Source organism: Haemaphysalis longicornis, unplaced genomic scaffold (genome assembly GCF_048455015.1).
Source record: "Haemaphysalis longicornis isolate Haplotype H1 unplaced genomic scaffold, Haemaphysalis longicornis Haplotype H1 scaffold_7, whole genome shotgun sequence".
Classification (NCBI taxonomy): domain Eukaryota; kingdom Metazoa; phylum Arthropoda; class Arachnida; order Ixodida; family Ixodidae; genus Haemaphysalis; species Haemaphysalis longicornis.
This window is the reverse complement of record NW_027526422.1, coordinates 104,350,992-104,423,080: the sequence shown is the minus strand read 5'-3', so window position 1 is coordinate 104,423,080 and position 72,089 is coordinate 104,350,992. Positions and strand designations below refer to the sequence as shown.

Sequence of the window (72,089 nt, the reverse complement as noted above, 5' to 3'; positions counted from 1 at the left end):
TCAACAGGTGCCGCTTGAATGAAGGTACGCGGCACAGAAAGTTGGTCTAATGAACTCTTCTTTTAGTTCTTTCTGACGCACTACGGGCTACATGGCATGCAAGTAACAGCAAACCCCACCTCTTATACCTAAATAGCACTTAGCCTATCAGATGTGGGCTGGCCATCTGAGCAGTGCCGACCCCTCATTCCAACGTAGCTGGCTTCAGGTGCTGATGGAAAGATGTCCTCCAGGTGGTGCCTTCCTCAGTAAACTCTCGTCTGCGCTGGCTTCCCAGGCCTTCTCAAGGTCTGGGAAGCCAGCGCAGACGAGAGTTTCCCGGGCTGGAGGAGGCCTCACCTAAAGGGCATCTTCCCTTCAGCCTCTGAAGCTCGTAGAAATAAACTTTATTCACTTTCTCACTCACCACTTAGGTGAACACCGAGTGGTAGGATAATGCTAAATACGAAACAAAAGCTATCCAGGATAGACGCATGCAGTTCCACTTTATTGCCTATGAAGAGCAACGATGCAATAGCGGGTCGGATGATTATAGCTTCCAGTTTAATTGAAAACCGGACTTGGCACAGAATGGTACACCTTTGCTATCAGAATGCTTAGTTGAAGGCTGAGGAATTACATGAACGACACTGAAATTCTTAAAACGACGCTATCCAACTTACCAGCATTTCTGCAGAACAACATGGACGTCGCTAGTTTATCTACATCTAAAAACTAGTGCACGTACCAAGATAGCACTGATGGCAATGGAAACATCAAGAATATGCTATTTCACGTTTTGACGTATGGAAAACGCCATTTCTGTACGACTTGCCTTTTCTGTTGTCAAAATACAATTTATTTTATACGATCGGTCTTTACATGGCTCATTTTATTTCTGGTCTTGGTATAATACAGCTGTGCACCTCCAAACACTAGTGCTAAAGTGCAATGTTGCACTGTCGCGGGCTGCCAATGACTGTGACGAACACTTTGTGGGGATTGCATACTTTCGGTGCTTTTTTGGGGGGGGGGGGGGGGGCTCCATAAGTTGTTATTCGGGTGCGAAGTCCGATTCTGGGACAGAAAAAAATACTAGAACAGGTCCATGCGTGCGTCGTTGCTCAGGGGATGGGAAGTGCGTATTGTATCATCCGCGTCAAGGCACCTGCTGTTTTGTCAAAGCACCTGTCACGATTGATAAAAGAGTGCGTACGACAGGATTGCTATGTGTGGACAGGATTGCCTCCGTCCACTTGCAGACATCGTTAATGCTAGCGAATCAAGACCCAGAAAAATGTGGAAGACAGCCCAATAAGAGAACAACAATACTTTCTTAAAGCACCAAACAGTGCGACGTGGGCACTATAGCGTTGTTAAAGGCAACGGTTCCAGTTGAAACAATACACGCATCTGTCGTAAAGAAAACGTAGAATAGTACACCTTTATCTTATAAACCACGCATCGCTATACATTTACATTTAGATCGCTCGTAGATGCGTCTTAGTGCATGAAAAAATGTGGCTTAGGGTCATTCTTCATTTGCAGTTTGGGTGTTTGAAGGATTCACGATCGATTGACGCAGTTTCAGTGAAGGTGTGACGCACTTTTAGCGAAGTATTTAACGGACTTATGACGCCGTTTTGATGTGAGGAAGCCTCCGCGCTTCTCTCAATTTTCTTAGGAAGTGGCGGTAACGTTTTTGTTTTTGTCGTGCTTTTATGGGGACGCTTTTCAATGCCATTTTCTGCTTGTTCTTCTCATTTGTTTTCGTAGTAGTAAAAAAAATGTGGAATTGAAATTAAAAGGGTGCTGGTACTCTCTACCACGCACATTCATTCTGCCTGAAATATCCCGAATGTTTCATTTTGCTCACATGAATGAGTCGGGCGGCCACCAGTGCAAGCACTTTGCAAACGCCCTGCCTCTGTGTATTTCGTGTTCATGCGCTTTGTTATGGCAGCAGGCGGGAGTACTAGGGCTCTCAAGAGCGTAAGTGATATTCCCGAAGTACCCCGTACCGCCTCAAACCAGCCGCCACAGGCGTCAAACGGGAATACTGCTCTGGGCGTCGCAATGACGATCTAGGAATTAGCGAGCGATCGCCATGAGATAGATTTAGAGGGCACCATGTCACCTTCGGAGGAGGTGACTGCACCTGCCAGGGAGGTCACGTCATCTTCTTCGTCTGACACCTCCCTCTTCACGAGCCAAAACTCTACCGAGTGCATGGGCATCGCGGAGCAGCCTAAGCGCGAGCAAGTGCGTGCACCGATCTAAAACACCATTCTTTCTGGAACCTGGAGCGGCTCGCGCAGCCATCGAAAGGAGCAAAACAATCCTGACACGAGCAACAGACCTCAGCGAGCCGCTCTAGTCTCGCGTAAAAGCTGCCTGTAGCTGTCCGTCGCACGCCCAGCGTCAGTGTCCGTCTTCCACCCACGATCAGTGACCCCGTCTGGTCAATCCTATCAGCCGGGTGGGGTCACCCGCTTACTTCGCTCCCCCCCCCACCCTGGACTGTTCCGGCGTGAAGAGGTTTTCGCATTCCTCAGTGAACTTAGGGTACGCGGATGACAGTGAGAAACTGCCTGTTGAGGTGCCCTCTGAAAACAGTGGAATGTAGGTGGGTGCTTTTATCACCACTGTACTGGTGCATTTCCTTTCCTTGAATGCACGGGGTTTTCGCAACTTGGACGAACAGCGCGACATTAGTCACTATGCACGTGCACAAAACGCCGACGTTCTCTTCCTGCAGGGATGCAATTTCCGCTCAACGCTTCATGCGTTGGCTTTTCGAAAGCGTTTTTTAGTAGAGGCGTTTTCCGAATTGACTGTTTAGGTAGCTCCGGATGTAGGCGCTGTTTGCTAGCATGAGAGCGTACGCCGCAAGGCACACTCCACGTTTGGCTATGACGAGCACGTGCTCGCTGTAGATGTTTTGCTTATCGAACGTCATGCGCGAGCTCTGCGAAACGGGCTTGGCACTCCGAGTCGTTGGAGGTTTTCGCATCTTTAGATGTATCCATGTTGTAGCCCTACTCCACCCTCCTAGTGGGAGACTGTGGCGACGCAAGGCTGCGCTTCCATGTGTGGTGCAAAGAGCGCATGCGCACGCAAGAAAAAGTTATCTTCAAGAGGGAGGCTGACAATAAAAAGTTAGTTTTTGTTTGGGGCACGGGGTGTTCACTTGCGCAGGTTTGCGAGAAGCGCGTCCCAACACTGGGGATCCGGAATTCAGTCGCAACTACAGGAGTGTCGAACCAGCCACAATATCGCTTGAATGTCTACGACAGACGCCCCTCCGACAGTCTCCCCAGTAGGCGGTAAGCTGCCTGCCTATTGGACTGCGGACCCCGCACTTTGGTTTATACAAGTGAAATCGTAGTTCGCAGCCCGACGCATCACCGCAGACCTCATAAAATACCACTACGTAGTCAGCAGTCTGCCGCCCGTCATAGCCAGTGAAGTAAGGGATCTGTTACTCGCACTACCGGTCGAAAATGCATATGCAACGCTGAAAGAAACCCTTGTTCGCCGAGTTACGCCCTCCGAACCACACAGACAGCAGTAATTGCTTCGCGGCATGGAACTGGGTGACCGTACTCCTAGTCAGCTTTTGTGGCACATGCAACAGTTGCTCGGGGAGACACCAACCACTCTAAACGGAGCATTGATGCGAGAACTTTTTTTTTCAAAAGTTTCCTTCAGGCACCCGCAACGTCGTCGCGGCCTCAGCACAAAGATTTAACCACGACCGCCGAGCTTGCCGACCAACTGGTAGCGATAACCCCGCCCACACCCGTGGCTGCCGTTCAAGCGCAAGGCGAACTTCAAGAGATGCGGGAGGCGATTTCTCAACTCGCCGAAACAGTATCAGCTTTGCACGCAAGCAGAAGGGCGCAATCGATATCCGAGCCTAACACGCCGCTATCTCAAATGCAGCACGAGCATATATGCTGGTATCACGGGAGGTTCGGAAATAGGGCCCGTAAATGTGTTCCACCATGCGCACACTTGGGAAACAGCCGCTGCAAGCACTGACGGCGACCAGTGCTACTACGTTGCCTCCAATTCGTTCCTCGGTATTATTCGTTACCGACCGCAACAACGGAGTACGTTTCTTAGTCGACACAGGCGCTGAGGTGAACGTTACACCAGCGTCACAAGCCGAAATAACGAAACCTAGTGCATCACCATTGCAAGCTGTCAATAACACGGTGATAACAACATATGGTCATCGTTCACTCTCGCTAAACTTGGGTTTCGGCAGAACGTTTAGCTGGGTGTTCATAGCTGCCGATGTAAAATTCGCCATATTAGGTGCAGACTTTCTCCAGCAGTACTTCGGTCTGTTGGTCAGCGTTCGCAACAAAGAGTTTCAAGATCCTGTTTCTCGGGGAGCGGTACAAGGCGGGTCGTTTTCGCACCCTCCTATCAGCCCGACCTTGCTTATTCCGTCTGGAGAAGCATACTTCACCGCAATCATACAAGAGTTCCAAGAGCTGACGCGGCAGCCACAGGCATTTCCTGAAGGAAAGCATGGCGTCCAGTATCACATCGAAACCACAGGCCCACCGGTATATGCGCGACTACGGCGCCTGTCACCCGAGAATATGCGGCTGGCCCGGCAGGTGTTTGCCCGCATGATGGAACTCCGTATAGTACGTCTTTCATCCAGCCCATATGCGTCACCCCTTCACATGGTCCCCAAGCCAACAGACGCTGATTGGCGCCCTTGCGGGGACTATCGAGCGCTGAACCGGGTAACCGTACCAGACCGTTACCCAGTGCCGCACATTCATGACATGACCTCCTTCCTGCATGGGGCCACAATTTTCTCCAAAATAGATCTGGTACGAGCGTATCATCAGATATCCGTAGCACCGGAGGATATTCCCAAGACCGCAATAGCAACCTCGTTGGGAATGTTCGAGTCCTACGTTCGCCTTTCGGCTTACGCAGCGCCGGCCAAACTTTTCAACAGTTCATGGATGGCGTTGTCCGTGGCCTCGACTTTTACAAGGTATACCTCGATGATCTCCTGATTGCTAGCAGCACTCCTGAAGAGCACGAGCTGCATCTGCTCTGCGTACTTCAGCGACTGACAGACAACGGCATCGTTATCAATACGGCAAAGTGCGTGCTTGGAGTACCGACGTTATCATTTTTGCGCCGCAGCATTTCAAGTGCAGGAGTACAGCCCCAGAAGAACAAGGTGGAAGCAGTACGGCAGTTTCCACAGCCGAAAAACAACCGCCAGCTTCGAGAGTTCCTGGGACTCGTGAAATTCTATCGGAGGTTTACCCCGAAATGCGTCAACATCATTCACCCTCTCCACAGCTTACTTGCGCCATCAGCATCTAAGGCAACTGCCGTTCAGTGGAACGACCAATCCATAAAAACATTTTGGAAGATCAAGGAAGCTCTTGCAAATGGTACCATACTCACGTACCTGCCGCCAGGTGTTACTCAATGCGTAATGGTGGACGCCTGAAATGCAGCGATTGGAGCCGTGTTGCCGCAGAACGTGAGCGGAGTGTGGCGTCCAATTTCCTTCTTCTCCAGAAAATTGAGCCCGTCCGAACCAAGGTACAGCACCATTGGTAGGGAACTCCTGGCCAAATACGCGGTCATCTGACATTTCCGCCATTATGTAGGAGGGCAAGAATTTTTTGTCCTTATGGATCACAAGCCGCTCATCTACACATTGCGCGCGAACTCCGATCCTGGTACGCACGGGGCACGGGGGCTCTGCGAAATGTCGTACATCGCCGAATTCAGGACAGACGTACGTCATGTCAGCGGGACGAATATAACTGCTGCCGACGCTCTTTCACGCAGTCCAGTGAGTGCCATCAGTCCGCCGAGCGGCGTGGATTTCACCACACTAACTCAGCGCAGCGATGGTGGATTGAAGAGTGTACTGACGTCTTCAACGGCTTGAAGCTGCATGGTTGGCAAAGCCCTCTAGGTCCTTATTCTGCGACATGTCTACAGGCAGGGCCCGACCGTTCATCCCCTCGAACCTCCGTCGCAGCATTTTTGACTCGATGCACAGCCTGGCGCATACCGGGATTTGAGCCACGCAACGTTTATGCACAGTGAGGCTCGTGTGGCCAGGAATAGGCCGGGATATCCGCACTGGACACGAGAGTGCCTCACATGCCGCGCTCCAAAGTTCAGCGACATACTGTAACCCACTTGGGATCCTTCCCTCTGCCGGGCTCTCGATTTGCCCATGTGCATGTGGACATTGTGGGACCACTGCCCTCGTGTCAGGGCCAAAGGTACTTGCTAACTTTCATCGATCGCTTCACACATTGGCCGGAGGCCGTGCCTATTATAAACATGGCTGCTGATACCGTCGCCCGCAAATTTATCTACCACTGGGTGGCTCGCTTTGGAGTGCCAGCAACCGTGACTACGGACCGCGAAACGCAGTTTGAGTCTGCCCTATTCGCAAGCGTCACCCAGCTCTTGGGTACTTCCCACATCAGAACAACTGCCTATCGCCCGATAAGCAACGGTATGGTGGAAAGGTTCCATCGGCAGCTGAAGACGAGCCTGACGGCAACTGTGAGCCACAATTGGGTGTAGGCACTGCCTTTTGTTCTGTTGGGAGTTAGCACGGCTCTGAAAGCAGATACCGGGTGCTGCTCTGCTAGACTGGCGTACGGAACAACGCTCCACCTCCCAGGGGAGGTTTTCGCTGCCAGTAAGGACGAGAACGAGCACGCGAACATGGACTACTCCGTGCGACTGCGAGACATCATGAGCAAGCTGCGCGCTGTTCCTCCGCGTCCGCCAGCAGCCCGGCCAGTCCACGTTCGCCGTGAACTCTGCTCCTGCTCGCACGTGTTTGTAAGGCACGACGCCGTACAGTGTCCACTCTGGCCACCGTATGACGGCCTTTCAAGGTGCTGCAACGGGGAGACAAGCACATGGCGACCGACAGAGGCTGTCGTCATGACGTGGTTTCCTTGGAAAGCGTACAACCAGCCCACGTGGGCTCTGACAGCGAAGTATCCGCACCATGTCGAGCTACATCTTCGCAGGGGCCTCCGGCAAACCACATAGCGCAGCCCCAACAAGTCCTCAAACGGTTCACGCGGGGTGGACGGTGTACGAGACCCCCGGTGCGCATAAACTTATGAACCGAAGTGGGTCGTCCGAGTGTGGGCGTTGTGCGCCCTCTCACTAGAGGAGAAACACTGCGGCGACGCAAAGCGGCGCTTCCGTGTGTGGTGCAAAGAGTGCATGCGCACGCAAAGAAAATTATCTTCGAGAGGAAGGCTTAGAATAAAAAGTCAGTTGTTATTTAGGACGCGGTTTGTTTACTTGCGCATCTCTGCCGACAAGCGCGTCCAAACAAGACTATGACTGTGTTCCCGATCCCCAGAGCGATGTCTGCAGTCCTGGACAGGGCCTTATGTCGGTGTGCGGGCACTGAAATATTTTGTAGGCCAGTTCCGCTTCCCCAACGTGTGGGTGCAGCTGCATGGTAAAATATTTGCCGCCAAGTGGGAGAAGGGGCGGTACGGCAGCCGGATGAATAAGGCCTACCTCCCGCCGAAGCTCATCCGCTATCTTGAGTGCTGTGACGTCCTCTGTTTTCCTGCGGGCACTCCACGTATCTCTGATCATAATCCGTTATTCCAGGCTCTAAACCTTGGCGACTGTATGCCCCGTCACCAGAGGTGGTGGATGGACGAGGGTTTACTAACAGATTAGGTCAATGTAGAAGCGTTAAGAGGTGCGCTGCGCCCACTGCGTCACGACTCGGCAAATCCACCACCGTGGGATGCGTTAAAGTCATCCTGGCGGGAGGTATTACTCCGGCAGGGGCGAGTGCCTAAAGGTCGCATCACGGCTGCTCTCAACGATGCTTTTTGGAAGCTTCGGATCGTCAAAAGGTGTGGCGCATTAACTTTCACTATGGTTGAATATGTAATACCCGTGCTACACGGTCGTTTCAAAGGCCTTCAGAAGGCCGTTGGAAGAATTGTCTATCGAGCTCCCAATTGTAAATACACAGGGAGGAGTTTTGGTGGAGACCCAATTGTGAATTGAAAGTTACCGTGTAGCACAGGCATAAATCTATTGAAGGCGCAATATGAACACCAGTTCCAGTAGACATCTTGTGCTTCTAGTCTTTCACAACTTTTGAGGTCAGTCAGTGTCAGATGTCTCCGTGTTGCGGTACGTCAAAGCAGGCTCGCTTGACTGACCTGGATTGACGCAAGTGCCAGGAGGTTTGTTTCCGGAAGGCTGATCAAGCGCTAAGGCCGACGACGTTTGCGAGAGGTTCACGGCCCATTTCACTCGCCTTCTCACATCAGAGAATACGCTGAGAGATGAATTCGTTGAGGAACGCCTAGCGACTTTTTGTGGCGCTCTGCCACATGTTCCCGATCACCGGACGAGCAGGCTATGCGCGCCGGTTGCAAGACAGGAGCTGTGTGATTGCACCAGATTCCTAAACGGCGCGTCGTCGCCCTGCCCTGACGGCATTTCTACGAGGTTTTACAAGACCTTTTAGGGTCGAAGAACCTTAGGGGCTAGGGCTGTCAGCGTCTCATGTCGTCGTCGTCGTTCGTCGTCGGATTCTCATGTGGTCACAATACGATAACACCCGGAAACTCGTTTTCCAACGCCTCGCACTAGAACGTAACACGTTATAAAACACCACACATCGACACTCGTTTTTCGTTCACACTTGCTTGCTTGCTTTTATTTCGCTTCGTACTGGCTTTAACGTTAAAATTTGAAGTTCTTCTTTTATAATTTCCCTTCTGCTCCTTAACTCGGATGTCTCCTCCGTTATTAGGATGCAGTTGGGATGTCGTGTACCTCAACGCGCGCCGTGTGGCAAGAGAGAGGCTTACAATCTTTGAATACACTTATGGACTGCGTGTTTCGCCTCTCCTTTGGTTTACGTTAGTGGAGATGGCCCGGTTTTTTTTGTTGTTGGGGGTGCGCTTCTCTCGATGGTGAACGGCTTTCTTCTTCACAGAGAGCTGCCGGAATTCTCTCTCGAGGGTCGCGTTGTCCTGATAGCCAAGCAGGGAGGAAGTCCTTCGGACTGTGTTCGTACAGACCAATGACGCTCCTCAACACCGAATATAGGATTGTCGCCTTCATTTTATCCCGGGGATAGATTGGCGTACTCCCGCACATCCTAAGCAGTGCAAAAACGTGCAGCGTGCTGGGGCGGTCAGTTTTTTCACCGTTGGCCCTTACACGAGAGCTCTTGTACTTTGCTTCTGGAACCGGCAGTTCCGGGTGTCTCATATCCGTCGATTAGGCAAAAGCCTTCTATAAAGTGGAGCACCGGTACATGCTCGGTGTCTAAGGTCTCTACGGCTTCCTGTGAGAGTGCTTAGCCTGCCTTAGGCTAATCCACTTGAACGTGACCTTCCGGCGACTTGTTAATGGCCGCCTCAGTAAGCACTTCACATTTACTATCGGGATCAGGCAGGATTGTCCCTGGTCCCCCTGGCTCTTTGCCCTATGCCTGGACCTCATTCTGTGGCAGCGTGCCCTACCATCCACGGCTTCCCGCTGTCCGGTCAAGGCCAGATTAACATTTCTGCATAAGCGGATGATGCGTCCCTTTTTTCTCCACGATTACGGCAGCTACCGAGCGATTTTGCGGCTTTTTTTCGGAATACGGTGAGCTGTATGGATTCCGCCAAAACAAGAAAAAACGCAGAGGAGCTACGCTTTGGGTCACTTGTTGCTGACATGGCAGGTGATTTAGTGAGGGTGAGCGGAGTTTGGGGGCTAGGTGTAATTTTCCACAATCTGGAGAAGTTGCCCGTGAGACGTGCAAGGGTCTGTTAGACACGGCCGACAAACGCATAGGCATAGCGTCAACTTTCAGAGTGTCTCTCTCTGAGAGGAGCCATATTATTAAGTCGTGTGTTCTAGCGGCGCTCTTTTACGTGACGATGGGGGCTCTGCCTACTCCGGACATTACCCGTCGGCTGGCAACAAAATTAGGCTCTATTTTGTGGGCTGGCAAGATTGAATCAGTTGCGCGAGCTCAGCGGTGTCTGCGCCGCAGCATGGGCCCCGGGGCTTTAGCTTGTCATGCCTGAACACGATGTGAAGTACGTGTTTTAGCGTTGTGTTGTGTGTGGGAACTGGTAGATGATCGATGAGTACCCGGGGCAGGCTCTGCTTTGCTACTTCTTAGGTACTGGTCGCTCGTTGTTTTATGGTGAGCCCAACTTTGTACCTACACCTGTGAAGGTGCTCCCGTTCCATAGGTAGGTTGCTAAAACAATTGGAGGTTTTCAGTCGAGCAACCCAGATTTGGATAGTAGAGGCACATCTGCAACTGAGATATGCGAGAAATTTGCTATTGAGCAGATGGGAGACCAGCGAAAAGAGAAGTCTCGCGGGGTCCGCTAGCAACAGTTAACGTCGGCAGTGCTCCTGCACAGACGTTCGTAATTTGGGGTGGTTGCGTGGCTAGAAAATCCTGCCAACATATGACCATCTTGTACCCCTTGGTGTGGTTCACTCTGCCTGGTGCGCGCAATGCGGACGCACTTAGACTATATAGCATGCTCTTTTTGAGTGTCGTCTGGCTGCCACATTCTGGGTCTTCGTCAGCAGAGTGTTTGTGCATAAGCTGGGATTCCACACAAAACCGAGAAATCCGTTCGTCAGCTTTCTGCATTGTGTGGGTGCCGTTCTCGTTTGGTTCCAGCGAGATTTAGCCGCTTTGCAAGCACGAACGTGGCGCAAGATGTACCCCCTGCTGTGGCGCGTTCGCAAAATGCAAATACTACTTGTAGGATGAGCTGATTATCGGGGGGGGGGGGGGTAGATTTCTTCCTCTGTTGGTCGACTCGTTTTATCACGATCGCCAATAACACCGTGCAGTGGTGTATATGTCCCTTACTAATTCGTTACACGTGTGTTTTACAGGGACGGGAGTAGTGTATTCAGATGCCACGGCGCACTCTAAGCAGTCTGGCTGAACCTTCATCAATGCATGGTCCTAGATTCAAACTGATGAGTGGGAATTGTTGTGACTTTTATGATGAGTTCCAGGCCTGAACTCCGGTGACTTAACCTTGTGCCGTGGAGATTAGTGTGAACAGCGTCTGGTGTGAGGGCTTGTTTCCGGAACTTCTGTGCAGTTCACTTTCATTCTTCAGAATCCGATCGCATATATCTTGTGTCCCGTCGACCCGTGGTAAAGCTAACGATAGCGGCTCCCTGCTGTTACTGGATTTAATCACTTACATTTACGTGTGTCTCTCAAGGGCTTAGATCGGCTTCCAAGAAAAAGCGGTGCAAAAACATCTGCTCGGGTTCACAAAGATACGCACTGCATATAGAAATTACACCAGATCAACATACCCTTACAATGACTACTTGGAACATGAACCAAAGAGCATGTTCAGCTCCATTTAGATGCAATTTTGGCATTCAGTTGCCCGCGCACCTTTTCCCTTCGCACCAGAGTAGAGCACCAGAAAACTTGGCCAGCTAGACTACGCTGTCACACCAAACTAGTGAGCCTTAGGCCGGGTGACGGAACGTTGGGCTATTAGACAAAATGGTAAATGGTGTTTCACAAAGTTACCAAACTAAGAACTCACAACCTAATGGTGCTGTCATGGTAGACCATCTACATTCTCTGCCTAAGAATCAAGGCTGAAAATAGGCCCTACAACATTATATAGCGTGAATTCTGATACAGTAGCTAAAATGGGAAATAATTTATAGGCCTGTGCCATTTTTGATCTGTTGCAGCGACCAGGCACTTACGGGAAGTCGTTATATTGGAACAAGGACTCTACGAGGCCATATGGAGGACTGACGCGTGCCTCAGAGTAGGGCTCCGGCCCTGCTAACACAGCATGAATTGCACCTGTGTGCCTGCGGCCGCTCCCAGCTGCGCAGTGTACCGGTGTAAACCATCCCGTGCGCTAAAACAGCGAAATGGCGCGCCGAGGATAGTACTATAAAATTAAATCCAGTTCCACCCAGTGTGAAATCTGCTGCGACAGCGGATCTGTGGTTCTCTTGTACCGGCTCTAACTTCAACGGGCGCTCGCCCAAGAACGGCTGCGCCATCGCCGCTGAAACTGTAGGGTTAGCACAAAGAAATCGGGAACTAAACGTCACATGGGCGAGCTCTGCGATACCACTGCACCCTCTATCGGCTGGTCTGAGAAGGGCACCGACAGAAGACACCGGCGGGTCTGGGAATCTGCTTCTACCCGTGCGTTCCGCACGACCTGCAGCAGACCGAATAACAAGCTTGACCTACAACAGCTACGATGCTAAGAAGGCTTCAGGCTTCGGGAAACACTCCTCACGAGTTTACCGCGAAACTGGCACGGGTGGGCACATAGTACTACATCAATACAAATCTGAAAACTCGAGAATATTATTATTATTAGGCGGCAAATTCTCCCGACCCACTTCTGCAGCTGTTTTTTTTTTTGCATGAGAGGCAAGTGTTCCATCGACTAGCAACATTAATTTTTTTGTAGTATGAAACCTGCACTTCCTGCATCGTGGAACGCATACAATAACTATCGTGGTAGACCGCACATAAACCACACTTTGAAATACTTTTCCGCCTTTTTTACGAAAAAGTAAATGCGCCTCATTTGAAACATGCTCGCAAACTGTAGTTTGACTTGAAAAATTCAGTGTCCTTCTTTGACTTGAAAAATTCAGTGTCCTTCTACTCTGTGAAGAAAGAGGACCATCCAAGCTGGCCGCAGTCGAATGAGTGCTCGAAAGAAAACGTTTTTTTGTAACTGGCAATTGAGCATACTTCCTAGCTAATTGGCTGAATAATACTTGCTTTCTTGACATCTTGACATTTTGCTGTGTGTCAACACACAGGCCAAAATAGCTCGACCGCAGAGGAAAGCAGTGAGCTCGCATCGTGTCGTGAGGCATCCATTTTGAAATCCCCAACCTGCACCATATATGGAAGTTGTTGATTATTGATCCAAGAGGAATTGGTAAGAACAGGATGCACTGTGGATATTATTGTTCCTAGTCACAGGGTACACATGCATACAACGCAGTGCGATGGAGGGAATTAATCAGTCTCGAACCAGTGACTACGGACCCCTTAATAACGCCATTCATTCATTCATTCATTCATTCATTCATTCATTCATTCATTCATTCATTCCCCTTCCACACCCATTCACCAGTGCAAAAATAAATGGGTAACCGGTGATGTGCGGGTACTTAGATGGGAAAGACACACGCCAAATTTCGCTCCGGAAGCCTTTCAAGCTGGAAGGGAACAACCGCGCCCATAACGCCCCACCAGGGGCCCTGCAAGAAGGAAACACAAAACACTAGCTCTCTGGCGCACTTATATCTATCCAATAACATGTTGTTAACAACCATAGGCACGATTTTTTCGCAACTGGTCTACAGGCAGCTCCACTGTAAAATATTATTAAAATTTCGTCGGCTAAGACCAAGGCTAATACCTAGAGTCAGAGCCATAATGCCACGGAGGTCCAAAGCCGTACACGTTTTAGCAGTGAGTCAACAGAATGTCACTGGTGGCGCACAAAGCGTATCGTTCGGTAGTTCTAGGCGCTTGAAGGAAGTACCACTTCTGTACCGTTTAGGAAAAGGGACATTGCTATGGGCTACACCCTGGCATGGAGGGATAGAGCTACAAGAACTTCTAATCGGTCTGGCCCCTTCACTGCCTCATTTTTACACCACTCCATCAGAGTCTTTCATGAGGCACGAATCTAATCTTAAGCTTCCCATTTACTTCACGCCTTTAAAACTTGTATATTTAGCCTGTACAAAGTTGAAATTCAAAAATTGAAATTGTCTAGTTTTTGGTGACACGACTGTGACGATCACAAATATGTCTATAGGTCGGTTGGTTATATTAACCTGGCTTTCATTATTGTATGTCTATTTTAACAGCGACGCTGTTTGGGAAATCATTTGTGTATGGTGTTCGCAGTTAAAAATACGAAGAAAATGTTGAGCACTCATGCACGCGGTCCTCAAGCGGTCGGTCGTGAAGATAATCATACACGCTTAGGGAGATTGGCCACAAATGTCCATAAAAACTCCATTTGTCAAGCCAAGCATGCCTACTTTGGGAGATTCGTCAGCATTGGCCACAAAAACAGTCCAGCCCTCGCCGTATTGTGGCAAGACTTCCTCGGAACGATAAAGACACGTTGTAGCGTACGCTCCTCGGGCGTTCGTCCTCTTGTGGTCGTCCGCATACGCTCTGTACCGTATAAGAGCCGCTACTCGAATGTCGAATCTGCTGTAGATGATCATTGACTTCACACGGCCCGGCCGCAGATACTTCACACGGCCGAGGTAGAGATAGCACTTCTTTGAGGGGCTCGGCGTGCAAGGCATCCGCTAGAGACGATACGTCGCGCTAGCACAGTGACGTGCGAAAACGTAGACCAAAACGACGAGCTCACTCTAGCCTTGCTCAAAGCATAAGGTCATTGAAATGGCATGCCGCTGACGTCAGCCACGACACCACAACGATATAAATAGGATTCATTCAGTAGGTTTCATGGTGGAACAGGCGCTAGTTTAACTTTGGCGTTAACGAATGGAACTATTTGAAAACTTCTTGTAAAAAATTGGAGGAAAATTAATTTTTACGCAGGTGTGTATTTGACAAAATGGTTGTTCAATGAACCGGCAAATGGCATCTCAAAACGTTAAGGTGCTAGTATATTGCTCGTTAGGTCTGCAAATAGTGTTAATAAAAATTTATAGAGGAAAACCTAAAAGAACTTGCAGAGTCTTTGAAGGTCAATACGTGAAAATAGGCATTTTCAGCGGAGCAGCCGTTATTTCAGTAACCTCATCCACGCCAATATGTCTTGTGATTCATTCACAAATTATTATTGTTGGCAGTGAAACTTTGTTGCTTTAGAACAAGTTATCTCTTTGTTACCTATTCACGAGATATCATTGTGGGCAGTGAAGCTTTGTTGCGTTAGAACAGGTCATCTCTTTGTTACTTACAGAACTAGTTACGAACCAAAGGGTCATTCTGAAACTTAATATTTTGTCTTGAGGCGATAGTGTAGTGTCGCTGGCGCACAAGATGTTGCCAGAGTAAAGGTAATCGAAGGCTATGTTTATGTTACGAAGAAAAGGGGAACATGCCGAAAACACTAGAAAACATTTTTCTGTACAACATGGCGGCTTTCGTGCTACATTATTCCAGATTCAACAACTCTCTATTCCGCGTGGGATCATTTCAGAAGGGAATGGTATTTATGCGTTGTTTTCTTCTAGCGCAAGGCTTAAGATGCTTTCCGGCTCTATTTATTTGAAGTGTCCAGCAGAAAAAGAAAAAGAAATAAAGAGTGAACAATTTGTTTTTTTTTGTTCGCAGGTGTTGGCGTCGGTGTCGTTTGCGTGACTCTCACTATTGTAGTGATGATGTACTTCGACAAATACCGTGGTATTGCAAGTGGTCTCAAGTTCACCGGCTACACCATCTGCTCCTTGGTTTATCCGAAGGTACTGACTGTGCTCAAAGATGCCTTTGGTTTCAGTGGTGCACTACTCGTCTACGCTGGTCTCACCATGAACGTCACAGCACTGACACTGCTTCTTAAAGAACCACCATGGCTAAAAAGAAAGACCAATACGAAGCACGACATGGGTTATGCAAAAAAAGACGCGGCTAGAAGTGCTGCTACGTCTATTTTAAATATTTGCGATACAATAATTACCAACGGTAGTGCTTTGAGTTTGCCAAAGCCCCCTAATTCCTTGCGGAGTGACGGTGCAATAAATATTTCTCAAGGTGACAATCACACAACGAATGACGATACCACGGGCAAAATGGGGGTTGACCAAAGCGTTCTGGCTTCCAAAAAGAACACCGAGAAAGCGAATGCCGACGGGCAATTGCTCGATGCAAGCTGTTTATCATCTAATTCACCAGGATATTTAATACATCGCTACCGTTCTAGATCTCACCTTGAAAGCGCTTTCACCGTGCCCGAGCTGGCTTTGACGAATACCAAGCCGACGCAACTACCCAACACTCCATGGAATCATGTCTCAGAAAACGGCATCATTTCAAGTTCTGCACCTACGGAATGTGGTTCTCCAGAACAGCCAGTCGGTTCGTCAACACTGCAGATTATTCGTCGGCTGCTACGCGACCACAGATTCTACGTTACCCTTCTTGGAATCGTCGCCCTGGACTACACCATAGCTGTGTTCCCCGCAACTATTGTGGACTACGCACTCGACAAAGGTTCTCCGAGAAGCAGCGCTGACCTGTCCGTAACCTACTGCGCGCCAGCGGAGCTAGTTGGACGCATTGTGTTGCCTATGATTGGTGACTGCGGGTGCATCCGCAGACCGACGCTTGCAGCCGCCAGCTTTGTACTCGTCGCCATCGGCATGCTGATCCTGCCGGTCACTACGGCTTTTGCGTCATACATCGCTGTGTGCGCATTTCTCGCGATGATGCTGGGGTGCCTGACGAGCATGAAGCCCGTCATCATCGCCGACTACTTCGGAGTGGACAGCATTGGTGCCTGTTGGGGATTTGCGGGAGTGTCCCTTGTGCCGCTTCTTCTGTGTAATCCGGCTATTACAGGCGAGTCCTTTTCACTGCGTATTTTAGGTGAGAAACTAGCGATGTTGCCTAATGTTTTGTTTAACATATAAAAATTGATTGTTACTTTAGAGAATCAAGATGCTGAAGAATATGCAAGAAAAAGCAGTTGCGACTTACCGACTCCTGCGTTTTTTCAAAGGATTACTCTGGAGAAACTTAGTGTAATATAAAATTTAGTTTGCTAAGCTAACAATGAAGGCTACGATCTGATGTGTGACACTTGCAAGTGCTGCACTTTGTTCTACTTGGTTGTAAAGGAATGGAAACTGTCAGCAAAAATTTTAACACTGCAGAAAAATGCGACGGAGGATTGTGAACACGTAAAGCACAAACGGGCCGGTTTTTTGCGGTGGTACGTTTTTGGAGGAACATGAACCAATTAACGCCCACCAGAGGCCCGCAATACTATCAGTTTTAAATCTAATTTTGATATGAAGTTACAAAAGAAAATAATTGGAGTCCGAGAAACTGTTTTGCACTTTTAATTAACAACTCTTGGTATATGAGAAATGTATGAAATAGCTTTACTAAGTTCCTGAACTGTCGCTCTGGTGAGCGATAAAGCTGAAAATATGAAAATATAAAAATGCCAAAATTTTACTCTCTCTCGGACAACGGACGAATACATTTTATAAACTAAAGGACGCAGAACTGCACTAGGATGTTATTGTTCGCATAGCTTCCAAACATGACTAAGGCAAAATTCTCACTGCTTTTTTCACTTCCAGGCTTCTTCCGTGATAAGCACGGAAGCTACGACGGATTGTACCAACTCCAAGCAGGAATTCATCTTTTCGTCGGGAGCTTGTTCGGAATGCTATGCATTGTCGACAGACGACAAGCCAAGCGATGGGTTGTGACATGAAAACATTGGTCAGCTGTGAAACAAAAAGCTGTGGACGACAACATTACTGACCAATGATTAGAATTTAACACGTTCCATCGGAAAGGAATGGGGGCGTAGCCGTACTGCCATAATCTATCTAGTGGTCCTCGATCGCAGCCTTGTTAGTAACCTCTTGGCTCCATAAGTTTGTCCAAGAGGCGCTTTCTCCATATGACGTTTGTACAGGCAAAAGAACATTATGGCGAGACATCGGTGCGCCATTGTGACTACCATCGATAAATTTCTTTCCTCGTTGTGATGGCTGATGGAATCCGTTGGATGCCACGTTACAAGGGTCGAGACGGACCTCTGCTCTTTCAACCACTGGCGCATGTAGACATGCTGACTACTCCTAGTTTATAGATGGTATTCACTGAAAAGTTTAGCGGTCAATTTCTTCGCTTTGCAACACTAGAAACGGCCACGGGCATGGCCGAAGCGCCACGGATGTGGCGCGGCTTGTGCCACTGCGGCCGCACGCCGATAAAAAAACGCCGGCGTTTGTCGTCTGCTCTGTTTCAATTTTATTCTCAACGGTGCTGCCGACAAAGAAGTTACTAATCGCACTCAAATTGGAGTAGAAGCATTACTTTGCGTTCAGTGGGGTAGAGTTCGGAACGTCCAACACACATCATGTGCTCAACATGGAGAAGTACCGCCGTCCCACAGAGCCCGAAGTAACCAGGAACGACGCACTCACATGGTTGCCTGCATGCATGCCTCGCCCGTGAATACAACCTATCAAAAGCGTTATGAGGTGCCACTGAGGAAGACCCCGTAGTTGCTCGGGTGTGCCATTTTGGGCTGTATTGCACGAAACAGAGCGGACACTCCAAAGCTGCATTCAATCCATGATGTGTTGCAGATACCCTTTGGGCATAACACCTATGTGACTGATGGTACTGATGTGGAAAAAGACCCAGGTAGAGCGTATGTCAGCAAGGTCTTTTCAAAAATAGCATTTAATTTTCTTGCATTCTTGCGAATAAAGTCAAAAGGCAAGAAGTTTTAGCGGGTGGAGTTAGCTCTTCACGTTGTTATTGCCAGACTGTTATTGCCAGACTCTCAACGAATGTTGTCTGGCGAGAAATATTGAGCGAACAAATTGATAAAAAGTTTGTGATTCACTCCGTGAATTTGGATGACCAGCGAAGCTTTCAGCACACAAGAGACGTGACATCGAATTTAAGCAAAAAGTATGACCAAATTTTATTTCTTTTGAGCTTTGACGGCTAGGACATGATACATATACGGAACCATAGTCATCAATTTTGCCGTGGTTATACGGCGTTAAACGAATTTAGTCGAGCTACAGCTCTGTTCCGATGAAGCGGTTGCCACAACGCGGCTTTTGTAGCAGAAAAAACTGCAGCTACAACGGACATTTTTCCAGTACCAATCCTCAACTCGCACAAAGAGATAACAAGCCATTACAAACCTAGGAGGTGTGAATTCCCAGCTGCCGAATGCACGCTCAACGCTGCACAGGCCAAGGCATGGAGACAATTCCAAACGATTACGTACCCGAACTCGATGGCCTATCGTATATTTAATCCAGAAATTTCAGACAAGTGTAAACACTGCGGCCACTCGCAGAGCTCACACACGTTATGTGAAAGAGCCAAAAGAAACCACAGAACAAAACCCCCGCTTACCCCAATAGACAAGAAGCACGTAGAACTCTGGAAAACCCTGCTGTGCAGCTCCCATCCCCTAATGCAGCTAGGCCTTGTCCAGATGGCCGAAGACGCCGCCAGGTACCAAAACGTCCTGGCCGACTAACGCGGCGCAGGGAAAGCAAAGCTCTACTTCTGGGCAAATAAAGTTCTCTCTCCCCCCCCCCCCCCTCTCTGTCCTAGCTGCCGCCACGTCAAACTAAACAGCCTGGCGGGAAAGATGTAGCGGTCAAAAAAACTTGTGCACAAACATCTTCGTTGCCCAATTCCCCCTTCCCCTAACCCTGCTACCCTGTTACCCGTACTTTTCACATGACCATCATGGTAGCAGGTCCACATTACCGAGGGTAATCTTCAGTGGGCGAAAATCTGTTTTTTTTTACTTTTTTTCCTCTTCGCCACTCCCCCACCAGGAGCCATGTGCTTTCTGCGTGGGCTGCCTCCCTTTTCTTCGTAAGCTTTGCCACTTTCTTTTGGCTCGGTAGCTTTGTTGTGTGCGAGCTTGTGAGCTCACTGCGAGCTCTCGAAAAAGCTAATATGCATAAAATCGTGCAGCGCTAGAATGTGCCGCTCCTCCCCATGAAGGAAGGTTAGAATGCGCCAGGTGTTTTTGTTCCCGGGTCGACGTGTCAGGATGGAGAAATGGCATCTCGCGCATGTGCATATTGCTACTAAAGAAGGTCTATTGACAACATACTACACATACACGCTGCTCCGTGCCACTGTCGCTAACGAAGTTGCAAGGTTGGGTCATAAATAGCCAGATCGGGCTACTTGGTTTTGTGGTAGCCTGGAGAAGTGTTGGTTGGCTGTTTGGTGATACTTGGGCTATTATGTACCCTTTCTTGAGACATAATTAGGGCTTAAACAATGCGAACACACTGCGTTTGATAGTAGACAGCCCGCAATTAAGTTGGCTGGCAAAAAAAGTATACAAATCCGTCGAAGCACAAATCTGGTTTGAGCTGGTTGGTTCTTAGTCTTCAAATCGTTTCCCACAGCACAGAAAAACGGCGTGAAAGGCTAGACATGCAGAGGCAAAGATGGGCACTGACTTCCAGCTGATTTATTTTCGTAGTGTCGCAGCTATTTTTTCTTAAAACGTAACAAAATATCCTTAGATAGTACAAAATTTCAAACGGTGGGTAGTAGCGGTTGTGCAGTTTCACGGTGGATAGTAGCGGTTGTTCAGACTTGCAAGTTAAAAGAAAAGCTTCAAGACTGTATATCTCTTGTTCAAACATTTATCTCCTTTTCAAACTTCAATTCTGGGATTAGATTTAGTTCTGGAAACATCGCCTGAATGTGTTTGTGCCGTTTGAGAGGATTTTGTGACACGTGTAACCATTCTGTAAGCGACTGCATGGGTATAAAAATTGATGGGGCTACTGTGAAGTGCGGACTGCACAATAGCCTGCATTCAATGAAAGAAGTAAATGCAAATTTCACATGAAACGTTACACCATCTTCCCACTTGGGAACCCTGAGGGGATGCAAAGCCGTGGAGTAGTAGCGTGTTAACTGGTTGTTAGAGTAAAGACACGTGTAGTAGCGTCTTAAAAGTCTTCTTTATTTATCGAGTAGTGGGGAACGTTTTGCGGCTTCTCGTTCTCGAAGCGAGGAATCCGCTGTTCGACGCTGGCGTTTCGAAGCGTTCTCACGTTGCCGAACGCCATCTGGATCAGCTACTCGCCGCTGGCATTTCAAAGCGGCTTCTCGTTCTCGAAGCGAGGAATCCGCTGCTCGACGCTGCCGTTAACGTTCGGTGTCGCGAGCTCTCCTCTGTGCAGCCTTGTCTTCGGAGGCACGAGACGAGCCGAGCGGCGAGGAGGAGCGGTGAGGAGGAGAGCGGCGTTATCACAGCTGGTTAGGGCTCCTGGAGTGACAGTGTTGCCGGTGTCTTCCTGAGCCGGCACGAGACGAGCCGAGCGGCGAGGAGGAGAGCGGCGTTATCACAGCTGGCGTAGAGAGGGGGACGGGAAGGAGAGGTGCGGACGCCGGACGACGGAGGGTCGACTAAGAGATGCTTTGCATCTAAAAACTTGTGCGTCACTCCCTTACCCTCGCCTGCAACGAGGCCGTCGATGTGTTGCCCAAAGAGCGAGCTCCTGCTCAGCAGCACGACGCCTTAGCCACTGAGCCACCGCCGCGGGTATTGTACGGGAAGCGTTTAACTGGTTTTCCGGCTCTCCACGGCGTCAAGAGGTTTTTAAAAGCAAAATTTTTAGACATAAAAATTGGAACAACCAGAAACAGCGCCTGTTGCAAGGGCTTTATCATTGGACAGTTTTGCAACGTTTTAATACTGCCGCAATGCACTCCAGTGGAGCTGTTTGTCTTCCATCCGAGTAATGGTTGCTTGTATAAATTGCGTTCATTTTGTAAATATATACAACTCTCGCAGCATACATATGAATAAACGTTTTGTAATAAATGTGTGAAATTTTCTGACTTCAGTTTTTAGGGCTTGTATGGGTAGACATTGGTCTAGTTTTGAGCTTTGCGGCGAACAAATGCGGAAAATTACTCTGCCAGAGCGTGGCAACCCTGGCTATAGGGGAGGATGCGAAATCTCAAGCAATGGCACCCTGTCATTATGTGCACAGCCGTTGGTTTCGCTCGTTACGACTGTGTTGTTAAACCTGAGCCATTTTTTCCTATCACTCGACGAAAGTTAAGATAACACTTGAATTACTTTTGCTATAAATAACATTTCGTAGAACATAAGGCGTGGCACAAATTGCTTCTTTCGGATGAGTTTTAAAAGCTATCTCAACGGTTGGTGTCGCGCTTACTATGTTTGAGCCTGAACTTTCGGATTCAGTACCAGTTAGAAAGCATGTCCCGAGCTCTCGCTTCCACCACCACCTTGCGTTTAAACGCTGGGAAAACGCTGGGACTACGAAGAACGCGGCAAAGTTCCACGCGTTGGTTCATTCCAAATATCGGCCTTCTATAAGCTACCGACTGCGTTACTATCAAGCATGAGCTCACACTACCTGGAATCACTTAGAAACTAATGGTTTTCGACACAGCCTTATTTAAGGAAACGGAAAAGGCTGCAGGTTCTCGTATGCTGACTGACTAAAGTGTCCTGACAACTGCTGTGTTACCGGCAGTGTAAATAAATGCTATGGCTCAGCGACCTAGGCTTAGAATCCAGCCTTCCATTTCGACGGCAGTTGCTACACCAACGCGAACGCCTGTGACGTGACTTGTGTGAAGTCAGTGTCATGTGTATCTTTAAATATTATTTTGGCAATTCGTTTTCAACATTTTCCACTTTGATTTATTTATTTAAAATACTGTGCATTAAGGTTCAGGTGCTAGCATTCAGCGAAACTATGCCTGCTGTTTCTGCAGTTAAAACTAACATCAAAGAGGGTACATCAGATAAGTCTTATACCAATTCCATGACAAAGTAGGAAAAGCTTACGAGTTGCGACAAAATACTTTTGGTGACTTGTAATTGAAAAAGCTGAATAATTTTTTTCGTTTCTAAACTGAAAGGATACACTATGAAGGTGGTGTAATCTCCGCCAAAACGAATGAATCGCTCTGTCACACCATGGACTCCATCGACGAAACGTATTATTCGCCAGAAAATGAGTTACTAAAACGGGAATGAGATCCCACAGTTACATTTCGAATATCTTTTATTGTACTCGATTTGGCGGTAGTGGGCGGTGCTTGAAAGACCATAGCGAGCCATATTTCACGTACGCAGCGTCGAATTCCGGGCGGCCCGCTTTGATGACGTGGCGTGCTTTGTCGGCCGTACCGTTCTTGGCAGTTTGCACGTCCGTGCTGCCTGTGTCGGGAAAGCTGCGTGAGCTTGACGTTTGACTGTCGACACTGGGGACCATCACCGTTTCGTTCAACGATTGGAACGGCGGCGGGAATGCGACATTGGAGCCTACATCCACGAAGCCTGTGGTGCCTTTGATGACTGCGCGGTGTTCGTTCAGCGACGTCTCCTCGGAATACGCAGTGTCCTCCACAGCTCGAGTGGTTTCCTGCGAGTCGTTAATAGGCGGTTTTAATTTTTGTTCCTTCGAACGCAGTATGACAAAATTAGGCTCCTGAACCAATGCTGATTGCGACCGTTTCGACGGTTTAACGAGTTTGTGACGAACTCGGCACTAATGCTCTGCAGCCCTTCCCTTTCAAATGCCGGTAAACCACACATTGTTTGTTAGCTCTCGTAGAGGCGTGAAGTTTATCATTAAATAGTTTTAGAATAACGTACGCCACCATACGCAAACAGTTAGCGAACGCTATTTGCGTCGTTTTCACTGCGCATGAGCCTTACGTCAAGCCGCTTTTGCGTTGCAGCGGACGGACGCTATTTCAGCGAAATAGCGTGCGTACGTGGGGCCGCTTGCGTTTCGAACATGGCGGCAAGTAGCCCGGCAAGCATCCACGATTCCGCTTTTCTGTCGACAGTAATTTGCTGCCGATGAACCAAGTTCTTTGCCCCTGTGTTTTTAAATACGTCGAGTGCTTAGCACATCGCCCCTCGCGAAGCTTCGTATCGTCGTGACATCGCTAACTGCCCGAACGAAGCTTTGTAGCCAGGCCAGCGACCGAAGCGGTGTTTGTGTGTGTGTGTTGTGGGCGAGTTCGCAATGAAATGCGACGTTGTGTTTCTGCCGGTGGACAGTGCTTCCCATGCTCTGGATTATCTTTCTCGAGCGACGTACGACTCAACCTCGCATCGGGTATGTACAGTGTGCGTGGCTAAAAGCCCTTTCGGCTTAAGCGCCAGAGTGACTTGCTGTTCACCCCGCAAACCGCGCGCGAGGTGAGTGCCGGATTTACGACGGGCAGGAGGAGGCAACCGATCGCCGGTCGATTGCAGTTCAGACTTGCAACGCATGTCGTGACGTTGTGTTCGTTCGAAACGCCTCTCTCGATTGTTTTGAAGTTGAATAAAATGTATGCGTCAAACCCGGGCATTCGGTTGAGGGCGTTCTGTGCGATTGCACGAAAGAAGTTCCGCGGGACTTCAACGGCGTCTTTATGGAACTTACTCAGGTAAGAGAATATTCATGCCGCGCTGTGGCCGTGTTGCATTCAATACTAACGGGAAAGCACTTGTTTACAATTATTTGGATAGTCGTAAAATCTCCAAGCACAGCGGCACTCCGCTCGCAGATCAGACGGCGAGTCGTTTCGCAAAATATCAGAGATATGGCGCCGTACGCATTAGCGTGCCGCTACGCAAAACTGATGAGACGCTCTACTAAAACTCCGCTCGCGGTGTTTACGTAGCGGGACGCAAAAATTTAGCGTTTAGCGTACGCAAAGGCAACAAACGCTGTACTAAAACTCTCTATTATCTCCTAAACTGATTGAGTTTTGGTATGGGAACCCTGAAACGATCGGTGATACGTATTTTATCAGCCTTGGCGTTACTAGAGTTTTAGCAGTCGCAAAATGGCGCTTCGTTTGATTAAGCTGTGAACTGCCTTGACCGAAGACTTTAGGCGTGTTCTGAAGGTTGGTATAGGGTGCAGAAATCGCACATAGACACATGCCGTGCTTCCGCAGCAGTAACCCTATATCTAAGCATCTCGTGAGATCTTTCAATACTTTAAAGTGACACTTATGAAACGCTTTCCAAAATTGTTCGCAGCGTGTAGGCGTGAAAAGATTTTTTCGTGACGCACCATTGCTATGTAAACCCTAACAGACGAGGCCGTTTTTTACAGTACGGGTGGACACATCAGCATTGATATATTGCAGTAGGTAATCAAAACTGGCCTCGCGCTTTTTGACAGAGTTACAGAAAGCGTGTTCAATGTGGAAATCATAAATTTGAGGGCAGCTTGCTAGTTCTGTCGAAATTATCTTCAGCAACAAATCGAGTGTGTGCTCTACTCGATGCCAAAGCGTTGGTATTAGCTAACTGGCACGCGGAATATATTGGAATAAACATTATCCCGTTAATGCGCCTGCTACACGAGGCACTGTGTTTTCGCATGCAGAACATATGGTAGCGTGAGGCATTCAGGAAAGGTGTCTTGAAAGGGAAGTAGACCAAATTCAACTTGCTCCTTAAAACTATAAATCAGAACCTGATGAAGATACCACGTTATTCTTTCGCACGTTAGTAAGCATAAAAACGTACACCTGTCATGAAGTTTTATTTCCAGCTGGAACCGACCCGATGTACCAGGGCCTTATTTGTCTATAAGAAGAGGCGAAGTCCCAAGAGAAAAAAACAGCATTTGTTGTTTTTGACAACAGGCAGAAATGTTGGAATGGAAGCCCACGCATTTCGTCACGGGAAACGACCTATCGGCAAAATTGTAGGACTGACATTGTTTGAACTATACCTGGGTATGTCGTCGATCGCGAAAAGATAATACACCTAAAGAGGCTATGACGACAAAATTCAAGTTCGGTTCCTTACATAGGTGGGTTTGTCCCGATAAAAACACCAGTATCATCGCCGATTTCAAACAAATATTCCAAATATTAAAGAAAACATCGAAACAGTTCTGAGACCCCAACCACTTTTCAACAACTTATCGATGACGTAAGAAAATCTTGTCTGTGCGACTGGCGGCCGCTGACCTGATACCGCCAAAAAGCATGACTGGAAGATTGTAGTGGGGCCTTTTTTTAGTGCTCTTTTTGATTTTGTAACGCCAATGATAACGCGCAGTTACTATAAAAAACGTTTTAGTGCCGGTTTATAACACGTCACACCTGTTCATATTACATCACTGAGTGGCGAAATGGGAAAGCTATTACTTCTTGTGTTTTTTCCAGACAAATATCTTTCACGGCTGCAGTAGAGCTGAGACTATGTGAGCTACCAAGGTATAGTTCTGTTTTGTTGAGTTTGAACTCGTATGTTGTTTTCCAGCCGCCTTTAACGTAGTGTGGAAAAATGAAGGGGCCCATCCACTGCGGGAGGGTGGAATGCCAGCTAAAGTGCGCTTGCATGCGATTTTTCCCTGCTTGTTCGTGGGGCGTGAGCGCGATCCGCTGTCTCAACATCTACGGTTTCTCAATGTCCATGGACCTGAGTATCTGTGCTGTCCGCCACAGTACCTGCAAACGGACACCATCGCCCTTCGCGTTCACTAGAAAATCTTCCCCCGCGCCCGGAATCAAACCAGCGTACTTGGCATGACCAGAAAAATGTCTCAGTCACTAAGCTACCCCGGTGCGTAACGTGGGTGCCAGGCCGCGTTAACCAACTTTCAATAAAACTTACCGCCGCTTCAATCGCAAGCTCTTGGTTTGAAGCTGTGGAATTTGTCAAAGACTCGTTGGCAGCCATGACTGTCGTCTCCATTCCCTGCAGGAGTTGATAAAAATTGCGCATATGACGCGTTCACGTAATGCGCTGTTGGACTTAAATATAGGTATCGATTAGTTGAGGTACACACAGCAGACGGGCTGTTATGCGTCAGTTATGTGCGAAATTAGCGATGTAGCAAAATAGCGTTGGAGCCACTTCATCGACGTACCACTTGTGACCCCCGTCTTGAAACAAATGGGGCTATCACTCCTGACTTGCAAAGAATTTGGTAGCGAAACCCCAATTTCACGAATTTTTGCTCTCTTTTCGTGAAATAGTTAAAAAAGAAGCACAGAGACTCGATATTTCACTGCCAAACCGAGGAGAATAGGGAAAAAAACAAGAGAAGGAGGGTGTAATTCTAAAACGTGGCGTGCGACTGGATCTAACAAATATTGTTGTCATCGCACGTACGACAGGGAGCATCGGATCACGGTTTTCACGACTTCCCCTCACTTACCGAGGGAATACAAACTACTGCTAATGTTGAGGTGCCGAATATAAGAACGTTCAAGACCCACCTTATGAGAGGCACTGATAGGCGACCCGCTAATCAGTGGTGCAGACACGTAACAGAACTTGCAAGAGCGGAAGCTTGGGGGAGTTGGTAATGCATTAATAAGTGGCGAATAGGTGTAAAATTGCTGAGTTTCAAGAGACAATGTATACTTTTTAAGGATATCTTGCAGGGCTACCTGATCTCTTCCTTGTGTTACAGTGACACCATCATGTTTGTGTACATAAGCGGTGTTGTTTAAAAATAAAATTTCAGTTGATAGTAAGGCTTCATTTCGCCTACGTTTTTGTTTTCTTCTCTTGTCCCCATGTTAGTTTGCGCTTCCTAACATGAAAGTAACGGAAGCGCGCTACTTTTCTTCCTGAAGAACCGTGACGAACGGAAAGGAGTAACATTCAAATATGATGGCGGTACGCCACATGGGAAAAAACACTAATGGAAGTACATGGAAGGGCTCGTATGTTCCCTTCATTGAGGCTTTACAATCAAGCTTTTCTATAGGTGCTAAAGATCTACAAGAAAAAAATGGGACAGTGATGGGTGAACTGACCTATGCCACATGGGAAAAAACACAAATGGAAGTACATGGGAGGGCTCGTATGTTCCCTTCATTGAGGCTTTACAATCAAGTTTTTCTATAGATGCTAAAGATCTACAAGACAAAATGGAACAGTGATGGGTGAACCGACCTATGATTAGACTAACACGCCGTCGCCCTTCCTATGCCTAGCACCATGTTTGTTATCCCGAAGGAGGTCAGTGGAGCGTTACTGTAATGAAATCACAAGCGGAAACTTCTGACCAACTTAAGACAAAAGCATCGAGAGTTGAAGCTTTTTTCAAGATAGAGGCGTAGTACAAGTGGTATTAGTCAGGGGAAAAATCGCAATAGCGGAGTTGTAGTCAAGGCTTTAACAGTGCCAGAACAACGACTGACACTTGGAGAGATTTTGTAGCAATGAATTGGGGCACTGGTTCGAATATGGGCAAATTTGTGTCAGAAAATGCTTTTTTTTCTTACGAGACAGCAAACTATAAACACTGAGATTTGTGTAGAACGGCCACTCGTGAATATTTCCTTCGCTGCACAAGCGAAAGGAAATGCTACTGGTGTTTGGTGTTTTTATCATCAATATCCAGTATGTCCCTTGCTCGAAGCAGAAATCTCTGTGCCCACTCATACGTACCTAGAGATGCATCATCACCGTCAGCAGCATCACCCAGATCAACCGAACAAACGTATGAATAAAGTTTATTAGCAGTGACTGCTCGATGTCGTATGTATAAACGTGTGGGTATGAAGAATTAAGGCATCAGTGACTGTCTAACAAGGACGGATAACGAAAAAAGCTTCATAATGTGCAATAGTCTCTTTGATGCGGCGCTGATACGCATGCAGTCCTTGTTACTAAAGGTGCATGCAAACCGGTATGTCAACCGAGATCCTACGAAAATACTGAAGTTGCATAAACGATGTTCATTAACCGTCTCCTAATGACCACAGAGATGCTGCTGCTAGTCTGCCGTGTGCAACGCTTCTATAATAATTTTTTTTTTATTTTTGTGCATTCTTATACGTATTTTCAGCATTATTAAGTCTCATCTAATGTTTACCGCAATGCTCATCTCTTACTCTTTTAATTTGTGTGCGTGTGAGCGCGTGCGCGTGCGCGTGCGTGCGTGCGTAAGAGTTGTTGATTCTTCATTCCTTCATTGTTTGTTTTAAATGCGAATGCATTTATTAGTCGGGGGTTGTCTTGCGTCCATCGAGCGGCGTGCGCCTGGATTCCTCCAGCGCGAGCGCACGTGAGCGCGCGCATCGTAGTTCTGCCTTCGTCGTCGTCGTCGTCGTCGTCGTCGTCGTAAATGCGAATGCATTTCTTAGTCGGGGGTTGTCGTGCTCCGTCGGCGTGCGCCCGCAGGTGTTATCTCTCCGCGCTCAATGCCGAACGCATGCGCTTGAAGCGAGCTGTACTAGTTTTCTCGAAGCGGCAAGGACGGCGAGTACTGCGGTGTTAGTCTCGTGTCTAACGTGTATGGGAACTTGATATCGCACGCCGTTGCCATGTCTCCCGTTCGAGACACGTCTCCGTACAAGGACTTGTACACCCTTGCCTACACCGGAGACGGAGTCTTTGTGGTGACCGTGTACCTCGCGCCCAACCTCGCTCGAGACGCCGTTGCCGCGCAGCTGGACGCGGCTATGGAAAGTGTGCGCGTGCGCTCCAAACCCTCTGACCCCATAGTCTTGGTTGGCGACTTCAACGTTGACGTGCGCAAGAAGAGTGGCGAGTGGCTGGTCGAGTACATGCAGACCAGGCACTCTATGCATTGTCTCTCTGCCGGCTTCGACACGTGCCCCACTACCATTCACGGGAGTTGCATTGATCTGGCCTTTACACGAAACTGTGACGCGCGTATGCTTCTCAAAGACCCTTTGACCGTGCACTTGAGCGATCACAAGGCAGTGATTGAGGCCGTCAGGTACAACGATAACACAAACAGGTGCTGATGAATAAATGATTACGTTCACGCTCTCGTCATTAATTACGCCATTACTCGCAACACACTCATCGGTGCACCCAATGCGTTCGCATTTCTGCACGATTCCCTTCGGTGAGGTGCGGGGAAATTTTTTTTCTGTGTGTCGCCCTGTACTCCTAGTGCACCACCCACGGAAGGCCTTCCGCTGATAGCGGGCACTCCCACATAAAATAAATAAATAAATAAATAAATAAATAAATAAATAAATAAATAAATAAATAAATAAATAAATAAATAAATAAATAAATAAATAAATAAATAAATAAATAAATAAATAAATAAATAAAAAAATAAATAAATAAATAAATAAATAAACATTTTTGTTCTCGTTTCAAAACCTGTGCTCCAGAATGTCACTTGTCTTTTTTGCAGCCCCGAAGGTAACATGCACTCGACATCAAGGTAAGTCCGAAGCTCGCACTTAACAATGGTATTGTGCGAAATGTACTCACGAAGCTAGCTCTAAGGACGAAGCACATGGGGACGACTATCAGCAGAGCCACCACAATGGAGGATATCACGGTAAATTTCCCCGCCAGTGTCCTCCGCCAGCCGGCGAACTCGACCTCGTACTGTGGACGTTCTTCTCGTAACTCGCACAAGTAGCTCAGATCTAGCACGTAGATTGGCCTGGAAGGATAATTACATCAGTGATGCGACGCAGGCTTCGAAATACTGTTATCTTACACAAAAACATCTGCCTGAATTTGTTATTTGGGAATAGTCACAAAGTAGCTAGCATTCGTACCTCATTTTTTCCCACCTTCTTAACAGACTACTAAGAGAAAATGACAGTATTCATGCGGTTAAACCAGCCGAACGCGGATGTTAAGGCGAATTCGTTTTGCTTTCGCTGCTGTTCACCGCGGTATTGATACCGCTTGAACAGTAATTTTTACATTTTTTTGTTTTTTTGTCGCCTCAATGTCGCTCTTTTTTTCAAACAGACGAGTACGCATTTCTTGCTGTTAGTTATTAGCGTCAGGGCACCTTGGCCTGCGTTAGTGGGCTTTACTGCTGTACACCCAACTTCTGTATATCAAGCTTCAGTTAGCTGCAAAAACGCGCAACGTGAAATCTTTGAATGTAGAAAGGTAAGCTTTACTGTTGTAGACCAAAGCAAAACAGGAAGCCTAAATAACGGTGACTACGTTGTACGTCAACAAAGTGAAAAACTGTATCGTACGCAGAAGACTCCGTACAAGGTTAGGATGTGCAGGAACAGACCCCAAAGTCACTGACTGCACCGGATATGCTCTAAAATAGATATACATAATTTCATTAAGTGCAGTAAGCAGAAGTTTCAAGTGAACGGGTGTTTTTAGCATTAATATCGTGACAATTATCTGTTTATTAGCAAACATCGTAATTGATATGCTCCATTACATACGAGTAATAAAGTAATAAAAGCGCTGAAACGCGAATATCTACAAAACTGAACAACAAGACATTGCGTATTATTACTACTAAGGGAAAAACACAGCGACAAAGTACAAACGCAATGATTTGAAGTGAAGGGAAGGAACAATTAGAGTGCATAATTTGAATTACTTTTACACTTAGTACTGGTTGTATACCGGTCAATGCAGTAAACATTACCAAAAGGTATGCATGTTTTATGAGTTTGAATTTCAAAGCAATTTTGAAGGAATGAAGCGTTTTAAGTGCCTTAATTTCCTTCGACAGTGCATTTCAAATGCCACCTGCGCAGAAGTGAGCCGTGGGCTTTCCGTATTTAGTTGGAAATTTAGGAAGAAATAAACTACCATTTTCTGGAAATCGCGTGAGATTGTGGTTGGGAACAAAAAAGGCAGGATAAGTGACTGGGGAAAGTAGGTTATTAGTGGCTCGATAGAGGAAAATGCGCAGACTGTACATGGAGAGATTCGCAACTGTTAAAGTGCAGCTATAGAAAAAACCTACATATGAATTCTATACGACATATGTAAGGTATGTACGGACAGGGTAACACTTCACAAGGAAAACGATAAATTCGCAATCCAAAAGGGGGTTAGGGAGCTACCATCTCGTCAAAACTGTTCACAGCATGTCTTTAGGGGCCATATTCAAAAAGCTTCACTGTGAAAACAAAGAATTAGGAATAAACAGATAATACTTGTGTCATCGAGATTTCCAGACGACATTGTGTTGCTGAGTGAGACGGCAGAACACTTGCAAACGATGCTTGAAGAACTACAATCGGAAAGCTAGGTCGTGGAAGGAAAGAAATAATAATGAATTGAAGTAGTGAGGTATAAGCATTCCAGAAGCGTCCTCTTCAGCTTACAAAACATACCGCTTGAAGAAGTAAAAGAATATAACTACCTAGGACAGATGATTAGTGCGGACCCACCCACGAGAGAGAAATCCCGGGCAGAATGGGTACCGGCTGGGGAGCACTCGGCAAGCACTCCCAAATAATGCAGAGTAAGCTACCTCTATATCTCGAACAAAAAATATATAACCAGTGCATACTGCTGGTGATGCCATAGCGATCTGAAACTTGGTGCCTTACTGAACTAACTAGATAACAGAATTATTTCGGTTCAATGGGCCATGGAAAGAATAACGATAGGAGAAACACTTCGCGACAGGAAACCAGCTTCATGGATCGGGGAACAAAGTAGAGTAGATGATCCCATAGTTCAAGTAAAGAAAATGAAATGGACTTGGGCTGGCCATGTAGTGAGACGAACCGACAACCGATGGGCAATTCGAGTAACGCAGTGGATGCCAGGAATTGGGTCACAAGAAGGGGAAGGCAAATACGGCAATGTAGGGCGGAAATACGTGAATTTTGTGGCCAGCAGGGGACTCCGAGTGGCAGAAGCCATGAGCGATTGGAAATCGCTGGTAGGGGCATTCACCCTGCAGTCGACCTGAGTAGGCTGTCGTTGATGATGATTAATTTTTCAATAATGGGTTGGCTTGAAAAAGGTGCGGACTCGATGAGATGAGGCGCAGCGCTTCATTGTGGATTGCTTGGAATGACGCGGGATGACTTTTGTATATGCTGCCCCAACAACTGATGCGAAAAGTAATGTGAGAGTGAACAATAGTTGGCCGCGTATCTGCTCCTTTCGTTGCAAATGCCGACAAAAGACGATAGGCTTCCGTCGACATTTGCTAAGTAAATGCCTCCCTTCGCTTTCCCGCTAACCTCTTATGCTTTTCCTCTCCCGTCGCACTCCTCCCAAGATAAACACGAAATAGGTTTGCTCAAGTCCCTTTACGGATCCAGGCCGGGTGCCACTGAGCCAGCGCTGCCGTACGACGGAGACGCGCGTGAAACGAGGCGCCGTACTTCAGTGTTTGTAGAACCACACCTCCTTACTTCACGTGCGTTCTAAGCGGGACACGGAACCTATATAGTGGAACCTCTCTTAACTGTTGCCGTTTGATTTTTTTTTAATGCCGCCCGGTAGCGCGGGCAACAGCAGGCAACAATTTTCTGCAGATGATATAATATTTCATTTGCTTTAACAAAAACCAAGCATCCGTGAATTTTTTAATAAAGGAACACTGCTAATACCACTCATGTTTTGGTTTTCTGCTTTATATTTTTGTAATGTCTTCTTCTTGTTCAACAATGATGACAAGTACGAACTTCAACAGCGGACTTAGATGTTTAGATTTGGCTGTGGGTATATAAGACTATTGCGCAGTTTCCCCTTCACTTTGGCCGGCTGGCTGAATCGAGTGACAGGTAGACAGACATAGAGACAGACAGACCAAAATGTTCCCCTTCGAGTAACCCAAGAAAATCTATCGTCTTTGAAAAATTATTAAAGGAGCCATGAAGAGAAAATACAACTTCGTTTAATTTGATAGAACTAGGTTTCAGTAACACACTCAGCTCCATTAGAGCCACAACAGATGTCTTTTAAGAAAAAAAAAGCAAGAAGTATTAAAAAACTTTCAAATTTTGCGCCACAGTGACGTGTTATGAGCAACAATGACGTCATACGGGCCAACAATAAAACATAATTTTCAGTGCGTTAACTGCACGTTAGTGTTCAAGTGATACGGTCAAATGGAACTAGAGGCCCCATTACAGACGTCCAGTCATGTGTCGTCGCGACAGGTCAGTTAGGCGGCCGCCAATCGCACAAAAAAGGTTCCGTGACGTCATAGAAAAGTTGCGGGAAATTGGCTGGGGGTCGCCACGGCTTCACACGTTTTCTTTAATATCTCCGTTATTTGTTCGAAGATTGCGATGATATTGGTATGATTGTTATCGGGACTAAGCAGTGTTTCTAATAAACCCAACTTGTATTTTCTCTTCATGGCTCCTTTAAGGCGTGCTGAGTTTCTTAGGACTAAAGTAAGTTCGGGCTTTTATGATTAAGCGTATGCGATATGCCATTTTATTTTATTGTAACGAGCTTGATGACCATGCTTCAATCTAGTGCGTAACAGGACACCTGAAAATGTTCAGCTGTTGGTTGCTGTTACAGAGTGCTGTGCAATGTAAATTGAATGGATTTAAGTGGTGGTTTGTTTATTGTAATTGAATTCAACAAATTCACTTTTCGATGCAAATATTTGTAGCACATCTTTAGGAGACCGATTAACTTCATTATTAAGGTCAATGTTCAATTTAGTCAGTACCATCACCCTAAATATGTATCTGAAAGTTGTCGTGTCGTCAGCAGGAGGTATTTTGAAGAGGAAAGGCACTTAGGTACATCAATAATAGAAATTTTAAAAAGTAGTAGAGCCTTGAAGCATCCCTCAGTTTGTAATAACGAGATTAGAATAAACTCTGGAAATGAGAGTGACGTGCGTTTTGACGATTCGAAGCAGAGCTTTTTTAAGGAAGATTTCACTTTCATGCGCAGTTTCATGACTGAGAAGACAAGGTTTCATAATTCTTGCCCTCTCTTATAAAAATAGGGGTGCCAATTCGGGATAACTTCGTTAGAAGTGGAGCAATATCAGGGTGGTTTTGATATAGAGCCGGAAGTAATGGTTGAAATTCACGTTTTCACGAGGAAACTTGATTTTACTGCAATTATTGACAGGGACCGTAAGTATAAATGTTCTGAGGAGGAGGCGGAAATCTTATTTCACAATAAAATCGAGCTGGTTAGTGGGCGGCGTCCTCCATCCAGGACAAAAGAGTAAGAGAAATTTGTTTCCGTTCATGGAACGCCATCCCGAGTAGACTAGGATTTGTTCTTTACGCCTGAAGGGATAGGAAAACAATAAAGAGCGATTAGACATATTCATCGGTTTCGATTCCTGTTATAGTGGAAACTGGCTGGTAAACTCTTTATTGCGTTCCTTAGCGAGTATATCAAGCCTTCAAAACCGTAATCATGTCATAACCGTTCGTGTTGAGAGTCGTTCGTTATGATAAAAATAGTCACGATAGAAATTCGGGGCACAAAAGCCGCCTTCGAGTACTCCTGTGCCATTTTGTGGTGCCGTAGCACAAATCTCATTGAATTTGCATGAGAATAAACAACGAACGCTACGACTATGCACCTTTTTGTACGCAGCCATAACAAAAGCCCATTTCTGAAAAACAGAATGTTTGGCATACAGGCTGAAGAAAATATCCACACAAACTTTGTGAGGCTCCCAAACATCGCCAAACCTAATAATAATACGTTTGTGACGGTGCAGAAAAGTAATGCGTTGGGCTAAGAAAAAAAAACATGCATCTGATACAAGTCATCAATAAAGACATAAATAGAAGACAGCCGTTTTATTCCCTGCTGGGCGATGCGCGTGTAGAGGACCGCTGCTGGGTGCGAGCATTAGACTGTTGAGTCTTCATAAAAGAATTTCAAAAATATTCCTAAGACGCCAACGCATTTTGAATACTAATCGAGGAGCTCTGAACACTGAACCTGCCAAATAAACTAGAAAGGACGAGTTACGCATTGTCTTATGACCGCTGCTCTGAAGAAAGTTGTTCTCTGTCTCCCCGTGTGTTGCAGATTTGCGCGGGACACAGCTTGAAATTATTAAAGGAGTCAAAAGCTGGCAAAATGACTGATATACTGCAAATTCGCCATTTAATACACTAAAGCATCAATGCGGGCGATTTCCAGTGCAGGCACTGCTGCCTCTCGCAAGCAAAGTGTAGCAGACGACAGCGGCACGAGTCCCTAAGCTGACATCAGGAGGAATAAGCCACTAGCCTTCTTCAAAGTACAAAAAATAAGTTGGTAATTTTAAATCACACAAATAGTGTTGTCCTAGAGGTCAAGCGATTTTGTATTGTGATACAGATATGTAAATAAAGCCTGGTTATTAGGAACACTGAACCAACATGAAGTCTGTGATAGAAACTTCGCATTTTTAATAACAAACCGGTATATAGCCGCTATATTGACTAGCGAACAGTATTGTAATCGGGTGGAGTCATTGTCAGCGGTAATATACTTTAAATACTACGAAGTTATACGGCAGCCGACATTAATCGCAAAGCCGGTCATTAGGCACTAGACTGACGAAACAGCGAACACTTCCAACTGCCTTAAGCCCGTACTACATGGAGCGATTTCGCCTGCGAATTCGCTGATGCGCCGCCGCTCGTGCGGCAAAACCACCTTTATTCGTTGCTGCGGCAAAGTGCCAAACATTTGAAGCGGTCGAGCAAACGCCGCTCGTGCGGCGTGTGCGGCGTAGAGGAGCCGGACCTGCGGCCAATAGGAGCACAGCTCGGCACCACTTGCACGCTTGCAAACCAGATGGCGTTGCTTGTATGAGCGCGACAAAAGCGCGGGCACACCAAAACGTTTGTCTTCTCTGCTGTGTGTGCGTATATTGATAAAGAATTGGCGATTCTTATATAAAACCGCAAATAAACTCATATTTACCGCAAACCAGTCAGAAACAACTTGCCAAGAAAGTAAAATAAAACCACCCTTGTTAAAATCACAACAACCTTTGCTGGTGGCAAACTTAATTCAGTCTGCAAACAAGGCGCATCTGAAATGCGAAAATCGCGGCGTCCGCCGGCCATGTCCGCCGGCCCCATGTAGACGACAACTCCAGGCATTGCGAACTTCGCAAGTGCGAATGTTCGTTCCAGCGGATTCGCAGGCGAAATTCGCTCCATGTAGAACGGGCTTTAAGCAACACCTATTGTGCCGCCAAACCCGCTGCGAGACTTGCAGATGCGAACAATGCTTCTCAGTGCAATAGAATCTACTTTAAACATATGTATTGCCTTTAAGTGAAGCTGGATTACTCTGGTTAGTATGGCGACGAGATATACAGCAGATAAGGGAGTGGAAGATAAGAAGATAAACGGCTTGGAATGATCACGAGAGCAGAAAACCGGAAAACAAGTTCGCCGATATCACGAAACTCACTTGTCGTCCCTGGATGGGCTTCGACGACTCTGCGTCGACAACCGAGCAGACTGCATTTTCTTCTTCTTCTTCTTTTTCATCGTTTGCTGGTACCTTGTATTCACGCGGTAGTACCTCGTAAATTGTAATGGTGATAATGAAAGCCACCCATAACTTACTAATATCCACGACATTGCTCAATGATACCACACTCCGGCTCGTTGCTTTATACCACGTACGGGTTACTTCTTTTTATGTTGAAGATGGCGCACTGTTGATTTTTTTAGTTGTAAAGTGTTTCTAGAAAACCAGACAACTTCAAAGAACGAGCTTTCATATTAACTAGAACAAAAATTGTATCGACACGTCGTTTGCTGGTACCTTGTATTCACGCGGTAGTACCTCGTAAATCCTTCAGGTACTCTCCCGGGGGCTGCACGTGCGTAGGACTTGCTGTATGAGCATGTAATCTTGCATGTACCCCCCCCCCCTTCCCCCAATAGGAAACGGCTCCATCCTCTGTTTTTTTCCTGGGTGTAAACGTGCATTTCTCCTCCTTCTCGATTCTACATACAGAACAGCAACGGTGAAGCATCCACATTGTTTGTCAGCACACACTGGAGGCGCAAGCCTCTGTCCATCACCTTACGTCACACTTGGAACTTGGGAAGCAAAGCCGCAGCCTCTAGTGAAATTGGGGTTGCCCATAGTCAAGGCTGTCTGTACATGACGCCCTTCCACTCTTAGGTACGATCTCTTATGTTGCAGGTGGATGTTGGACTCAGGGATTGTTGGGGAAGTTTTTACTTTTCGCCCTCTCAAAGCTTTACAAAACTCATAAGCGCAGCTTAACGGTAATTCCGTTTGAATGGAATTCACTGTCACTCCACTCCTTGAGAAAGCATTACCAGCGGAGCTGGGCCCAAAGACGTGCACGAAACAGAACTCGTAGTAGAAACTCGGCGTGATAATAGTCGTCCTAGCCGGTAATTTTGATAGTGTTTCAGGACACCGACATTTAATTATTTTGATATTTGTCTTACCCTCAAGGCCCGCGGTCGTTACAGAGGGGATTGAGATCAATATTAGATAACATTATATTACATTACTCTACATTACATTGCATTACATTACATTACATCAGAGATTACATTAGGTTGAGATGCACACAGCATTTACCACCAAGCTGAACTTGCAACGAGATTAAATTCTGTCGGGGTTATCTCGTCGATGCAACTCAATTTCACGCTTGGCCTCAGTTTTCCGATTTTGAAATTGGGGATTTCCTTTTCGTTCTCCCTGTCATTCTCTTGTGAGCTCCCGCTTCCGCCCGCGTCGAAGACTAGGTATATGGGAGAGGGGACGCGCGTTGGAGATATACCATATACTGCCTTGCCATTCGCTCTGACTTATTCGCTCTTATCCCGTTTAAAGTCACCGGAACTCAAAAAGCACCGTAATTATTTTATCTCCGCCTCACCGCGAATCTGCAGCGTTGATTGGTCCGTTTCGGTCACGCAGTGGGCGGCGACCACTTTCGGTAACGCTGCTCGTTCCCCCCATAAGTGTCGGCTGGGATTATGGGGCGATTGGTTTGCATCGTAGCTTTAGTGCGTGGTTGTTCATTGCATTCGTGCTACAACGCAATGCAAAGGGGGAAAAAGGCCAGAGTGCTGTGCTTTTGGCTGCAGCAACAGAAGGGAGGATGGAAAGGCACTTTTAGGGAATAAGCACCTTATGGGCTCTGGCGTTCGGCGTCTCCGGACGGCGTCTCCATCCGTCGTCTTCTGCCGTCGCCGCGTAAATCAATTTCTCAAGTGATGGTAAAAAAGAAGTGTTCAATAGATAAAACCCGTGGGAAATAAACTATCATGATTTAAACTAAGTTAAAATACACGAATGCTCAGGATTTATTTGCATTACAACAGAAATTTGTTAAATTCCACCTCAAACTTGGTTTCAAATGCCACGTCATCTCCTTTAATTCATACTATAGTATGCTGGAACTTACACCCTGTCTGTCTCATTTAATTGCCTAAATCCGGTTCAACGTAAGAGAGGGCACCCCCGCCTCAGCAAGCCCGTGATTACTCCTCCCACCGGCGCTTCACCGGCGCCCAATCAGCGCACGCCTTATGGCAAGAGAGAGGAAACGGCTCGGGTTGGCTCCAAAGACACACTTTTCTGCGATGGACGCTTGAATTATGCCTATCAACTGGAATTATGTGCGTGATTGCTGGTTGCTGTCCCCCTGCTGTCCCCCTGTGGTCCCCCTCTCTGCATACTTTCCTTTTCCTGTGGCGTTTCGTATGACATCACAAAGAAGTGACTTTGCTTGACTGCGCTATTGCTATTGCACGTTTCGCCGACCTTCCGACAGAGCCAGTTTTCCAAGCTGTGCTCAGCGGTTTGTCAGTCGCCGGCCGGCAGGTCGTCGCAATTTGTTCGCTCAGTTGAAACGAAGCCACTACACGATTTCTGCCTCGAGGAATGTGCTTTTAGTTTGTTAGTTTATAGACTATATCAAGCTCGTGAGCCCAAGTAGCTCCACAAAAGCGCGCATGTCACTCCTCGGTTACCGGTGCACTAGTAGAAAAATCGAAGGCCAATTGAAAGCGGGACAAGGGTCCGCGAAGTTAATATAGGTACAAAGGAAATAAAATCAACCAAAACGTTTACCGTACGAGTAAAACCAGGGTGCGGGAAGCACTTTTGTGGGCTGGGTGAACTAGCACAGCGGTCAGCAGTAGGACCGCACATCTGCGAATGCTTTTATGTCTGAGAAATGCAGTCGCTAGACGTGAGATATTGTGGAAATATGGGGGACGCTTACTGCATGAGTGCTATGCAAGACAGTGTCACCCAAGCTGATTGAAATGCTAAAACTAAAAATTAAAGTGTAAGGGAGCAATGTAATTTATACTTTATATTTCCAGATTCTCTGTGATGACTTGTGGCCGTATTCAAAACGGCTGATCATCCGTTTTTAAAGGTTTTTATTCAGCATAAATTGAGTACTCATTTGCCTTTTTTTTCTCCAACTCACCCCGCAAATCCTAAACCGCCTTGGTGCTTTCCTAAACAGGTTGCAGACGCATTCAAGTTCCTTATTGTGCGTTTTCCTCTCGAGTATCTGTACGGTCTCCCCAGGAAGAAATTGACGGGCGTTTTAATTGAAAGTTTATTTCTGGTGCACATTTACCGACAACCATATCTCATGCTTTTAGATAGTCGTGTGTTGAAGGGAGTTAAGAAAATGTCATTCCATGCGGTTCCAAAACTTTTTTTAAGTTGCACACATTCACGTTGTCTGTTAAAACATGGCTCAATAGTGAAGGTGCATATGTGCCTTGGTCTGTTAACAGTCGCTTGTGTAACCAGCCTGAGACAAATGATGAATTGATCACTGCTTATTTTTATGTCGGGTTGCTGTTTTTTTGGGATGTTCTGCAGCGGACTCTTAAAAAGGACATAGACATAAACCCCTAGAGTATACGATTCCTCTTAGTGATGAAGAAGTGTTCCGTGCACTACGACCTTTTCGTGCTGATCGATTAGTTTAGCCTATGGAAGTGTCGCATGATTGGCCGCAATGCGGAGGAACCTCGTGGAACTAATTCAAGTTTTCGGGAACAATGTGCGCTTGTGTATAATGTCTATGCGGCGCAATCGCAGCCGCCGGACTGGATGCATCTTCTTGAGGCGTTTGTGTGCCTGCCTGACTTTTAAAATATGTGTCAATGAAAGTGCTCTTATTTAAAGTTAGGGTATGACCTTAACACTTTTCGGGCCGGTCTTCCATGCAATAAAGAAAAAAACAAGCCGGCCTAATTACACACTGGCACGATCCCTGTTAAAACTTGGATGAAAGCTCGGGGTCTGTTTATAGCTTGGTCGACAGACTGTCGGCTCTGTTCTCGACTAGTGACAATTGATCACTGTTTTGTAGACTGCAGAGATGCTGTCTTTTTCTGGGACATTTTACAGCGAACGCTCAGAAACGACATGGATATTACGCCGTTCTCGATCCGATTTTTGCCATTCGACCAACCTGGTGAGCCACCCTATGACATGTTGTGTTGATTGGTTTGTACAGTCTGGTGATGTCGCTTATGTGATAGCCATGCTGAGCGACCAAGATCAACTAAGTCATATTTTCGAGGAACTGTGGCATTTGTACATAGTGCGTATAATTCGCTTGACCATTCACCTGACTGGTTGTGTCTTATGTACGCTTGTGTGTGTTTGCCTGAATTTTGATGTATTTCTGCTTCTCCGAACTTCAGTGTACTCTTTTGCTTGCGTGACTATGTATTCCTGAGAGTATACTCCGACGTACTAAAGAATGAAATAGTGGCCGGTCTGGAGCGGTGGGCATAATCTTTTTGCAAGTCGCAAGTTCGATTCCAAACGAGTGCAGGGTTTCTTTTTTTTGAAGTTCATCTTTTTGCTCTTTCCCAATGTTTTTTATACTTCATTCACCATTCTTGCATTGTAATGTTCATTGCTTCACGCGCGAGTTCACAGAAAGCGCGCAGACTGACACTCACGCGCTAGCGAGTTCTCGGCGTGCTGTTGCCATATGCACCTACGGCTTGCGGACAGTAGGCACAGTCCCGAATTGGCCGACATTTGGCCTGGTGCGAGCACGCTTTCTACGATACAGGCATGAGCGTGGCAGGAACCAAAGATGATGGAAAAGTGCATGGCATTTGAGCATCTGCGGTGACTCGGAGGGCGTTCACCCATTGTGTACGCCGCGGCTAGTGATTGCTACGATTCCAAGCCGTGAGGGTAGGCTTATGATTAGAAGCGCTAGCTAAAAACAACAAACATGAAACGAGACACGGCCGTATTTTCTTGCTTGTGTGTCTCTTTTTAGAGCTACCAATAATGCTCTTAAAGCAGCTATTCATATCCTATGCATCGAAGCTTGATTAGCATAGCTAATCAACCAACGTTTCAAACGTTAAGGTTTTACTAGGCGAATAAAAGCCTACAACGAAGCATTGACAAAAGAAGCTAAGACCCTAAGTTTAAGTATTGTAAAAACATAACCAGCTTTTTTGGAGGCAAATATGTTGTAACGAAATAATAACGATAAAAATGATGACTTTATGAAGCTAATAAAGAGGACAAAGCCGTTAGTTAAACATGCGTATCAATTATGTTCAGCTTCTGCAAATTTTCTCTCGGTATCGCCGCAACTGCTTATAGTAGAAATACACCTATATAAAGACCAAAAGACATCCACGTGTGTAAAATGGAATTTATTGCGGTTGGAATGGCGAGATTTTAGGTGGTTTCTCTTTGTGCGAAACCATCGCAACGTGCTCGCTGCCCGGCAGCATCCCAAATGCAACTTTTTGTTTTCGTAAAGTCGCCAGCGAAACTATAGAAATACAACATTAAATAAATACAGTGACAAAGAGGAACAAAGTACATGACACACTTAATACAGCATTCAGTCGGAGTGCCGTCGAGTCTGACTTGCTTTCTTCAGTTCTCGAAAGAGGAGTAGTCAGGTGCAGGCTTGGTGTGGTAGAACCGGGCGAATTAGCGTCTTTCTTTTGTGTTCCAAAGGAAACCTCGTTGTCGGGAGACGTAGTAGAGTCTTTGTACTTCGTTGAAGGGGCCGACGCGTGCGCAGGTAAAACTTTTTCTCGAGTGGTTCCTTCGTTAATGCTGCCTTCCAGCTCAGAAAGTCCCCGCATTTCAGTGCTTGAAGACACCCTGTGTGCAGAAGTGGACGTTGCTTGTCTGCTCGATGCAGGAAATATAGTTGCGGCATCTTGGCGTAGGGTTGCAGAAGCGCGTGTTGAGTCATCTTCTAGCAATGTTGTGGAGATGGCTCGTACTCCGTCGAAAGACGAATGCCCCTCTGTATAGTATTCAGGCGTATGAAAACTGGGCGCCGTGGCCACATTTTGTTGAGTTGCAGATTGATCAATGTTCGTACTATCTTCTTCAAGCGCAGCCTTTTCGGTGCTCGATGTCCGCTCTGCCCGCACTGAGGTTAATGCGGACATTTTTTGGATTGAGACTCCGGAAGTTGCGATACCAAAGTTTGGTGTTGCTTGATTGTGGGCAGAAAGAATTTCCCCCAAGATTGCAGGGGTAGCTTGTTCTTCATCTGAATACGCGTAATGCTTATCAGTTGTGAAAAAAGAAGAAGAAAATGTTGTAAGCGTGGTCATAGGCTTACTAGCGCTTCCACTCACTGTGACTGGGGCTTCTACTTCGCGGCTAGAGGGAATATCGGTGTTCCCAGAGCTTGGCGAAATCTCTTCATTGGTGGACTTGGCGTAGCTTGTTAAGCCCTGAGTAGGAACTGTGGGAGGATGCGTAGACAGGTCATTTCTTATCTCTCCAGAGGCGATGGCAGTTTTCTCAGTAGTATGAGGAGCACGATCTTCATTGGGGAAAACAGGCGATGTTACAGTTTCTTCTGTCGTCCACGGTTGACTCGTGCTTTTGGCCACGGATTCTGTTCTAGAGAACATATTGATGACTGTAGAGATGTGTGGGATATCTGTACTGGTTGTTTCATTCCATTTAGTGGCGTTCACACACTCCCCATTCATGCAAATACTTGGTTCGATACCCTGTAAGAAAAAAAGAAACCGTTATTGCGCAAACCGTGTCTTATTACGTAGAATCCATAAAAGAGGCTCATTTTAAAGCGAAGCATTGTAACTCGAACAGCTAAGGGCCCTGTCGGGAGCATTGGCGGCAACAGAAAACTGCCGCGAAACAAAACAATAGTTACTGGCACCGCAAGGAATCGAATGGGACCGAATAGAGAAACGAAAAGAGAGCTCGTTATCTTGCCAATTAAGGTACGATAGTACACGAGGAGGGGAAAAAAGACGGTGAAGTCACCGACACAGCCCGGGTTTACCCCCGCGTTCTCGCTAAATGCCACGTGATAGCCTCACGAGACCTCTTGCTTTACTGTGTGCTCCCCCCACTGCCCGCGTAGTGGCCGTATGCGCGCTTTGTCCCTGGGCTAGGAGTTAGTAAAAAGTAACAGAAGCTCACACCAAGGCACGGCATCTCACTTCTCCGTCTCTGCCGCCGCCCTGGTCGCCTCCGTCGGCTTCGGCAGAGACGGAGGACAAGTGAGATCGTCTGACACCGGGTTTAAGCTTCCATTAATTTTATAAACAATAGTTGTCAATCATATGCTTCGCCCAAACAACTGAAGCAGCTTCCTTTCATGGATAAAGGATTGATTTTACCATAGAAAATAATATCTCTTAAAAGTAATAAAGGGTGTGGTTAATTACATTGCATTTGTCTCTAGTTTCACGCTTTGTAGAGTCACGTGCGTGAACTGAAGTGACGTCGCATGGGTAATCATTGTGGGTGTATTTTAGCTTCGCCTTCCAACCACCGTCGTCGCGTGAATTGGCGAGCATTTTTTTAAGTCCGCGTCTGTCTTTTGAGAATGATGGTAGCTTTTGATTATACGGGCAAGCAGGAGTACTAAGCATTAGTTAAAATATTTTAATTGGTTTCTAGGTTAGCTTGTGCAATGAAAAATTTCTGTTTCAACTCGGACGCAGTGCATCGCTGAAAATTATTTGGTTTTTCGTATTTTGTGTTCCCTATGTTCTGTGGCATAATTTTGTTCCCTATGTTTTGTAGCATATTTTGTACGCCTTGCATTTGCCTAGTTATTTCCTGTGATTGTCTTTAATATCAATAAATGTATATGTAATTTTGTTTTCTTGTAAGTTATTCTTGTCAGCTAGTGCAGGGATCACTGTCCGTATTATGTTCAGGAGAAGCAGTTGCCTAAAGGCTGTTATAATTTTCAGCAAAAATTACGCAGTCAAAGGCCCGTTTCAAAGCGCTGGCCTAGGCAGACAGAACAGGTGGTTGGCATTATCCTAAACGTCCGTGCCACTTCAGATTTGTGATAGCACTGTGACGGTTCAACAGCGACCTGTTATGCGTTTTAGCGTCATTCTGTCATTTGGTCGTACCGAAGAAACGTTTCATCATATGGTATGCTTGGCGTCTCATTAAAAAAATTTCGTGCCGGCCTCCGACTGAATGGGTTGTCCTCGTCCGCATCGCATAGTACTCAATACTTGTTCCCTGTACTTGAAGTAAAAATAAAACTTTTGTGGAGATGATTACAATGTTCAACTAGTAACGGAAAGTCAAAAAATGAAGAAGTGCAAAAATAAATGGAACAAAAATGTAGCAAAGCGACAGTGATACCGAATAAAAGAAAAATAACGACGGATTTTTGGGGATGGGATGTGATTATGCACGATATGCAGTAATGTGCACAAATGAAGCTTCCAGACGGATGCAAATCACTCGATCAACTGTGGTTGAGATGAAAAGGAGTCCAGGTGGTCTGCAATAAAGCAAAGTGAAGTTGAGCAGCCCCCGGGAACGCACTATACTGGAACATGCGTGCGACGTCGCAAGCTTCTTGCTACCAGATACAGCAAATAGGTTCGCCACAAGCGGTGTTCACAGAACTGCCGACTCTTGCAGAAATGTAAAAAGCAGCTTCGAGGTCTATACTTGCTGCATAATCAGTGCTTTAGTCACTGCCAAAATGGCGTCTTTGTATTATTTATGTATTTTGTATTTCACAAGACCCTCAAGGGCTCTCAAGGAGGCTGTTACATAGAGCAACGGAATTGCGCTCCGAAAAAGCATACAATTATTATGACCATGCAGAAATAAAAAGAATAAAAGATACATTGCGTCAACATAAACAAGGGGGGAAAACACTTATCATTAAAGCAACTATAAATGAAGGACCCTCACAAGCAACAATGGGAAGAAGTCGTTTACTGCTGCATGAGGTGAGTGCTTTACGTAAACAGATAAGCACACAGACATTTGAGCAAACCCATTGAAATGATGCATATGCTGTGGGGAGGCTATGGCGAAAGCGTCATTAAATTTCAATGCATTCGGTTAGGGAACAATTTGCGATAGCTGGCTATCCCAAACTGTTGCAGTACAACTTAAACAAGATTGGGTAAAAATTGGAAGGACTCGTGATGCGCCTAACTTCACAGAAATAATTGCGACGTGAAAAACTGATTGATCGTGCAAAGATGTAGTCATTCTGAAGAGACACATGATAGTAAAACTTCTGAAGCTGCCTAAAGAGACATACTGCGATGATGCGAGAGGGTTCGAGCTCAGCGGGATTTTAGATATTCGTTTTTTTAATATGACATAAATTGTGAGGAAATATGAAGCATACAGGAATATTACGAGTGCCTAATAGTCGCTTATTAGGTATGCTTGACCAGGCTCCCAAGCGTTTGATGTTTAATCTATTTTGGGGCGTATTAGGATGCACGTATGCGGACGCTTCGGGCTGTGTATCACTGTTGCGGAATGGGCGGCCACTTTCTATTTCAATTCCATCACGAGGAGTTTAATCTTTCCAGAGTGACATACCTTTCGATTACACATGATCCAAAATTTTTCCTATTCCCAAATCCGGAACGGGAAGGACGCCCACATCTATGTCTTAAAATTCCCGCCGTAGAATTTACCTCCAGTGGCTGTTTAAGATTACCTATGAATGCAACACAGAATTTACGTTGTCGGAAGAGTTGAGATCTAGAAAATAATGCCTACATGTCACGAAAGTCGGGAGCTGGCCGCAGCCTGGGGGAATCTCGTCGAGAATAACCATTTTTAATTCATTAAGGTAGGTGTTCGGGATGTCTATTATTATGCGTGTATGACCAACATGTTGTAATGGCTCGTGCGCGGTGCTAGAGGAAGAATGCCATAAATGTTGATTTCAACGGAACCCCCACTGTAGCCTGCAAGAAAGTTTGCTCTAGAAAATGTGATGAAATAATTTATAATTTACGGTGATTCTACCGCGAAGATGTAATAAACAGGACACCGCATACCTTGCAGAAGCTTTTGATATGATGCACCTAAATGGGGTAGCGAAAACTGTTTGTGTTTTATAAACTTGCTAATCGATGGAAGCTACTGGTAGCGTTGAAACTGGAGCGGGGGATATTATAAGTGTTTGCGAGTTTAAGTGGCTTGACCATCATAATTTCAAACGTGACGGGCGGTCGGTTCATTCACTGCTGATATATGAATTACATCTGGTAGTCTTCAAGTTTCCGAAACCTCCGTGCTCCGGGCCGATGAATATATATATACTTGCATGAAAATCTGGCTCTGCTTCGCTTACGTCAATTGTGCACTCATGTCTACAGGACGCGCAGTGTGCATGATGCTGCATTATTCCTTCGCCATCGACATGCAAAATTCCCTTGTGCTTCATGAACGCTTCATTGCGGTGCCTCTTATGATCCATAACGACTGTAGCGAGCTGCTGATGCCAGCAGCAGAACATATACAAAAACTCGGTGAAGTGCATCCATGGAGGGATGCCGGCATGAAAAATTACTCACGTGATGTTGACAGTTTTTTTTTTTTTGGATTGACTTGAGTTGGATTTTGGGGTAGGTAGTGTACAAGGCAATGCTGCTGGCCACATGTATAATGATTTTGGCTTTGAGACAGATTTTAAGACGATCAGATAGGAAAACAGGCACGTGTTAAAATCGTGTCAATAAGATCCGTGGATATCTGCTTGTTTCGTTTTCCACAGACTGTGGCGTGTTTCCTGGAAATACGCTTCGCCTGTCATTACACCAGCGCCATTACACTCCTGTGGTTAACTCACAGGCGCGTCCTGCGTACCTTGCCCACATCAAAATGAACTCGCAATCCTTAACTTTGCAGAACGCTGAGCGGAGTTGCAATGAAACCCGCGCTAAACAGGACACCGCATACAGGGTAGCTTCAGAAAACAGCATAGTTGAGCATTTACTGTCCAGAAGGTGCCGTCTCTTCCATAGAAACCTCATTTCGCTTTTTGATTGTCTTGGCATTACCTCTAAATTATAAAACACCATTTAGGTCCACTTGGGTTACCCACACACGTTGGTACATTTTTTGCGTGTGTATCTGAGGCACATGCAGTCCTGCTAAATATATATGCCACCAGCCCTCAGCCGACGGTCTAGTATCAAAATAAAGCGCTTGTATTTTATACATTTTTTTTGTTTTAGGCACCGGCGCACAACGAGGGGGTCAGAGGTAACCAGTCAGGGCAGATGGCTGCCCGGGAATGTGTCTTGCATGCCGCAATGCTTCGCTCAGACCCCCTCCTACACAACACACAAACGACGACCAAGCAAACGTACTAATCTGTGAACGTGGTGCTTTTAAAAGCACAACCTCTCAGAAGGCGAGGAAACAGTCACCGGAGTGATAATGTCTGGAGACCAAGCCAGTGTGAACATAAGCAGCGGAAGCAAACCGAATACGTACGCCGCAGTTCCCGACATTTCCAGTTTCTTCAATGTAGTATTGTAGGGTAAACACTGCTGCCATGACTGCGTTTGAAGTGCCCTGGTTTTCCCTAAGTATATTGTTTTAGCCAGGAAACATTTAAATGAAGATAATGCCAACATACCATGGCTGCTCGCAACAGAGTACCCGTAATTGATTGTAACCTTACTTTGTAATCACAAATTTCTAACTACAAGCACTGAAAATGTGTTCGATAATGGGTGCTTTTGGGCATGCTAGTAGTGTCTAAGGGAAATACACAGTTTAGATAGCAGTTTAACGCGTCGAAGCTAGGAATAGAGTGCATGATTGTAAAACAAACTCCTTAATTAGGCAGTAGAACGAAATAAATAAATAAAAAGAATCGTGGATGAAAAAAAAACTTACGGAAAGAACGCAAGCTTGTTTTGTTCATTTTTCCAGCACACACAGTGGCATATCAATCATCGCGCATCTTCTGTTATGTTTTTAAAGTGCCAAGAGTGCATTACCACAAGCACGTTGTCCGCCTCTGATGGTCTATACACTCTCTTCAGAGGCAAGAGGATTTCGCTGGTTACAGTTGCAGAACGATCGACTTACATAGCAGGAAGTCCCGTCAGGCTCGTTTTCATAACGGATTGGCCATCCTCTGCACATATATGTGCAACTTGACATCCACTTGGCTATAAACTGCAGAATAAAGAACACAGAGAGAAATAAACGTTTACGTACTGAAAAACAAGCTAGAACTTCGTCCTTGCCGTTCCGCGGTGGTAGGTTTCCCCAATCCAAGAAACCACTGACGGAGGCCGGCGTTATCACTCGGTTCACCACACACAAACTTATGCGACATACCTCCACTACTGGAAAACACGTACTACAAGTGGAGCCGCTTTGGGTTACCTGTCATTTTTATTAAAATGGATAAATCAACCAGATACCATACAAGAGAGGCAAAATTAGACTTAACAAGCCTCTGGTGCGATTTAGTTGGTTCATGATCTAGAAACTTCAAACAGCGCGAACTGACAGGACGAAGACGAGAGACACAAGCGCCCGTCTACGTCGTTTGTGTCTCTCGTCTTCGTCCTGTCAGTTCGCGCTGTTGAAGTTTCTAGACAAAATTAGACCATGTACAGTACGCCATTTTCACTGAACACACAGACATACAAGCATTGCGTGTACTGGCAGTGATTACTTACGGCGAAGAAACCTTAAATCTTACTACGCTGTTCGAAGGTAAAGTTTGGTCAGCCCAGGGAGAAATATAAACAAATATGACACGTGTAACGCTTTGGGATAGGAAAAGAGCATAGAATATTTGAGCGAAAACTGGGGTGGTAGACATTATATCTTAAATTAAGAAAGTTCCGTAGACTTGGGCTGCGCATGTAAGGCAGGTCTACGCGATTGACCATTATGGTAACAGAGTGGCTAACGGGAGGCGGTAAGCGAAGCATGCGGAAATAAAATCCGAAATTTCGCAGGCAAAGGATGAGCTTATACCATTGAACGGTAGCAACACCTGGAGAAACATGGAATGGGAGATTTTCTTCCAGTGAACACAAGCAAACTGGTGATGATTATGGTGATAAACGCGCTTTTCCAATCCGTCATTAGTGTTCCGCAACCTATATTTCTTACAACACTGCCTGTCTGCTTCATGAGAACTGGACAATTACTGTTTAGTTACCCGATTCGCCGTTATGCTAAAGATTATGGCAACCATGTTAAGGTTCATGTACGCCTGACCACGTGCCCCTGAGGTGGATTGGTCATTGACAAGAATCGCTGCCGTCAGAAGCTCGCCGACGTCAAACGAAGTTCAACTGGGCTGTGACGTCAATATACCTTCCCGGTATTCTCCCATACCGGCTCAATAAGATTGGCCAAAGGGGACGTCAGGTGTCGTCACTAACCCAGGAAAGACTCTCCCCTATTCCCATTTGTATGTGACGCCAGCATGACCGGACAGAAGATCTGACATATGGACAATGCGGGATGGTACTGGGATGTGATTTTCTATCAGACCCCTACGGCAGATTCACCAAGTGTAATCGGCTTAGATGTCCACATACCTCCTCAAAGGAGCCCTCTGCTGCATTCAGCTCGACATAAAGCTTTCGCATTCCCAACTGATAAGAAGTGCTTTGGTTACACCAAACCTTTTTTGCGCGATAAGCATACTTGGCGAACTTGACACACATTATATTGAATATCGCATAATCTCTGGATTTTTCCAACCTCGTGTGTACGGGAAGTGTGTACGGGAAGTCTTCGAGATAGGTGAAGGGACCACAGAGTGGCGGGGAGGCTTGAGGAAGTGGAGAGGGTTTGACTGAGAGAGTGAATATGCAACGGGAGGAGTAGAGTTACGAGGATGTGGAGGTAGGCGCGCAACTTTAGTGCAAGTGAACTGAATTTTACTCTTCAACACAAGTAGGTTGCGCACCCTGAATTGCACTGCTGCGCACAGGAGGCCGCATCATTCCATGGCTACTTCCAGAAGTTGACCATAAGTAATGCGCCGCATTACTTAACTACTACTACTAATAGACTAATCGACTAATGGTAGTCGAGTTTGCGTATATCATCATCTCTGAAAACATAAGCTCCGCCTCATGTCTTACCGAGAAACGTTGGCTCAGCCGGAACTTTTAATTCCACTCTAAAATTAATAATTAACCTAAAACAAAGATGGCAAACATCAGATGCACCGGCTGAAATGCTGGAGAAAAACAATTGCTACCAAGGAACAGGGCGAAAATGTAGTGGCAAACCGATATCTTTGCAAAGGGAAAAAATTCAGGGAAGCGTGCACTCTCACGCAAGAGGGGAATGGCGAAGTTGTAGGGGATCATTGACGGATACAAAGTTGAGTTTTGGTGCAGTTGTGGCGTCATGGTTGACCTTATGTTGAGCAAGACCAGAGTGCGCTTGCTGTTTTGCTCGACGTTTTTGTACGCCACTCTGCAAGCGCGACTTTCGTCTCTAGCGGATGATCGGCACGCCGAGCCTTTCGACGCGCGGCCTCTTCCTCGGCTGTGCGAAGTATCCGCATAGGCCGGGCCATTTCGAGTCAGTGGTAACCTACAGCAGCCGTGACGTTCAAGTCGCGGCTCTTCTTAGGTACAGAGCGCATGTGCATCATGACACAAGGGCAAATGAACAAATGGCATACGCTAGGATGGGTCTTTCTCATTCTGACAAAGTCCTTCCACGATACAGTGAACGGTAGAGCACTTTTGGGGCCGATGTTGGCCGATCTCTCTAAGTGGGTATGCTTGGTTTGACGAACGTGCACTCGAGGCACGCGGCGAACGATGGAGTTTCTTTTTGCAAATATTGGCCAATCTCCCTAAGTAGGTGTGCTTATCTTGACTAAAGTGCGCTCGAAGAACGCGTGCACGAGAGCGCTGCAGTTTCTTGGTATTTTTAACTGCGGACACCATACACAGACGATTTGCTCAACAGCTTCGCTGTTAAAGAGGGCAACCATTGTCATAGAGAATTAGTTGGGATGACGAAATTGTAGCGATGGTATGTCTAAAGAAGCGGATTATGTCTTGCTGTGGACATGAACTTGCATGGGGATCTACTGCTTGTCATGGAAATTTTGTCAACATTTAAACGCCTGTCTGCGCGATGAAGAGCATCTATTTTATTGCTTTGTGAGAGTTTCTAAAAATGGAAACAAGATGCTTGGATGAGACTGCCTTGGCAATATTTTCCTCTTATTCAATGCAACATCATACTTCCCTCCTGAAAAGTTCCGTATATACGGAAATATGGGAATATGGAGTACTTTCCTAGAATGACACAAAGCCGCAACAAAACACGGAATATTTTTGAGAAACACACATCAATGAAATAGTGCATACCTATCCAAAAATTTGACACCGATTTTATGTCTGTAAGTTTACTAGAACCGCCAAATCATTGTCCGTATGAATTCCGTATATACGGAGTATACGGAAAACATACGGAGCGTCATTTTGCTTAATATTGAAGATAAAAACATGAAACCTGTGCCAAGCGTTTTTATTGCGCCCACTAATGTGATTCCCTGTTTTTTATACTGACAACTACTTTCGGTGTGCTTGGGGGAGGAATAATCCGTATGAACTCCGTATTCCCAAAATTCCGTATGTACGGAAAGTTTCAGTAGGGTTGTATTCCGTCATATGTCATAATTATTGAAGCAAAATCCGTGATAGCACATTTAGTTTCAAACATTTGATTTATTGCACCTACATGTTATAATGTTGGTACCTGGTTTTGCTCAACGAATTTATAATTAAGTGTATGCTATGTCATAGGTTCTGAAAAGCTTAATAAAATGAGCTTTTGTTCTGCCCACAACTACTATTTTTATGAAAACGTTAAATTGAAGCAAGCGTAACAGCACTTGAAACTTTCGTGGGTGGTGTTTCTTGCGGTCTCTTATCGCCACGGTTCTGACCTATCACTATAACAACTCTCTTCGATAGAAGTAGGCGCGCTGGCGGTAAGAATTAGCTTTATTACCAAAGAAATACCATTTGCGGACAATGAAATGAAATTAGTTTTTAAGTTTGCGACATTTTAAGTTTAAGACATGTTTACGAATTCTGCAATTTTTTTTCAATGATCAGACATGGGTATCGAATTTAGAAGGCGCCAAAGTAATGTTAAAAAAAAGAAAAATTTGGAGAAAAAAGTCACAGTGGTTCAGATTGCTTAATATAAACCTTTAAAAAATAAATGTTACATTTATCAAGGTAATAAGTAGAAATAAACACGCAAACACTCCAAGTAGAAAAAAAACACTTCACCAAAATTTTCAATTACGGCTACACTAGTATTGTGCTGGATGTTAGGTTGGTAGGGTAAAATCAAAAGTCTTGATTGCAGAATGAGGAGAGAACAGCGTAAAGCAAAATAAGCAAACGAGACAGGGAGTCCCTAACGAGTAAAGCGTTGATTTGAGAATAACGTGTCAAGATAAATTCGGCGTCCTGACCGCCACGCTCCAAAATAGGACAATAGGTTAACGGCCACCGACTACCATCGTCACAAAACTACCTTCTGATGTAGGGGTAAAGGAACCAGATTGGAAGGTTTTAAACAATTTCAGAATAGAAGGACCTCATTTAGGAGCGCTGAAAAATGGAAATATTCATAAGTGGGGTTCGTATAAAATGGGCACAGTTGCCGAAATTGTTTACTAAGAGGATGGCTAATGCATTCTCGCAAACTACATGCCATAGGTTGAAAAAGCTATAAACATCCCGATGTTTGGGCGCAATGAAGAAAAGTTTTGTTATCGGCAAAGAAAAAATGCATGCACTCAAACACAAACGTCGCCACATATGAAAAAAAAGATGAGAATGACAACAGCAGCAGAAGTGTTTCATGAAAATTTGTACGTTACAGCAAATCTTGGCGATGAAACGGTACTGAAAGCACTCGCTAGACACCTAAAGTGACAGCAGTGAAGAAAGAAGAGGAAAAAAGGGCGAATTAAGGAATGATGAACAGTAAAGCTGCCGGAGAATGCGAAATTACTGTGGATCGGCGAAAAAATGTGGGCGATTTATTGGGCTACAAAAGCTTCCGAAAGTATTTACAGAAGGCCTTATTAAAATATGGCACAGAAGTCTAAAAAATGATGAACTGATTACGAGCGGCATGAAGGTTAGGAAGGTTAATTTTAAAATGCCTAAGAATCAGATCCCATTAGCTGATCGTTTCGTTTTCTCTGAAGATGATAGTCAGGCGCATGAACGGCGCCTAGATTTTCAGCAACCAAGGAAGAACTATGTATTTGGTAAAGGCTAGTAAACTATGCATCCGCTCCATTCCATCCTTAAGGAAATAAAAAAGTATTCACGAAAAGGGTTTGATTAAACAGGCAACACCCGAGTAATCAACAGAGTGAGAAAAGGGAAATGAGAGGACACTTGCCCATGAATATAAGAGGACATACACAAAGGATCTAGGATCCCGAGTATCCACCACAATCGTAACAAATCCTTCGCACGTAGGTACAAGTTCTGAAATTAGCTCGAGTGGTGGTCCGCAACCATGAGTGCTCCAGGTACCCATTTGGACTTCCATATGCTATAGTGCAATCCACGATGACCTATCTTGATCTGTGCGAATAATTAACAATTCAGATTTGCAGCAAAAGTAGCGTTAAACATATTCAATGCCCGACTTTTGTGTCTGACTGATATCCTTTTGATTGTGTATTGTCACAAAATTTGTTGTTGCAGCTAACTGAATTCACATAAACCACCAACTAATAAACGTCTGTGCCTGACGTTTCGCCCAGACGGCGTGGTCTGCAAAAAGAAGACGCTGAAACATATTCTACTAGGAGAAGTAAAACACGTACGTCTTGCAGCGAAGCCCGATTTTTATTTTGCAGCCAGTTCTTAGGGAAAACGGAGAAAATAGTGCAGGAGAGAGAATTTTGGTGGCGGTTTTGCGAACCCCTGAAATATCCCCAAGAACTCCGTCAGGTCAGTGGACCCCATTTCAGAATCACTCATGTAGAAGCTGCTTCGGGCGGTATATATTAAGACTTGCGCAGGGCAAGATTGGCCCCTCAGGGATAGCATTCAGATGAGTGCCCACTTAGAGGCACAGGCCTTCGTCCTGCACTGAACCTGAACAGGCTGAAGATGACAAAAAAGGATTTCTGAGATACGAGTAAATTAAAACTAACTGCCCATTTGGAATTGGCGGGTTTCATCGCGGTGTTCTCTGAGTACACAAAACACCCGGAAACAGTGCTTGTTGAACAGTACTTAAATAGTGTTATTACCAGGGCCAAAGGGTACTGTAAAGAAATCAGAAGTACTGTTAAACAAGGTTTGCCAGAGCCTTTCCTTTAGCTGGCAAAATATTATACTTGAAGAGTGTATGAACATAACCACCTTGGATAAGCAATCGGTTATCGTTTAAGCAACAAAAAAAGCCACAGGAAACCACAAGTCTGCGCTAGTGCACTGCACGAGCTGAACCTGCCCAAAGGCAGGAGCCCTGCCCGGCCCGGCCCGTGAGGCGGGCTTGGGCCGGATAGCAGGCATTTTCTTGTGCCCGGGCCGGGCTCAGGCTTCAACAAAATATAGGCTGCCCACTGCCTGGGCGAGCCCTGGCAGGGCAAGGCAGTGCCTGTGGCCCGGCAGTCATGTGCCGCAAATTTTAATTCTTTGATAACAAAAAGCTGGCTCGTTGATCTTTTAGGTTAACTAAAACCATTAAAACAAAGTGCAGTCACCACGGCACCGTTAAAAAATTACAAAATGACGTAATGCACTTAGAAAGGCTTCTAGTCAAGTCAAAAGAAAACGTATTGGCTCCATCAGCATCTTGCAGTACTACAACAGTTGTACAGTTGTAAACACAGTCTTTCAGAAGGAGTCATCATCATCACCAGCCTATCTACGCCCACTCCAGGGCAAAGGAATCTCCCAATATTCTCCAATTACTGCGGTCCTGTGCCAACTGTGACCAATTTGTCCTTGCAAACTTCTTGATCCCTGCAAACTTCTTGATCTCTTGATCACCATCTAACTTTCTACCGCCCCCTGCTACGCTTGCCTTCTCTAGGGATCCACTCTGTAACCCTTAATGACCAACGGTTATTTTGCCTGTACATTACATGCCGTGCCCACGTCCATTTCTTCTTCTTAATTTCCACCAGTATGTCCTTAACACGCAATTTTTCTATGACCCACTCCGCTTCCTTCCTGTCCCTTAATGTTACACCTATCATTTTCCGCTCCATTGCCCTCTGAGTCGTTCTCAATTTAAGTTGAACCCTCTTAGTGAGCCTCCAAGTTTCTGCACCGTAGGTGAGTACCGGTAAGATGCAGCTGTTATACACTTTCTTCTTCAGGGACAATGGTAGGCTGCTATTCATTATCTGAGAATGTCTGCCGTATGCACTCCACCGCATTATGATCCTTCTAATTATCTCTGTCTCATGGTTGGGATCCGGGGTCACAACTTGGACTAAGTAGATATATTTTTTTACCACTTCCACTACTTCGCCCCTATCCCAACTGTTGTGCTGTCCCGAGGTTATTGATCATTTCTTTCGTTTTCTGCACAATAATTTTCAGGCCCACGATTCTACTCCGTTCGTCTAGTGCGGAAAGCATGCTTTGCAATTCGTCCCCCGACCGTGGCCTCCGCGATCGGCTACCGGCGGCGCGCCGTTGAGCAACGGCGCGCCGCCGGCAGCAAATCACGGAGGCCACGCCCCGACTTACTTAGCAAGGCAACGTCATCAGCAAATCTGACGTTACTGAGGTATTCTCCATTAACCCTTACTCCCACCTGTTCTCAATCCAACGTTCTGAATACTTCTTGTAAACATGCTGTGAATAACATTGGAGAGATTGTGTCTCCTTGTCTGACGCCCTTCCTTATAGGTATTTTACTGCTCTCCTTATGGAGGATGACGGTAGCTGTGGACCCACTGTCGATATTCTCTAGTATTTTTACATAATGCTCATCTGCCCCCTGGTTCCGTAATGCAAGAATGACTGCTAGGGTTTCGACCGAGTCGAATGCTTTGTCATAATATATGAAGGCTATATATAGGGGTTCAGAATACTCAGCGCACTTCTCTATCACCTGATTGATCGTGTGAATATGGTCTATTGTTGAATAACCTTTACGGAACCCTGCTTGTTCATTAGGTTGACTGAAATCTAAGGTTGCAGAAATTCTGTTAGCGATTACCTTGGTAAGTACCTTGTAGACGACTGACAGTAGGCTGATCGTCCTGTAATTTTTCAGGTCCTTCCTGTCACCTTTCTTATGGATTAGGATGATGTTCGCGTTCTTCTAAGATTCCGGTACGCTTGAAGTGATTAGGCATTGCGTATACAGGTTTCCCAGTTTTTCAAGTACAATTTCTCTTCAATCCTTCAAGAGGTCTGCTGTTATCTGATCCCCACCAGGTGCTTTGCCCCCTTTTATTTCTATCAAAGCCTTCCTTACTTCTTCGGTCTTTACTGGTGGGGTGTCTATTTCCTCTGGACTACTTTCTCGTTCGGCGTTATTCTGGATGTCCCGGCTACTGTACAGATCCCTATAGAACTGCTCGGCCACTGTGACTATGTTATTCCTATTTGTGATGGCATTGCCTTGCTTGTCTTTAAGTGCATAAATCTGATTTTTCCCCACACCAAGACGCCTCTTTACTGCTTTCAAGCTACCTCCGTTCTTTACAGCGTATTCGATCCTCTCCATGTTATACTTCCGTATGTCAGCTGTCTTACACTTATTGATTAACTCAGAAAGGTCCGTTAGTTCTATTCTGTCAGCTGGGGTGGAGATTGACTTGGTTTGCCGTTTTCTAATTAGATCTTTCATCTCCTGGGAAAGTTTTGCAGTATACTGTCCAGCCGTCGTGCCCCCGACTTACACTGCACATTCCGTGATACTGCGTGTAAGGGTGTCGTAAGCTCGGCTTCCTCGGTAAGAGCTGAGTATCGGTTCTGCAGCGCGATCCTGAATTCCTCTACTTTACGTCTTACTGTTAGCTCATTAATCGGCTCTTTTCGTACTAGCTTGTTACGGTCCCTCCTCAAATCTAGCTTAATTCAAGATCTTACCATACGATGGTCACTACACCTTACCCTTTCGAGCACTTCCACATCCTTCACAACGCCAGGGTTGCCGCATAATATGAAGTCTATTTCATTTTTATGGTCCCCATTCGGGCTCCTCCACGTCCACGTCCGGCTCTCCAGTTTACAGAAGAAGTTATTCATTATGCGTAAGTTATTCCGTTCTGCAAACTCAACTAGTAGGTCCCCCCTGCTATTTCTACATCCCAGACCATAGTTCCCAACTGCCTTGTCTCCAGCCTGATGCTTCCCTACTTTAGCATTGAAATCTCCCATAACTACGTTATACTGTGTTTTTACTTTAGCCGTTGCCGATTCCACATCTTCATTGAAGCGTTCCACTACCTGGTCGTCATGGCTGGATGTGGGGGCATTGCCCTGTACCACCTTGAGCTTGTACCTCTTATTGAGCCTAATTACAAGACCTGCTGCCCTTTCGTTAATGCTATAGTATTCGGCTATGTTGTCAGCTATTCTTTTATTTTCTAGAAATCCTACGCCCAGTTCTCCTCTGTCCACTAGACCACGGTAACATAGAACGTTTCCATTTTTCAGCACCGTAAAGGCTTCACTTGTTCTCCTAACCTCACTAAGCCCTATGACACCCCATTTGATGCCCTTTAATTCCTCGAACAACACCTGTAGATTGGCTTCACTAGATAATGTTCTCCTGTTAAACGCTGCAAGGTTCGGATTCCAATGGCGGCCTTAACGGGTCTAGGTATTTTAGCACCCCCTGCTGCGTCACAGGCCTGACCACCACCGTGGTCAGTTTCTTCGCAGCCACTGGAGACTGAGGGCCGTGGGTTAATTGGCGTATTTATGGGAATTTGTGGCCGTTACTACACCAGGGTGGCCAATCCTACTCTGGTGAAGGCGTGCGTTACCTGCAATAGTCGCCGGGGTCAGGCCGCAACCCAAGCACCAACTGCAATTCCAGAATTGTGAGGTTTTTTTTTTGGGGGGGGGGGCGATTGTCCGGCACCGGGATTCGAACCACCGTCTTTCTACACGCGAAGCGGAAAATCAAACACGCGGGGCACATATCGTAACAAAAAACGCAGCTTATTTTCTTCCCGCGGCGGAGACTAAGCTGGGTCTTTGGAGTCTGTGCGAACGCGAATGCGCTTGTGCCTTCTCAGTTGGCTTTTAAATTCACGTCAAAGGATTCACGCGCTCGAGAAGTTTCGGGATTAGAATTCTTTCGCTGAGGGGCCAGTGGCCTACTAAGAAAGAGAAAAATAAAACATCCCCCTCGCGAGGCGCACGATCAAATGCAGAGCATTTCCGGGGGCGCACGACGTTAAGTAGTTTGCGTTACGTTAATGTTGTTGCACTTGTTGCTGTTGGTTTCTGTATTGTAATTAAATGAGGAGACGTAATTACATAGTCACGTGACATCATTTATTAGCAGGTGGGTATGATTATTGTGGCGCAGTGGGAAGAGCACCATGCACCTCGAGTTCCGCCCACACGTAGTAAATGCGTTGCATCAGCAGCTTCTTGACGTAGTTTGAATGAGTCAAGGATATAAGGCGCGTTCGTAGCCCTCTATTCTGTGTCGGCTTTGTGGAGCAGTGGGTAGAGCACCATGTACCTTGCGTTCCGCCCGCAGGGTCGTAGGATCGAAACCAGGCGCCGGTAAGTAATATTTTTTTATATAGTGTAGGGGGAGGGGTGCGGACTACTACGGACAACTAGAACGGGTGACATCGTGAGTTAAAGAAATGCTCTGCATTTAAAAAGTGGCCCGGGGGCACATACCGTAACGTTGTTCTCTAAACAGGCAGTGTATTTTCTGCCCGCGGCGGAGATTGCATGAGCTGGGTCCTGGGCGTCTGTGCGAACGCGAATGCGCACCTGCCTTCTGAGTCGGCTTTTAAATACACGTCAGAGGATTAACGCGCTCGAGAAGTTTCAGGATTAGAATTCCTTCACAGATGCCACCATATGAATCCTAAGCATAAGAGTTGGTAGTAACTTTGAAAAAGAATTGAAGGACTCGCCCAGTCATAGTGATGTCATTCGGCATGGTTTGCCTTTAGAACGCTTCTCTCTACGTGGTCTTCCGTTGTGCATGGACGCGTCAGCGAGCTTCGGTGCGGCTGGACAGTCGTTCTTTATCGGTGCTATGACTGGGCCCTTGCTGTACTACTAGGTAGTGTGCGCTAAGGTTCCGAGATAACTTTTTCACAAACTTTGGTGGCCGTTTCTGGGCTCAGCAGCGTCCCCGTCCTAACTGAGTGAATGATGACAAGACGACGGGTGGAAGAAATGCTGTGCCCGAGGACGCGGGCTCGATTCCGGCCAGCGGTAGCCGTTTTCCTGAAGGAAGAAACATCCCCCTCGCGAGGGGCACGATCAAATGCAGAACGTTTCCGGGGGCGCACGACGTTAAGTAGTTTGCGTTACGTTAATGTTGTTGCACTTGTGGCAACTGCTCATGAGAGAGCGCGGCGTAGAGTGCGTTCCAGCCTCGCCGACAGCCGCCTTTATCACGCCACGATCGCGCCACGCGCGCGCGATGCTGACGTCACGATCACGCCACAGATGTTGTTGATCCCGCGACGCGCGCGCCCCCACCTGTTGGGCGCGAACCGACCGCGGAGAGAGCGCGCGATGCGAGCGGAGAGTAGGCGAGGAGGAGCGGGGCTGACGAGATAGCGCGGCGATGAGCGCGTTCCAGCCTCGCCGACAACCGCCTTTATCACGCCACGATTGTGCCGACAGGGCGCACCTGCGAGCGCTGCGGACAACTACGGACGCCAAGAACGGGTGTCATCGTGAGTTAAAGAAATGCTCTGCATTTAAAACTTCGGTCAGACCAATAATCGCAATAAAAGCATACTGGTATGAGCTACGAATGTGCTTAGAAGTCGAACCTTTTAGGTTAGGCAACAAAGTGGAGTGCTGGACATCATACGTCAAATCAAGATTGACAAAAGGAGTTACGTCGGGTGTGTAATGCGGAGGGGCTTAAAACAGGTCAAGCATCGGAATAACCGAATACATCCCTTGTGTACAAATAAAACCTTGTGAAGATAGAAAAGCGAAGCGATGATCAAAAATAGTCAAATGAAAATAGTGGTGAAAGATGGCTCCGAATGGAAGCAGTCCGAAGTAAGAAAATGGGCCGATTTCATTTAAGCGGTAGGCCCATTATCTACGTGAGGTTGGCGTGCTTAGCGGGATGAAGCGACGGAGTCGAATTTCCCCCATTTATTCGCGAAATAAAACTTCTTACCCAGGGGACCATTCTTTCACACTTTGGCTTCCCGTATAAAAGATGTGAAGCTTCCGGAACTGCAAAATTGAAAAAAACAACATTGATTTTCATAACTTTCTAAAGCATCATGATGTTGCAAAAACATTCTTGTTCTTTGCTGGCGCTGGCACTACCTTTGAGAGTCAGTGACCCTTTAGTGAAATTTGTCACACTTGTTTTTAGTTGTGTGTGACCATCTTCCCAGAAGAATTTTTGGGAGGCGCGTGCCGTACGGGAAATCACACTCCAAATAGATAAGAAAAGGTAGTGACCAGTGATATTCAAGTGAGAGCTTATAAATAGACAAGTGAAACTCATTACAGTGTGAATATTTACTGGTTCTATAAACATTTCACCTCCTAAGGGTCTCAGAACGCTGCCGTTGGCCTACAAACCCCGCCACTATATTTACCTTCCGCAGAGAAATTTTAAAATAGGTATAGTACTTGCTCTGCGCTTCATGTCGCATCAAATATGGCTCATGTTTCCTTTTGCTGCTGTGTACTGTCTTTCACGATGCATGCCAGAAGCACTGGTAGTCTAAACATTTCCTGCTTTTGTACGCTTCTTGACGAAGTATGCTTTTAGAATTTTGGCTGGTCGGCTGGCTTAGGAGACAGATATACGGACACAGGCCAAGATATTCCCAGTTTAGGTAGCTCCAGACAAACGATCGTTTTATAAATATTAGCTTCGAATATTGCTCAACGTCAGAGCAGCGCACCTGAAACATGGGTAAGACATCAAGACCTCGTTTGCTTGAACATACTGCTAGCCGAGATAGTATATAATGCCTGGCCGCTGTTGATTACGCTATATCTCAATTCATTGGTGCAGAACTACTAGAGACGTGTTCTTCCAGACAGTTCGCGTTCATACCTCACAAAAGAATTCATAGGCCAGGGAGATGATTCGTGCTCATCGCAACAAGATATATTTCAGCAGGTTATATTAACTGCACCAACCGATTACCATCGTTGAATATTACTGAGGCGGATTCAACATAATCAGGAGCTGTGCCTACAGCTATAACACACCTCGCGTCAACAGTCGAAACCAAGGGGCGGAGAACGGGTAGAAACGCTAGCCGACAACCTCAAAACACTGGTAAATGAAACGTAAGAAACTGCCGGTGTTAAATATCACTTGTAAGCACCAAGGAGTCCGGGCAACCACCGGAATTCTGTATTACTTTTTTAATGCGTCACTCTTGAAACTACAATACTCTATACCGCCCAACCACGACCAGAAAATTTGCACCCTCCTGGCTATACGACAAAACATTCGCGTTGCTCCGATCCCACGGAACATGCACCCCAAATACAACCAATCAAGCCGAGCAGCAAGATCCCGCAACATTCATAACTAATACCACCTCCGCCCATGCACCCGATATACGGACGCACCGCCATCCCCCCAAAAAATCTCCACAAACCGCCAGTGGGGTCAATGCTAAAGGAACTGAGCTCCCTGCAGTGACTTTTTTCACCAACCCCATCGAAACAGCTGAAGAGGTTGCCATCGCCCTTGCTGCCACAACATGCGAAGAGCTTTTCGCCATTATTACTGACTGCTGAGCCGCTAGCAGGAACTACCTATAAGGACGTATATCGCAATCCACCTTGAAAATTCTACAACAAGCAGAGCCAGTACGAGAACTGTAAATAATTTGGACTCCAGGTAACAAATCCTCGAGGGTAACGAGGCGGCATACGCCACTGCCCGCGCTCATTCCCACCGGGCCATTTCCTAGGAGGGCCACGAATCCCCATCTGCAGCAACAGTTAAACAACTGAGGTGGTAAGTTGGACGAGTTGGTTACTAACTAAGGAATTCATTGTACTAGTGAACATTAAACAGAGACAAAGGTAAACAGGAGAAAAAAACACACGCTAGAACTTGAACTCAATTTATGCAGTAGAAACGCGGAAAGAGGCTATATAAATAAAACCTGGAAAGGGTGGAAATACAGCGAACACAAACAAGTAAATTTCTATGCACTCGTCACACTTGCTCATATAACGAAGCCACATCACAGTGCCCGCCAATATCACACGTGCGTGCGGCTATCACCCCTCACCCGTGCACAACCTGCTACCCCTCTCCAAAAAAAACAATTTCCTTTGCGGACGCCCCCAACGACTTTCTGGCAAACAGAACGAGAAATGTGTGAGGCCTTCATGATGGGCAGAGAAGGGGAAAGATGAGACAGTTCACCGTTCTTAACGTTGTCCGCAAAGAAATGGGCTTTTGGAGAGTGGGAGCAGGTTGTGCACGGGTGAGGGCTGATAGCCGCACACACGTGTAGGTTTAATTTACACCGTGCGATATCAGTGGGCACTGTGATGTGGCTTTGTGATATCAGCAAATGTGACGAGTGTGATAGTAGTCTATTTAGTTTGTGTTCGCTGTAATTTCACCCTTTCCACGTTTCATGTACATATAGCCTTTTTCCGTGTTTCTGCTGCAGAAACTGAGTTGAAGTTCGAGCGTATGTTTTGTCTCCTCTTTACCTTTTTAATATTCACTAGTGCGATGCATTCCTTAACAGTTAAGCCCACCCACTGCAAGCATACACCCACTGCAAATATAAAACGAGTGCTGCAAATACTCAGTCCCCCATCCGAGCCTATCTCGGGATGAAACCAGTACCTTCAGGAGACTACAGACTAACTCCTACCCACATAACACCCTGCTACATGCCATGTATCCCACCCTATAGCCTGCCACATGCAAATCTTGTCCCCAGCCAGGCACCCTGTACCCCATGGTATGAGAGTGCCAGCCATCCCCCTACCCTCACCCCTAACCCCAGCCCTACCTATGAGCAGTGGGTGGGGCTGCTGACCAGCTTTGACCTGCCACACCAGTGACGATTGGTGGAGAGGGCACAGATGTCCAACATAGTCCAAGGCATCCCGGACTACGGAAGCCTCCCACTGGGCGGGTGCCCTAACATCAGCCCCTCGACTCAAAGTTTGTTAATCATCATCATCACTTCGCCGTTTTGGCACATGGCATAAATAACAAGGGAACAATAGACAGAACAGGACAGAGGTACGACACAGAAGACAAAAGAAAGACAATGATGATGGGCACTACAGGTAACTATAGAGTCTTGTTTCGGGAGTGAATTCCAGCCGTTTCTTGTAAAGGGGTCGTGCGTCCACCGATGAATATCTACAGGGCGGCCCAAGCGATGTCCTGTGGCCCCCGCGTGTGGAGCGCGTGTTGGATGGAATGCTTTCCCAGCGACACGCGAATGGCATCAGGTGCATGGCGCGAGGCGCGTTCCAAGAGCTGTTCACTCGAAAGACTCTGCGCATCTCGGGACTAGCAAGGCTTCATTTCTAGCTCAACGGCAGAGAAAGCGTGTAAAACGTCTGCATCTTACCTATAGTACACGCACAGCCCTATTTGGAAAACCAGCCATCAGCAACCTTGGTTTGTTCCCGTCAGTGAACAATGTTTTGGATTTAAACGTCCAAAGGGACTTTCCTGACGTCTTTCAAGGGCTTGGAAAGCTGCAACAGGAGTATGACGTCGTGGTGCTCCAACCCGACCCTACTCCAGCTGCTCTGACGTCCCCATGACGGGTACCCCTTGCACTCTACGAGAAGGCCAGGGCAGAGCTTCAGCGAATTCAGGAAGTTGGCGTTATTACTTATTTTACACAACCCACAGCATGGTGTGCGCCAACTTTCGACGTACGAGAGCTGTCGGGGGCACTCCGAGTTTGTGTAGACTACACAGAACTAAACAAGCCAGCACTACGCGAGTGGCATCCTATCCCAGTGGTTGACACACCCCTGGCATGCTTCGAGGTGCCGGGTGGTTCGCGAAAATCGACGCAACCTTGGGTTTTTTGCAGATCCTGCTGACTGAGAGAAGCAAATTGATCACCGCCTTTATAACGCCTTTTTGTCGATTCTGCTTCAACCGTCTACCATTCCGCATGTGCTCTGCGCCTGAACGCTTCCAACGACACATAGACCTTTCACTGCCACAGTGCGCCTCATTCACGATGTACAGCTAAGGCTAGTTGAACACCGTCACGTATATATTCCTGCGACTTTGATTAGAGTCGTTGATAGGAGTTACTACGCTGTAACAATGAGAATTATCAGAGCAGGTTCTTGAGCTGAAGCATGTGTTTAATTTGAACTCTTCGTCCAAACAACTTCCAGCCGCAACGTCTGCGTAAATATTGCGCGGTAAACAAGGAGTCCTTCTCGAGAGCTGTCAGGCAGGTTCAGGGCGGGGTGATCCAACAACGGACAACTAGTTGAATTAGAGTCCTGTATCAACGGTGTCTTCCTCCACAAACATTACTGTCTGACAGTATTCTTTTATCTTGAAAAATCGTATGGTACAGCTTCATGGTATGGCATCCTTAGTCACCTGAAGACATTTAGCATGTCGGGTAAAATGATAAGCACGCTTGCCAGTTACATGTCTGAGAGAACCTTTCCCGTGCGAGTTTTAACGGCGCTCTCTAGGGTTGATGTGTAGGAAAATGGCGTGCCGTAAGGTAAAGTTTTGAGCAGCACTCCGTTTATTGTGAAAATGAATTATCCTAGGAAAGCACTGCCACTATTAACTTCCTGTCGAATCTACATAGACGAGGTACACCTACCCGTCAAGTCGTGTAACTTGTCTGTCCGTGAGCGCCAAGTCAAGCTGGGTATTAAGAAGTTAGCTCGATGTGCAGATAACAATGATTTTAAATTTAATCCAGGATAGTGCGATTGCGTTTTGTTTTCCAAGAGGCGTAGCATTCGGCCGGATCCAGACATCCAACTGAATGGTGTCTCTAATGCAGTCAAAAGGAACACAACTTTCTAGGTATAATTCTAGACGAAAAAGTCACGTTCATCCCCCATATAAAAAAGCTCAAACATGAATGCTTAAAAAGAATCACTATCCAAAAGATTGTCTCACACATTTTTGGTGCTGACAAACAAGTGCTCCTTTTTGTTTTACCAGCCTAATAAGTTCACGATTGTATTACGTAAGTGGCGTCTATAGGTCGTCATTAAAGCATCCCTCAAAATGCTGGTCTCTGTGATTTATCTGGGGCTCCGCCAGGCATGTGGCGCCTTCTAGTCCAGTCGTCAGCCACTATGTAGAGTGCAACAAATGGTGCCTAGAAGGTCAGCAAGCATACATGGGCCTGCTCTATGCTTTTAAAATCGGGTCAATGTCTCGCCATCATTTCAAGTCAGTTTTTAACGATACAGTCATATGTTAACTCCTTTTGAATCGTCCATCCGTCTCTACTCCCGTCCCCGTCAGAGTAATAGAAGAACCGTCGGAATTTGATGTCATGTTTTCAGACATCATCAAACCCTCTGTTATCGAATCTGTAAGACCGTGGCAGTTTGCCCAATAACATGTGATCTATCTTTCGCAAGTGTTGAAAAAAATCAAGTGCCCAAAAGCGGGATGCCGGAAGGTTTCTTGTCCCTGGAGCACAAATATAGGTATGCTGGATTCTACACTGATGCCTCAAAACTTGCAACAACTGTTTTCTGTGCTGCGCATGATGTCACCTGTAATGTCTGTAAAACAATGAATAGAAACACCAGTATCTTGACGGCGGAAGCTTACGGCATACTTCCTGTAGCAAATCATACTCTTGTAACTCGAATTCCCAAATCCATATTCTATACAGATTACTTAAGTGCTGTGACCACGTCGTAATCTCAAAAATAGCACCTGGACATTCTTCTCATTAATACCATTATGTCTGCATACGCGTTTAACCTCCAAGTGACCGTATGCTGGGCCACTCTGGGATTGTAGGGAACGAGACCGCAGATCAAACGGCCGCCGCTGTTGCACTCACATTAGAGTTTACATAACAATACCCCAATCCGACTCAAGTCACACATCAGTCAACACGTTCGCAAACCATGCCAAGCACACTGAAATGAATAGACAAACAGCAGACTACACCTAACAAAGCCACCCTTGGGATTACACACCACCGAAACACGCAACAGACACAATGAATTGGTCCTGTCTAGACTACGGATAGACCACACATATGTGACACACTCCTTCCTGCTCACGGGATCTCCAAGACCCCTATGTGGCAGGTTGAAGACGTCCTATCCGTGAGCCACGGGATACTTCAATTTAAAGCGCTCCACACAACACAAACTCTTCACTGAACCCTACAGACAACACATCCCCCCAAATCCAGCATTTTTCCCGTCTGACGATCCCATGCTTTCCGTCAAGCATGTTTTCAACTATTTAGCAGGAGTGAAATTTTTATACCTAATTTCATACGACACATAATCACCGGCCTGGCCTACACCAGCCATCCTCATTGCCTTTGGCTCATTTTTATTGCGTTCTTGCTCACGGATTTTAGTGTCTAAGTTTTCATCTATCATATATAACCATTATTATGGCGCTCTTTGCCATAGTTGGCATTGCGGCAATGAAATTCAACCACAATTGTCATCCACAAGGAGTCCAATTCCCAACTGCCTCAGCAACCTAGATTGGTCAAAAATGGTAGAACAGCCGAAAACTCTCTTCTACTGTTTTCGCCTTCGGGCATTTAAAAATGTTATGTGGGCGCCTTTGAACGCGGCTCACAAATTTGGTATACCGCGTGCCCGCCCGGCTGCATTTTGTTTTTACGAGGAAATATTTTGATACACGTCTGTTTCTGTAAATTCTGATTTTAAAATAAAAAAGGAAAACTATGCATCCCACCATACTAAATAAAAAAGAGCACTCTCACCTGGTCTAGCAACGACACACATCAAGCAAGCTGCTACAAACACCGTGAACGCCGGGTGGTGTCTCATATTTGCTGATTCTTGCCGGAGTACCTCCGCGGAATGCGAATGAAAGGCTTCACGTCCCTGTTTTATTACGCTAATGCATCTACAAGCACAAAAGAATAAAATCCTTTCCACGCGATAATCTGACGTCATTGCAGAAGAGTTATCGTTGCACCGACATAGCGGGCTAGCAGGATTGTTCATTACACCAGAACATGTGTTGGCACTTGTTCCCGAAGTTCTTACTGCGATTACATGGCATAGACAGAAAATTTCAACAAAAGCAAGATATGGTATCGTTCATCGATAAGAAAAAGAAAACCGAGCGGTTTTAATTATTGACAGCGGGTGCTGCAGCAATAGTCCGACTCTTCATATGCATATAACAGTCCCTGTTTGTGGTGCCGTGAAATATCGGTGGTGGAGTAGTCAAGGGCCTAGGATTCATTCGAAGCAGATAGGCACGCTATTTATGAACGTACTTGCATGTCGTTCTGCTCCAGAAAATGTAGGCAGGTGGTGCAATGTAGGCGTATACATTTTTCTAGCAGTGCTGGCAGAAAGCCCGGTTTAACGGCGCCTTTTATTCTAGTAGTTGAGAGGATCTTTCTAGTTTTCAGCTCACATTTTTCTACATACAAATAAGACTATTCTTGAAGCCGACGCCAAGGACTGGAAACTACCGCGGGAGCAAATACCGGCAAAGCCACAGGACAGCGATAACGGAACCATTTTACAGATGCGCTGATAGGCTCAAACGGTAAATGAGCTTTTGTAAGGGTAATTCATGGTCTGGCGAGAAGAATAATGAGGCGAGGCAAATGAGGGTAGTGAGAAAATAATTGTACTTTATTGTTTATTCATACAATTATTAGTGCGCAGTGCCTAACAAATTGGGGTATGTCGATCTTGAAGGACGGGCGGGGTAATTACCTAGCTCCTGGTTGACCATTGCACCACCTGTATCTTCTGTAAATAGTAGGACTATGGTACTGAGCCTGTTTTTCACCTGAGTGAGGAGCAGGACAAAATCATTGCGTCCCTTTACACGTGACGACAATATTTCTTCTCATCTAACCTACCATGCAACGCATCCAGCAATGCTCAGTCACTTTGTTCTAAACATAAAAAAGTTTTGCCAGTGGTGCTTTGAACAGCCGAGCTGTTTATTCTTGAGTTTCACCCGCATCAAAAATTGCCGCAGCAAAATGGAGAGAAGAAAAATGTCAGGCCAAGAAAAGTGGGAGGACATGGCGAGGAGGCTAGAAGCTGACGATGAGGTATGGGGAATGCACGTCGCGGTGTAGATGTTGGGGGGGAGAGCCATGCCTGAAGTCACTCAAAACTGGCTGCAGCTAAGAGGAGGTTTGCAAATGCAAGAGTAGGTAGTCTGAAGGGAATTGGTGAAAAGGCAAGAAGTCGTCCTGCAGGTGGGGGAATGCGGGTCGCGGAGCAGATGTCCGGGAGGTGGTGTGCGCCTCGGGGATTGGCTGTGTGTAGTGATGACGTAAGCCGACATGTAGATTTTCTCCCAAATGAGAAAGACGGCGCGCACAATGGCCGATCTACCTATAAGATTGCCATACCTATGACAAGACAAGTTAAATATAGGGAAGACCACCAGCTGCGCTGTTTTATGTCTTCGCATCTAAATTGCAAAGGTGGCAGAATTTTTTATCACGTCAAACCAAGTACAGCCTGTGGCAGAACTAGCACCACTGAAACGTTCTCTTGGTGCCAGTAATCTGTAAGCTAATAGCACGTGGTACAACAGCCCGTGGCCTTGGCGACAGAAACGCGCGCTAGCCAGGAATCAGTGAGCGATGCTGAACATCGATATGAAAAAAGTGTGGGCTGGGTATTCGTAAAAACACATAAGTGTGTCGGCTTCCTTATCTGTGAATCAGACAGAAATCGCCTACACATTGAAATTATAACAGTGCTCTGATTATAACCGAAGATTTTGCATGAAGGAAAACGCCCATCTACAGCGACGATCTCTGTCAGTACTCTTGCCAGCCTTAAAGAGATCGATAAGTATCCCGTGCTGCACGCGCAAGAACGCGAACTGCGAAGAGTTCGTCTGCTATTCATGTCCAAGGAACAAACTGCCACCAGACTATTACAGAGACACGCCATAGTAGTGGTAGTAATATCTTTATTTTTCCCAAAAGTTGGGGTGATTGCACCACTGAGTTGTTCACTCAGTAATCCAAACAGTGGGGCTCCCGATGTTTTGGGGGCTCGGTGTCTTCAGCTCACCAGGCGAGGGCTTCTTGCATGAGCAGAGCTGGGCTGTAGATGGCAGCCTCTTACTCTGATAACGATTGCAAGCATACGGGTCAGTAAAAATACTCGCGATGGGTCTTTCACCTAGCAATTATTAGAAAACACCGTAAAATTCCTGCTCTATAAATCTGCCACCCATCCTTCTAACAATACCCATCGCGATCGGCAGCTTCAGCATATTGTTCTTAAAACACGTCTGCCTCCACCCTTCGACATCACGAGCACCTGCAAGGAGTTCTCTGCAACGACATCGAATACTCGTATTGATTCGGTCTTTGCTAATAAAATTTCCATACCCGCGATATAGATAACATGCACTGATTTAGCAACCTCTCCTCCAACAACAAAGCTACATGTCTAGTCATTGAATAATTCGTTTGCAACCAATAAAATTGTTTGGAGGGAAGACATCATTTACGTTGCTGGGTTCCGCAATCGGCCGAGATGAAGTTTATATATGCGGCACATCGTTCGCACATTTGCGAAAGTGCAATTTAACAATTTTTGCATCGGTAGGAAAAGGTCTTGCATGTCTCTCGAGAGCACCAAAATTCTCCGTTTGTGTTTGTATAAAGCCACGCAACCATGTTTCAAAACAATACTTGGTAATTAACTGATTTATTACTTATAATAAGTTGATTGAAAAGAAGATGCAGCCACATTGATGTGATTGGGCAATAAATCTAAAGCGCAGTACGATCGAGCGGTGTAATTATTTCGTATTGATGAAAGCGGTTACTCATTTCGCCGGCACAGTTCTGCATTCCAGTCTATTCGAGGCGTAAAGGGCATCCAGCAATTGCAAACTCATCGGGATATTTCGTGCGTACGTGAGAATGTGCGTAAGAGATAAAATATAGCACGATGATAAGCATTTCCTATGCATTCGTAAGCATGTTTTGCACAGATCGGAACAATGAAGGGGTTTGAGACATCAGAAAGTTCCAATAATGGCCAGAAACTGACAGGAGTGCACTGAGGTTTCACTAATTACGCAGCGCGAATACCAAGCACTCAGACCCGGCTATTTTGTAACGATAATTTATTCGTACGAATAATTAGTCTTGACACACTATCGCATTCCCGGCGTTCGCAGAACGGACGTGATAGCGAAAGAAATAGAGAAAAGGGGAACCCTTGTTGAGTGCGGAGATGCCAGCCGAGAGGAACTGCGTAGCCTGCTCCCCCAGATTAATGCAGTGATGATGGTAACGAAAACGGTTATGACATTAAAAATGTTGACTCGCACAGATTTGTTCAGTTATTCTGAGTGCCTGTTCATGGCGACGTGTTAACAAGCAGAAATGCGCGACAGGAGTGCACATTTGTTCATAGTAGGCAGCGCATATGCTTGAAAGCTTTATTGACGTTCGCACATGCCGCGTACTTCTCGGCAGAAAACTACGCATTTTTTCTTGGGATTACAGGGTAGGAAATATTTGTTTTTTATTGCATCTTCCGTGCCATCCTGTGTGTGTTGGGTTTTTTACCTGTGAATATTTGCCCGGAATTCGCCGATTCTCCGACTTCTGCTATTGTGGTAGCAATGACCGTGTATCACTTTATGCGAGGAGCCTTACCACTTGTAGAGCAAGCACAGCTAATGTCTCACGAACGCTAAAATTCCTAACTACATGGCATCATCTGATGTCTCGAAAGTAAAGAGAAATAAATAGTGAGAACGACTCCAGCGCTTGGAAAAATCAAAGTATATTACTCCCCGGAAGTAGTAGTTGGAACATAAAAGACGATGACATGTGACAGCACACCCGTCGCGGTGGCTCAGTGGCTAAGGCGTTGCGCTGTGCGACATACTGGGCGACATTCGATGTAAGGCGGCCAGTAGTACCTCACCTTGATCTCC

At 46.2% G+C, this 72,089-nt stretch overlaps 1 protein-coding gene and 1 long non-coding RNA gene across 2 annotated transcripts in view; one reads left to right on the top strand and one right to left on the bottom strand.

Annotated features, from left to right (window-relative positions):
* The window catches only part of LOC144146763 (uncharacterized), a 22,252-nt gene extending 3,512 nt beyond the window's left edge, over positions 1 to 18,740 (top strand). Inside the window, exons 4-5 of the mRNA XM_077678691.1 lie at positions 15,383 to 16,606; positions 17,356 to 18,740. Of these exons, the coding sequence (XP_077534817.1) occupies positions 15,383 to 16,606; positions 17,356 to 17,492 (1,361 nt within the window). The 3' untranslated portion in view covers positions 17,493 to 18,740. The remainder of the gene's footprint in view (positions 1 to 15,382; positions 16,607 to 17,355) is intronic.
* Positions 18,741 to 43,048: 24,308 nt separating this feature from the next.
* On the bottom strand, positions 43,049 to 68,026 carry LOC144144739 (uncharacterized). The gene is made up of 4 exons (XR_013317326.1): positions 67,894 to 68,026; positions 61,113 to 61,171; positions 48,837 to 48,926; positions 43,049 to 43,483 (listed from the first exon to the last, which is right to left on the bottom strand). It is a non-coding gene; the product is annotated as an uncharacterized LOC144144739 (long non-coding RNA).
* Between the last annotated feature and the right edge of the window lie 4,063 nt (positions 68,027 to 72,089).